The 72089-nt window shown below is 43.0% G+C and overlaps 1 protein-coding gene across 1 annotated transcript; it reads left to right on the top strand.

The window, feature by feature from the left end:
• Positions 1-32733: 32733 nt before the first annotated feature.
• Positions 32734-70227, top strand: CCDC172 (coiled-coil domain containing 172). Its single transcript, XM_048506733.1, has 8 exons — positions 32734-32812; positions 38356-38441; positions 42302-42418; positions 45113-45278; positions 46899-47000; positions 48123-48225; positions 67012-67099; positions 70192-70227. Exons 1-8 carry the CDS (start codon positions 32734-32736, stop codon positions 70225-70227), a joined length of 777 nt encoding a protein of 258 aa, XP_048362690.1.
• Positions 70228-72089: the final 1862 nt, after the last annotated feature.

The raw sequence follows: 72089 nt of genomic DNA, 5'->3' as shown, positions 1-72089 counted from the left end.
GACATGTCTTCAATAAAAGCCTTGAACCAATCAAGCGAATTATTGTCTGAACGGGGAATCTGACATTATCACTTAAATTGACTGAAATAACTGGCTGAGGAGATTCTCCATTTGTTGTATCAGACAAACATTTCAGACAGCAGGGCAATGGTGGTTTGACATGATGCTAGTCTTTGATGTTTTTAACCCAAATATGCAGTATAGCAAAATGTAAAGATGAGTAAGGTGTTATCCTCAAGACTCTATGAGTCAAACCACATATCATTTATTTACAATATTTGTACTCTGTTTTGCGAACATAATTCTTCTCAGTGCAGTTCATAATGACAAAATCTTCTCATGGCACTGGAATTGGAATATTGTGAGTATTGCATAGATGAGATGAAAAGAGGGTTAGTCATTGTGTTATTGGTGCTTGTGCACTCCTGAAGTGTGGTACAGAGGCACTAGAGATTTATTTTGGCATTCTTTTTTTCTATATTTGCAGTGCAAACCAATACTTCTCCTTCCTACTTTCTATTGCCCCCACTGTACTCCTTGCCTTTTAAGGAATATTTACTCAAATATATTCCTTATTTATTCACACTGTACTAGAGATAATTCTCATCTAACCCCAGCTGTTTCCACATGGGGATTTTTGTCAGGTGACACATAACATGTCCCCACTTCATTTAGGAGCTTCGAACACATTGGTTGTTGTACTCTTTTCCAGAACAGCCCCTGGGGCTCTCAGGGTTTTTCCTTTTAAGCTGGAGAAGAGAAAAATCTCGTTTGGTCCAACTAAAGGGGAAAAAAGCATGCCTGCTCCCGGCAGAATCTCCATGTCAAAGCTTTGCTTGCAATCATTATGGGGTGGGGGTGGGGGCAAAGTTACTTTCAAAAGGGGACACTCAACTCCAGAATCTTCCCCTTATAGATCTGGTTCTGGTGGGTTTTCCAGGCTGTGTGGCTGTGGTCTGATGGATCTTGTTCCTGTAACATACTTCCCTCTGTGATACACCTCTGAAGATGCTAGCCACAGATGCAGGCAAAACGTTAGGGACAAGATCCACCAGACCATGGCCACACAGCCTGGAAAACCCACCAGAACCAGTTGAATCTGGCTGTGAAAGCTTTTGACAATACTTCCCCTTATAGTCCTTTAACAAATTTCTTTCCCCCTTTAACAATTGAGCTGCAACTTAACTTTGGTTAAGGTTGCTCAGCTGCGAGGAGGATTCTCCTCCAGTCAGCCATTCTGCATTAGGGCTGCCACTGGAGTAGGAGCCCTGCCATCTGGTAGTTCCAGTCTCCCCCGACTCGATAGGGCAGTGCAGGAAAAATGGGAGGAGGGGATCCCCCTCATCTTGATGGCAGAATATGACTCTGAGCATGAACCGAGAAGTAACGTCAATATACTGGGGTGATGCCCTAGCATTCCACTGAAATCCTAAAATTTTGGAATCCTAGGGTATCATTTTGACTCAATGATGTCAATTCTGGATTTGTACTAGAAGTGCTATCATGCCATCAAAGAAACAATTATTTACATGTCCCCACTCTTCACTGTCTCCCCACAGTTGGCAATGGGTAAGACTATCACACACATTGTATTAATGACAATAGCCATTGGTTTTAAGGCCTTAAAGAAAACCTCCATAAAGATTTAAGGCCCTAAGTCTAGGCTTCTATCACTTCACTTCTGTCAATATAATCTTGCACTTGCAAAAAGTGCTCCTGATCCAGAACTATTGTCAGAGATGACAGAACCAATACTCCTGTTTGTCTGGGTACTGGGTCAAAGACCCACACACAGATCCTCAGACATGTAGCTCTGTGATACATATGACAATTTGCAAACTCTAAGTTTGCCTCGAAGGAATTCAGAGGGAGCTAACACAATAACAGTGAATCTGATTTGCAGTATGTTTTCCTCAACCTCCACAATGTATCTTATAGTCCTGATTTTAAAATGTTTTATTATTTCATGTTCAACTTTCAGATGTGGGGGAAAAAAGTAAGCTCTACATATTACCTTTCCACTTAAAAATATTATTTAAATGAGCAACAGTCACTGTGCTTTCTATTGTGATTATTCATCATAGTTGCATGCAGATACCAGAATAATGTCACCTTTTGTGGTATTTTGAATCAATTTACAATATGTGCAAAAGTTTAATCAATAAGTACAATTAATATTGCAAATAAATGTCAAAATGATATACTTACTGCTGGATAAATGAGCATCATTTCATGAGTAAATGTTCTTTGTGGCATCAGTTCAACCCCCGCTTTCATCTACAGTAAGCAGATTAAATGAAATAAAAAACGACGTGCCAGTTCTTAAGGATACAAATGGCACAAATTTCAAATTATTGATTGCTGACTATGCTTACAGACATCAAACAGAGCTTTTTCAAGAAGCTGTAATAGCTCACTTCACTATGGACATAATCTGTTAAAGAAAAGCTGAAAATGTGGCAACTGTCCGACAAGTCAATGGTCTTTTAAAATCCCTGTTTTGAAATGTTTATGATACCAGCCCTACCTTGTGTTTCATAATGGAAGAGAGGCAGGATGAAAAAGAATGCAGACCTCTGATATAAGTTTAAGTTGTTTGTATGCACATGTATTCAAAAGTAAGTTCGATTTCATTCAATGGGAATTAACTTTCAGTAAAGTCTTAAAACTGTAGCCTAATAGTGTAATCTTAAACACAGTTACACCAGTCTAAGTCCATTGGAAGTCAACTGGTTTAGAAAGGTATGTGAAGGACTGCAATCTTAGTCCCATCATTTTGTATGTGTAAATTTTTTTTAAACTGTGTAAAAAACCCCCTGAAAATATTACCCATTTTCTGCAGTATACGGCACTTTGAAAAATCTATCTAGATTTTACTTGATTTCAATGTCACATTGAATCATAATTTGTTTGAAAATTTCAACTAGATCGGGTTCATTTTGTGGCGTGTTATGTGTTTTTATGTCAAAGCAAGTAATTAGAAGTGAAGAGTTCAAATCAATCATGTGAAGAGAGGCTAGTGCAGGAATGTCACTGTGTATGGAATAATCAGCTATGTATCACTGTTGTCCTGTACTAGGTGGCTTAACTTAGTTGATACCTCTTCCCTAGGGGAGTCTCAGCTTGGTGGGCGGTCCTTTTCTGAATGCCACCTCTCACGAGCAAAATGAGAACAAAGAACAGGGGGTTTCTTGCTGCATCTAGATGCCCCCTACTTTTTCCCTCTATTAGTGTGTTGTATAATTTCTAAAGCTACCTGTGAAATTAGATCTGTGGATGTGGTTAATGATAACCAACGATAAGGGCTAAAATTGAAGGGAATATGGGGTAGATCTTGTGAATTTCATTAAGGGCCCCTTTTCTATACATAATTCAAACACTACTCTAAATTACCTCTACTATCCCCCCTCTCTTCACTGGGATCCAAGCATATTATGCTCTTGAAGCTAATCAAGGTAAGGAAAAATGAACAAATGGAAAAGAGTTAAGCATTCAGCTACATTTTTTTTAAAAAAAAGAAGGGTCACTGGAATGACACTCGAGGCATCTTATGTAGTGCTCAAACTGGCTTTTAGTGTTTGAGGGTGGGAAGCTTTTCAAACCACAAGACTGCATGTATTTGGACGGGGAGGTGGCACTATGGTGGCAAGTTGTGTGCCCAATAAAACATGTTGACTTCAAGGTATGCCACATCTTACATCTGTAAAAAATGTAACTCTATATACCTGGAAGTTCTGAAAGAACAGGGTTCCTGATTACACAGAGAGAGCTCTATTTGTATACTCTATTTGCATGAATATATCGTCTTTACACACGGTCAAGGGAAAATGCACAAATCAGGCAGGGTTAGCTTCTGCGGGGCCCCATTTCCCCATGGACATTCTGGCTTCCCTGACATGTTGCATGAAAAGGACTCTTGTCTGGTCTTTTCTCTATAGCTACTGAAGCAACATTACTGCTCTACTGAAAAGCTCTTTCATAAGATACTTTTTGTAAGAAGTATAGTGCTATTATTTAAGTGGGCAATTCACTAACAATGAATAATCACACTAGGCCTACCTTCTGTAGCCACACAGGACGACTGCTGATATCCATCCCACCCCCCTTGTCAGTTGCTCAGTTTTGCAACTGGGGACGCAGTTGTTCTCTGTTCAGTTTTCCTTCTGTCATGCTCTCTGGTCCTTTGATTTTATATTTCTCTTTGGAGAATAAGAGGCCTTTCTCTGTTCAAATCAATAATAAAAGTGAAATTAAAGAGAGTCTGTATTTGTCAGTTGTTCAAACAGTAAGTGTTCTATTGTAAAGGAAATAGAAACATTTTATATTGGATTTGAAACTTACCATCTGCTTTTTCCCTTTTAAACTTTGTTGTAGAATTTTGCTTTGCCAACATTCAGAATGTTATGTCTTCAATACTTTAATCATGAGCTGCAAAACAGAGATCTGGAGCCATTATCTGCTCTGCTACTTTAGTCTTTCAAAATCAAACATTTAATTTTCTGCCAGTTAGATCACCAAACTCTGCATTCCAATTGCTAGCAGGTTATTGTCGTTTTGATAATACAAAGCATGTATACACTACAAACTGAATTTTTATTAGTAAAATATTTTGACAGATATTTCCAAAACTCAGACAGTTTTCAGCAGCAGAAATTTGTTCTGTAATTTTTAATCAAATTATTATTAGCCATTTTCTTATTTAATACTTCAATATGTATTTATGATGATAGTCACAAATTCACAGTATTTGAGCAGGAGAATGCTCATATTATCACAAACCTCTGACTTAAAACTCACTATTCTCAAGGGCCTCATCTTGTTCTACATTGGCACCAATCTTTTGGCTACTCCCTAATTCCATAAGAGACGTTTGAAGAATTTGTTTATTACTTTCATAACCAACTGGCCATTTTCAGTCCAGAAGGTAGCCCACTGTTGTGGAGGGGCGGGGGGAGATCTGCCTCACCATCTCTTTCAGTTCTGGAACCACAAGAAAATTTCAAGAACTCTATTTATTATCCTGGAAACTTGAGCTGTTGTTTGTGGCGAAAAGGTTTAAATACAGATTTTATTTATGTTCTTATGGCATATTTCAGCAACTGGCTACTTTGATTTGGGAAAAGATTGTGTTAATATCATACTCGGTGCATTTCACTTGCACATCTGAAGGCCAAGGTAACTTGAAGTGCAATGAATACCAGTCTCAGAAGGTATCCATGCAATAGCCCCTCTGATCACATAGTTTGGAAGTTAGAGTGTAGACAAATGGCCACTTTGAACTCCATGTGGAGTTTAGGGGTGGGGCCAGTTGCAGGGGGACGAAGGCCATGTGCACCCAGGGCTCTAGCTCCCTCATGCCCCCCTCATTTCACCACTGCTTGAAAGCCTTTCTCTGGGGTTGCTACAAATTGGCTGCAACTTGATGGCACTTTACAAACACACTTACAACACCTTTTCACACAATTCAGAAACCCCATACAGTGAGCATTTAAAAAATGCAACCATTAAAAGATTCAGATGTTTTAGACATTAAAACGTATTTAACATACAAACACACATATATTAAATATTTAAAACAATTACATAAAACATAATGTAAACACATAAGATATAAATCATGGAGCTGCTCCTAGAAAACAGGATATCCTTTTCTTAATCCATTTAAGGACAACATCACTGCTGACCCCTCTAATATGGAAGTTATAATCTAGCGGCCCTTCAATCATACACATTTAGATGAAGTACCTTAATCATGGAGGTGCCCCTAGGAAACGAGATACTTGGGGGGGGGGGGTATCAGAGTTCTTTATTCAAATAGCAGATGAAGGAGAAGCAGTCAGACCCAACAGTTTGTTTTTCTAGTGCTCAGATTCTTTCATTTTGAAGAAATGCAGTATATACAAAGCTAGGCTAGCCATACTTTAATTAAAAATATATATTCAAACTAATGAGTTTTTGGTCTGGAATTGATTTCTTGCAAGGAATTAACACACAAATTAATTTGAAAAGGGAAAGTATGCCAAAACCTTGGAAGACAAATCGCTCAGTTGAATGCTAAACAGATAGTCTGTGCCGTGTGTGTATATATAAATATATATAATTAACATTTATATATTCTTTGACATGGATGGACAAATTAATTACTGGTGTAACTCCAGTAGATGGTGCTTCACCAGCAGTGAATGCATGGTCAAGCTACGAAAATCTAGCATACCTCAGATGAAAAAAGCTTTATTATTATTAAATGAAGATTTGTATGACAGCTAAAAGGGAGTACTTCACTCAAAGGCTCACTGGCATCTGGAAACCATTGCTGTGGGATATGATAATGGTGACTGGTTTAGTTAGGTTTAAAATTCATGAAGGAGAGATCCACCAATAGCTTTTAGCCACAATGACTAAATGGAACTTCTATGGCAAGAAGCAGTAACCCTCTGAATATCAGTGCTGCAAGGAAACAATTGGAGGTTTTTAAAAAATATATATGCATTCAAATATTAATCAAGTAGAAAATAAAACTATCTACTGAGCACCACCAGCAAGGTTTCTGGGAGGACCCCCCTCATAAACATTCCCACTGTTTTCTTCTCTGCATGATATTAGATGCAGCTTGAAATCCATCCGTTAACTTGTCACAATTTAGACTTTTTGTCACCTGATACCATACAAAAACATACCAGATTGTATAAGGTTGGTACCCTCACCACCATACTTACTGCAGGGGTAGGGAGCCTTTATGAGGAGCAGCCTGATCCAACAAGCTCAGTGTAAAGGATTCAATGGTGTTGATGGTGAAGTAACCTTGAGTGCATTCCACAGCCCGGGCGATGGGCCAGCTTCTTCGGCGGAGACCTTATCTCTGCGCGGGAGATGAGGACTCCGTTCCCATGGGAAGCAGGAAGGGGGGATGGGGTGAATGGTGTTATAACCTGTGCTTCTGGCGGGAAGTGTCATTCCTGCCACTGCGTGTACTTGAGCTTTCTAAGATGTCTTAATAAATGGACTTTTACTCCCAAAAAGCCTTTTATTTCTGCTTCTATGGAATTCCTTACATTGTGGCAGGAAACCTAATACATCTATATTCCTAGTGCAGTGGACCTCTGGTGTCTTGACATGGAGAGGTTGAATGTTTCTGGGCGGATGCGCGTAGCCCCAAAGAGGGCTCCGACCTTTCCCTTTCTGGATCTGGAGGCACCCGGCAGGAGAGCGTGGCCTCGCTGGTGGCTCTTTCGTCCTCGTGATCAGCAATTTCGAGTCTTCCTTTACTCCACGTTGGAGCGCAGGGACGGACGCATCACCATGGGGACTTCCATGAGCCGCTAGGGCTGTCTATGGATCGAGCCTGTGGATGGGATCTCTACCGCCTCGTGTGGATTACAAACCCTCAGATGCAACCTGTCATGGAAGAGACGGGCCTGACCACCTTTCATGCGGCAACCCAGGAATCCATTGAACGGTTCCTGGACTTCGTATTTGGTGATGCTCCCAAGGAACCACCGTGGCACAGCACTGGGGCCCATCCAAAAGGACACGGGACTCAAACCTGGAATTGGGAGGGGTATCCGTGCAGCTGTCCCAACGGGATCCCCTGATCCCGGGCCAGCGACCGCACCTGAGGTGCCTCGGGAGCCACCGGTGGCTAATGGGCGACTACGGTGTCTCCGATGTCTCGCCCAGATGAAGAAGAGTCCGAAGAAAGTCTGCACTCCCAGCCGGATTCGTTCCCTCTCCTCGAAGGAGACCTGGGATGAGGAAGTAGAGGCTTACCGCGCAGGATGCCCAAGAAGCTACGGACCGTGAGCGTCAGCTGCGGGAGGAGGAGCGGGCACAGTTGCAGCAGGCGCTGAAAACCTGCAGAGGGACCGAACGCAACGCAAAGAAGTCCAACTCTGAGTTGGACCGTGACAAAGATGCGCTCCAACGACAATATGCCCAGAATCTGGTCAGTCCATGATAAAGTCCTGGAACACTCCAGACTGGATTTACAACGCAACGCTGAAGCGTTTCAGGCCCTGCGCACGCAGTGAGCTCACTGAAGCCCTTAAACGGGACGGTAACTGGCTAAATTGAACGAGAAGCTGCTTTGCATGCTAATTCAGGATGCATTGACCCGCATGAGAGGGAGCTGGCTGGCGCGCTGGGAGAGGAGCTAAGGAGGCAGCAGACCAGGAACCCCAAGTTGGAGTCTATGCTGTTACTGATCATGCCGGTGCCAGGGGCCGCCAATTATCTGGGTCCTGCCACCCAAACGCCAGCCGCACCGCCAGCACCCGATTCGCCCCCCCCGTACAACAGCTGCCTGCCCAACCTGCCCAACCAGCGCAACCCCCACCCCAGCAGGCACCAAGAGCGTTGAACGTGGGCTACTATATCGCCCCGATACCAGCCCGTTTTGATGGGACCGCTTCCAAACTTCCCTACTTCATTTTGCAACTCAATGCCCACTTGGAAGACTATGATGATTTATACGGTCTGGTAGCGAAAAATACGGACATCGCTCATTCTGGATGGGGCAGGTTTACTGGTTCGGTGACTCTTCTAGATTTGCAGGATGAAGACTCTCGCAGACGGGTGCCGCATTCTCCAAGCCTTAAGAGCCGCTTCCAAGATCCAGGCTCGGTGAATGAAGCTATCCGCGACCATCAAAACTATCCAGCAAGGCAACCACCGTTTGCAGAATTTGCCGTGAATTTCGCGCGTATGCTGCTCGACTTCCCGAGTGGCCTGAACGATGAAAATGCCAATACTTCTCGGATGCTGTGGGCCGGCAAGCTGCGAAGCGGTGTTTTAATTCGGGTCCCTCAGACTACATTGCAGATTGGATCCAGTTGGGATCCCAGGTGGCATCTCGTCTGGAATACGCTTCGTGCGGGTGGTCACGACGCCCAAAACCCACTACTGTGTCCACCAAGCCAAGCTTCAAATCCAGCTGCCCCTCACCGAAACCACTCTCGAGACGCGCCGTGCGCCGACTGGGATTGTGTCTTTACTGCGGCGGGAGGGCCAGGTCATCTAGCCGCCAACTGTCCTAAGAAACAAAACCAACCGCCTCCAAGCTCACAAGACCCCATCTGCCAAGCCACCACGCGGAGTCAGGGCCGCCCGACCGGCGGTTCGCTCCTAAAGCGGTCATCGGTACACTCCAGAGGCAGGGGAAGCAGCTGTTTGCCTTTCTTCCTCGGCCTCAGCGGGACATGGGTCCAATTCTGACGCTGTGAAAGTGAGGTAGAGGCCGTAGCTTCTCCCATTACTGTCCAAGCCGTTTCCTGGCCAACCCTCGCGAAACACACTCGTGATCATAGCCTTCGCCCTTGTGGATTCTGGCTGCTCCCACTGCTTACCGCGGCCCCAGGTGGCAGAGGAGGAGCTGCAGGTCTGGACCAAATTCCCCTGGCCAAAGCCCATACCATTCACCCAAATGGACGTTCCTGTAGGAACGAAGGGACCGCCCAGTACAAAGAAACTTACGAGCCGGTTCTCCTCCGTTGCGGCAGACCATTGGGAGAAAATAATGAGATTTTATCTTGGCACCAGTGGCCCAAACACTCCATATAGTTTTGGGCATGCAGCTTGTTACTGTTACATGAACCAAAGTTCATTTGGAAAGAAACCGGATCTTAGAATTTACTGACCCTCCCTGCGGTGAACACATGAACTGGGAGAAACCAACTTCTCCTGACACGCCCTCCTCCTGGCTTCTTCAGCGGTGCTCCCGATCTTATTGGCATCCCACCTACATATCATGATCTAGCCAGAGTTTTTCAGAACTGCAAGAATGTACCAGTTGCCACCCTACAGAGAGCACTGACTGCAAAATTGTTATACAACCAGGAAAGGCTAGAATCTCACTCCAAAGGTAGAATTCCATCGTGATGAGTCCCAATGAGGAGAAGAGAACTCCCGTGCCTTCTTGGATAACAGAACCTTGCTTTTCAAGGGTTCATATGACGCGGCTGAACCTGAAACACACACACGCGCTGCTCCCGTTTTGTTTTGTAAAAGAAAGATGGGTCCTTTACGGCTTTGCACAGATTATCGAGGTCTCAACGCCAATCTCCCCTGTCCAATAAATATCCTTTGCCTTTTGATCAAGGGACCTTTTAAGATGCACTTCCGGCAAAGGGCGATTTTTTACTAAATTGGACTTGAGGAGAAGCTGCACTACAGAGTCAAGAATTGCTGAAGGCTATGAAATACTTGACTGGGCGCTTAACACAAGAAGTTTGGACAGTTTGAATACTGTAATAATGCCATTGAGGGTTAGAGGTGGGGCCCCCGGGCTTTATGGCCCTTATCAGCGAAGTTCTTCATGATTTTATTTGTACAAGGGAGTTGTGGTATACTTAGATGACGCGTTTTAATTTACTCACAAACCATGGAAGAGCATGAGACATTGGTTCGGGAGGGTATTGGAAACGCTTGCTTCATTTCAACTCTCTCTTTGCCAAACTCTCCAAAATGCAGTTTTCATCAGACCTCCATTGACTATTTGGGTTGGCGGATCTCGCCAAGCCGAGGGCTTGAAAATGGATCCTGCTAAAGATTATTGACGCAGTCCTCCAATGGCCTGCCCCCACCAACCGCAGAAAGAACTCCAATCTTTTCTTGGTTTTGCCTAATTTCTATCGTGGACTTTATACCCCAATTCGCTGAACCCCGACTCTCCCTCTCACAGACCTCTTACGCACTAAGCGGGTAAAGATCCACTGTCCGCTAAGCCGGGGACCCCCCTTTCCTGGTCTGAGGAGGTGTCAAACAGCCTTTCTCAGCTCTTAAAGTCTGCTTTTACCACCCGAACCTATCCTAAAAAAGCACCCTGACCCAGATCTCCTCCCGTTTGTGGTTCACGTGGATGCCTTACCAGGACAAAGCACTTGGAGGCAGCCCCTGTTTGCAGAAAAATAAAGATGGTAAGAGAGCTGGTTCCGTGGTGCTTATTTGTCTAAGAAATTCTCTGGTGCTTCAGGGAACTCCAACTGGACTGTATAGGAGATAAAGAGACTGGCCCGGCCATCAAAGTGGCACTCTCCCACTTGGCGCCACTGGCTGGAGGGAGCCAAACTCCCCTTTCAGGTTTGGTCGGATCATAAAACTTTGGCAGCTCTTTCCACCCCCTCTCTAGAGATGTCTGCAAAACAACTTACGTTGGAGCAATGATTTCTTTTCTCGTTTCTCTTTTACAGTCCATTTTTTTCCCTGGAAAAAACCAATATAAGCTGGCTGGACGCAGCTCTCGGCGCCTTCACCCGAGGGAGGGGGGTGGAGCTGCCTTCACGAGAGACATTCACAGCGCACTGTTCTTTCCCCCTCCCAGTTGGGGTTGGCTGTCACCCCGATCTCAAGCGTTCGGGCTCCTCCTCCACCCCCCATTCCTAGCCTCGTCTCTCGCTTTCCTGCGTGGAACTTCCGAAGAAGCGGGGCTGCACGCAGCCTTCAGCGGAAGAAAGTGACTCCCAATTGCGCTTTGGAGAATGGGAGTTTGGCGGAGGGGGGGGACCTGTTGGCACGTGCCTCCCCTCCGCCAAGCAGGTTCTTGAGAAGCTTGCCACGATGACCCGTTCGGCTGGACATCTTTGGCTTTTAAAAAGCTCTGCAATTTAGCACGCCCGGCAGTTCTGGTGGCGCAATGCGCAAAGCACATTGAAGGCATAACATTAAGGGCTGCTCAGTTTGTGCTGAAGCCAAAACCATCCCGGAGAAAGCCCCATGGGCTGTTGCAACGCCTCTCCGGTGGCCTCCCGCCCTTGGGAAGTCTATCCTCCATGGATTTTATTACAGATTTGCCCGAAAGTCATGGCAACACGGTTTTATGGGTGGTGGTAGACTTATTTTCTAAACAAGCCCATTTTATTCCATGTGCGTCCATCCCCTCCGCTCCTAAGTTGTACGGCTGTTCATTCAACATATTTACCGTCCTCCATTCCCGCCCCCATTAAGGTGGTCTCCGACGCAGCCCCCAATTCATCTCAAAGTTCTGGAAAGCGTTTTTTTGGGGTTGTTAATGGCCGCCTTCGCCGCCCCCTACCACGTTCAAAGTGACGGCGAGACGGAGAGAACGAACAGAACCCTGGAGCAGTATTTACGTTGTTACACCAACTACCACCAACACAATTGGTGCGAGCTTATTCCGTTTGCAGAGTACGCATACAACAATGCAGTTCATAGTAGTACAAAGCTAACCCCCTTTGAAATTGTGTCTGGAGTCGCTCCTTTCCACCGTTGCCACAACTACCCGCAGCAGCTTTGGACCCCCCAGAGTTTCAACAGTGGATTTCATCCTCCCTAGTCGAGGGATGGAAAACGGTCCAGACCGCTTTACAACAAGCAAAGGACTCCTAAAACTGCAAGCGGATAAACACCGCTTCGGATTTTCCTCTGCGTGTGGGCTCCTGGGTGTATTTATCTACAAAAAAAATCTCAGAGACGTGCATAAAGACTCCAAAGTTGGCAAAAGATTTGTGGGAACTTTTGGGAGTACTAAAGTGATTAATGATGTCACTGCTCGCGTAGAGTTGCCTAACTCTCTTAGTGACATTCGTCCTGTCGTCCATTCCAGCTGGCGGAAGGGGGCTCCCGCTTCGATGCCTGGCACGACTACCGGAGAGGCCCCCACCGACTATTATTGATGGTCACAAGCAATACGAAATTGACGCTATTCTGGACTCTCGCTTTAATCGCAAACGTTTGCAATATTTAGTCTCTTGGGTGGGATATTCCTCTGGGTATAATCAATGGGTTTATTCCGAAAATATTGAAGCCCCCACCCTTATTTCTGCTTTCCACCGCGCCTTTCCGCATAAACCTGGGGGGGAGGGGTCTTCTTTAAGGGAGGCAGAGTGTAAAGGATTCAATGGTGTTGATGGTGAAGTAACCTTGAGTGCATTCCACAGCCCGGGCGATGGGCCAGCTTCTTCGGCGGAGACCTTATCTCTGCGCGGGAGATGAGGACTCCGTTCCCATGGGAAGCAGGAAGGGGGGATGGGGTGAATGGTGTTATAACCTGTGCTTCTGGCGGGAAGTGTCATTCCTGCCACTGCGTGTACTTGAGCTTTCTAAGATGTCTTAATAAATGGACTTTTACTCCCAAAAAGCCTTTTATTTCTGCTTCTATGGAATTCCTTACACTCAGTTCCATAGAGGCAACTGGCCTAATAACTTCTGGCTGAACCATCAGTTATCCTATTCTGAAGATGGCCAGCCAGAAGGAGCCCAGCCAGCCAACAGCAACATGCCAACCATCAGAACCTGCAGCTCTGAATACAACATGGCATTGGTCAAGGTCTTTGCAGATGACTTGTTGGGAAGGGAGAACCTGGCTACAAATTGACCCAGGCACTTCCATGAGAAGTAAGGGGCAGGGAAGACAAGCCTGCCAGAGTCCCAACCTGATATGATCCAGGTCTTGAGGCCCAAGGAGGCCTGCACGAGCAACCCTGATTCCCTTAGGCCTGCCCAGGCTGGGCCAACACACTTTGAGGACCAGGAAGGAGGAACCATAGGCCAGACTGCCATAGGCCATAGGACTGATTGGGGGTGGGGGGAGGAGTCACAGGGACCAGAGGTGTCCCTCCCCTGGGGGAGCATTTAAAAGGTGTTCCATAAAGTAACCAGGGAGGAAAGGTCAAACCTGCTCTCAGGCAGTGTTGGGTTTTCACTGGCCCAAGATCCTATCACTCTTCAGGACTGATTGGGGGTGGGGGGGGGGGAGTCACAGGGACCAGAGGTGTCCCTCCCCTGGGGGAGCATTTAAAAGGTGTTCCATAAAGTAACCAGGGAGGAAAAGTCAAACCTGCTCTCAGGCAGTTGGGAATAGGTAACAGACTGGGATGAGTGAGGGAACCAAGTGCAGTGAACTCCCCTTGCCCTATTTTGAGCCTATCTCTGAGGAGGATGCCCAACTAAAAGAAACCCTGTAGTGAACAATTGCCCAGGACCAGTGGAGCCTGACACAGATGTATCCTAACATCCTTCAGCTAGTTCACTACTGGAGATAATGAAGTACAGTTAACTCAACTGGCATTTTATACACAATGCTACTGCTTGTCCAGTGAATCTACTGAGGGGCAAGTTCTATTCCCTTGGCTGGTGTTAATCTTTTATTGTTCTATTGTGATTTTAGATTGTGGTTCTTTTTTCCTTTTGTAAGCCATTTTGAGGGCTGCTTTGCAGGAGACAAGCCTGAGAAAAATACTTACATGTATAAATTTAAAGAAATATAAGTACAATGCTTATATTTAATGAGGTGTCAGGTCTTTTCAGGATGAAGCACTGCTGTACCTGCCATGTAAAATGTGAAGTCTACTAGCAAGTTATTCCCTTTGATGATCCACAAATTTATCTGCTATCTATAAGAGATAGGTATTATATAGTCTCATTCTTATGCACTAACCGAATGTCAGCAATTGCTTAAAATTATTGCATAGTGCTAGTGAAGCTATAAAGACACAATACTGCGAACATTCTTATTGTTAATCCCACTCTCCCATTCCATATTTCTATTTCAGGACTCCAGGTCTGGAGACAGAAGACATCTATTGTATGAGTGATAGTGTTGTGTTCTTCCCTTCATGCCAGTGACATTTATCTTGATGTAGCAAGACAGTGCTAAAGAAATCAGTTACAGACTGGATTAGACATGATTTCTGAATGCAACTTCAAAAAACTACAGACTGGGTGTATTCTGCAGGAGAATTCAGTATCAGGCCATGTAAAGCATTTTGCCCCTCCTACTGGTGATTTTACACAGCAGGAAGCAAGGGGACAAACTCCAAGGTAGCTCATGGTAATCTGCACCTTAGGAAGGAAGACAAGACCTCAGCTTCCTGAACTACTAGAGATAAAGCATGTTACTGATTAGATGTATTCAGGACTGTTACTGCATTCCAGCCGCTGGGGACAGGGGGGAGAATATCTGGTCATGAGAGTGTTTGTTGGAATATTTAAACAATGCAAATATGCTAAAGGTAAGAAAAGCTGTTGCAGTAATAGCTCTTGCCAGCTTGTTCTCTGTGTGAATTTTCCTAGGGCATAAAGCTTATGAGATGCAGACAACACATGAAGGCAAGAACTAGATGCTAACAGTTCCCACCGCCATTATCTAACTACATGCTTCATGCTAATGCATGTGCCCAATGTCTTTTTTAAAGAAATAAGTCCACATTAGTTAGAATGATTACAGTGGAGGAGGCACTTAACTCTTTCCTCATCTGCTGTTTTTGGACTCCAGACTGACCTCAAAGTGGTTTTTCTCCCTCTATTTTCCCCCTTACAAACGTGTTTAAAAATGGGAGGGAGGAGGGATGCCACTTGGGGTGTGTTGTCGGTATGGTACTGGTATGAGGCAATTGTGGGCAGGGAAAGGAGAAGCACTCTTTTTCTTCTCCACTGCTGCTCCAAACTAAATGCCACATTCCCAAAGCAGCATGACTTAAAAAACATTACACATATTTGCTTATGGTGACTTAACCAACCCCCATTATGGATGGAATTATGGGATTCTTAGATTAAACTAGCGGACCCGGCCACGCTTCACTGTGGCTTACCGTGTGTTGAGCCGAGAGAGGGAGGGAGAGAGCGCTGACTGTGGCTGGGTCTTCTGCTGGGCCTGGGCTCGGCTCCATTCCCTCTCCTCCTGCTCCCCTCCACTGAAGGGAAGCCATCGCTTCTCTCTGGTTCCGCTGTTGTCAATGGAGAATGCGAGGGAGGAAGGCGTGCCGCTCTGTGGTTGGTGTTGGTGCTGAAGGAGTTGGCGCCGCCACTGAGTGCATGCTGTGCCGATCGCAGGCAAACCACACCCGCTCCCCCGGCTCAGCAGCCCCTCATTGATCTGCCAGGGTTTTGGGGAAACGTGTTTCACTGGGCACCGGTGTGACCGGCGAGCCTGGTGAAGGGCGCAAAACCTGCTTGCAACGGGAAGGGGTGTCATGTGAAAATTTGGGGGTGATCCGTCCAGCAGTTTCTGCGTTAGGGCATGAGGAACAAACGCACGGTTAGCTTTTTATATATATAGATGGAATGTGAGGAAGGTTATGCCTGGAACACTAAAACCTATTTCTAACACACTCAGAATGATATCAGCCAATCAGCCAATGCATCTCTCTCAATTCACATAGGTAGTAAAGTGGAATAGTAGAGCTCAACGTAAAACCTGACTAAAGGAGATGAACTAGTAAGAAGCCAAAGCATTCCTATATCATTTAACAAAGTGGGGCTCTCCACTATTCCCCTCAAAAGTTAACATTTAAAATTGAGCAGGTTAAGGTTTATGTAGGTTTCATTCAACGGCCTTGAATAACCCAAGGTAATCTTCAGTAAAATAATCTATAAGAGAAAATATAAGATTTGATATATAAAGACATAAGATATAGTAAATATCTTTTGGAAGCTGGGGTTTTATCGCCATCTTTTATAGCTGAAATTCTCTAGAAATTCTTGTTTATGTTTTAAATGGTTTTAATCTGTAATAGTTTTAATGCTTTTATAATATATGTTGTACACCACCCTGAGCCCTTTTAGGAAGGGCAATTAAAAAAAAATGGGAAAATAAATAAATAGGTTAAACTTTAGCTTATCTAGAAGTCAAAAATACATGTCAAACAATATTAAAATAAATGCAAAAAAGTTACTAATCTGTTTTCTGCCAAGGGAATCCCAATCAGCAAAAGTTCTAGTTTGCACTTACATGGTTAAGGAAACTCTAATACATCGTGGGAGAAGAAATCTATACCTAAACACAGTGTGAAAAATCCAGTTTCCCTGCCTTTCAAATCACTGAAATAAATGAGAGCTGTGCAAGAACAGACACTGGTGAAGGATACTTATTAAATGCCATGATATGAGAAGATGGATGTACAGGCTTGCATGCTGTGCAGCCTCCTGAAAAACTGTTTGTTCTCTGACCATTCATAACATTCCAAAACTCCATCTCAGAGAATCATTCAAGAGCTGCTACTCAGTAACAACACAATCCAAAACCGATTTACATCCAACTAAATCCATAATGGCTTAGAAGGGTGTTAATGCCATTTAGTGTTGCATAGTAGATTCACAATCATATGCACACTTGCCTGTGAGTAAGTACTATCAAATTTATTTACATCTAAATGTACATTGTAGAGCACTTCCACAACCTGTCAAAAAGAACAATCACTGGAGGTCAAGGTTGTGGATGCTCTTTGGAAGCGCCTTTCAGAAAGGAACAGGATTCCTTTGATGATTTGTATCATGCTGGAGAACTTGACAATATCAATGAAAAATAACACTAACGTCAGTTTTAAATATCCAGTTTATTGACAAATCTAAGGAACTGGCTTTTTACTTCAAGGAGAGAAGAATAAAACAGAAATTTAATTAGACGACTAATATAGATATCACCTGGCAAATTGTATGAATTATTTGAAACTTAAAAAAAAATCAGTACTTAAATGTTAAGGTTTTGTATACAATAACAAAAGTTCATTTATCTTATCACCATAAAAATAGTCCTTTGCAAGTAATGTTCATATACTGGAGTTTGAATAAAACAATTATGAGCAACCATTAAAGTTCATTATAATTTCATTTCTTTTTGCTCTTCCTTTCAAAAATGCTTTAAAGAGATTAAACATGATTTATTTCTTTACATTTCAGAAAAATACAAAGGAAAAAAATGTTTTAAATCTCCTAAAAGCAACACTTGGACACGATGGGGGTGATTATTTTGATTGCACAGAATTGCTAAAATATCTGCTCACTACATCAGAGATACTTTTCTCAGAACTAATGCTTTAGCCATGCATTGAGCAAAATATGCACCCAGCCACTTGTAGTCATAAGAAACCATTAGTCTAAATTGTATTCAGGCTAAAATGTTCAGGAATTACAGCATTCTATCAGTTTCTACCAGCATGGCCAATTGGCCATGCTGACAGAGGCTGATGGGACTTGCAGTTCCTGAACATCTGGAGAGCCGCAGGTTCCCTACCCCTGAACTAAACCAAGAAACTCTAATAATATACAAGAGTGAAAAAAATGAACATTTTAAAACGCAAAGTTCAATAGCCCACTGAGCCTTCTCTACGTACAGCTATTGAGTTTGCTCATATGTATACAAACACAGGTTTCCATTTCATACTGTTGAATGTTTGCATGTACAAACATTTATAAGAAAACATTTTTGCCACATGAAGTGTAAATTGGTCCTCATGTAGAACAAATATGAATAGCTTGCTAAGTCCGTTCTTCATCTGGAAAACTGACAGAACTTTAGCCTAGATCTAGCATTCTCTTGACACATTTCTATAATTGACTGGAATGTCATACAGAATTAAATCAAAATGGGCCAGCATAGAGATTCGTTTGAGTGTGTAATCCGCAAACCAGAGAGTTCAACTACAGTACTAACTCAAATTTGTGCTGAGGTTCTGTACCCTTTTCCTTTTGGCTGTCCCACTTGCAGCAGCAAAATTTAAACAATGTATGACTTAGATTACAGATGACTTTCAAATGATGGATGGGAAAGTTGAAAAGGGAAAAAAGAGTTTGGCACTTTATCAACCAACAGAGCTGAAGGTTGTTGGAATTTGGTGAGAGAAGAGTTAGGAGTTCTGATGGTTAGACAGAGAGTTCCACAAGGGGCAGTCCTCCCCACAATGTTATTTAACACCTATGCACGCCCGCTTGTTAAGTTGGTCCAGAGTTTCAGGATGGCATGTCAGCAGTACACTGATGACACCCAGCTCTATTTGTTGATGGGTGGCTGGCCAGATATCACCCTGGATAATTTGGCCAGGTGCTTGAAGGCTATGGTTGAATGGCTGCAACAGAGCTTGCTGAAGTTGAATCCATGAGGACAGAGCTCCTGTGGTTGCGTCAGGTGGCCCAGATGGACAGATGGCTAGCTTCTGACTCTGACTCTTGATGATGTGCAGCTAACACCAGCTCCCACCATCAGGAGTCTTGGAGTGATTCTGTATGCCTCCCGGTCTGGAGGCCCAGATCATTAATGTAGCCAGCCTGGAATTTTATCACCTGTGCCAGGCGAGGCTGCTGCCTCCCTATCTGTCCCAGCTGAACGTAGCCACGGTGACCCATGCAACAGTCACCTCTAGGCTAGAGTATTGCAACTGGCTCTATGCAGGACTACCTTTGAGGCTGCTTCAGAAGCTCCAGCTAGTGCAGAATGTGGCAGTATGAGTGCTGAGTGAGATTCCATGATGCATTGGCTCCAGGAGGAGTACTAAATTCAATTCAAGGTTTGGATGCTCTGTTGAATGAGTCCAGAGTTCTGTGGTTCTTGTCAGTTCCTCAGGGCCTGTAAGATGGAACTATTCCACCAGGCCTATGGTTGTAACAGTATTACATCTATTTGGCTTCCCCTTTCCCCTTCCCCTCTCTCCCCCTTCTCTCCTATCTTATTTCCTTTCCTTTTTCTTCAGCCAGTATGAATGCAGTTGTGGGTATGATTTTTATCATCCCTCCCCTTAGGATGCTGTACTGTAAAAATGAATTTTATTATTTTAATGTGTTTATTATGCTTTTATGTTGTACAATGAAGAGGAGGAGGAGAGGAGATTTCATGCATTTTTAACATAGGTAAGGTTTAGGTCCTGTTCTTGTCAAAAATAGATAAAAGTTAAACATCATGTTATATTCTGAATCAGTCAAAAAAATTTAACCTGCTGTGAAACTGTTGTGCTTTCTCAGGCCTCAGGTCTCCAATAGGTTTGTAACTGTAATACTGAGAGGGATGGAGTAAAGGAGAATAAAGAAACAACCAAGCCGTGAATATCACTGAAAGAAATCTGTTTTTTTAATTGTTTTCATGAAGCCTACTGTGTGGTTCTTTAAGCCCATAATCCTCTCATAATAGGCCAAGCAAATGCTGGGTGGCACCCTAAATCCAAGCATTGCCCTCATTGAAAGCTAGAAGACTAAAAGGTCCCCAAAAGCCTCAATTATAATAATAAAAGTGTAAGAAAAAACAAAGCGAGAGAAGTTTGTAGGGTGCAAAATTTAAGTCCCTAGTTTCCACGTGTGAAAATGGGGTATTATTACAGTACTTATACTCTCAAAATAAAATATTGCTGCTTTCATTGAATGTTTTAATCATATGCAACCCATGTCGTTATCCTGTTTTCACTTTTAAATTATAAATAACCCATGCTGTTATTCCTGTTTTATTAGCGGCAGCATAAAGACAGAATGAATGTGAATATTTACCAGCAGGAATGTGAGTATTTACTAGCAATAACCCTCTTCCCTAGACCAGAGCATGTTCAGTGTATGTATCATTCCCTAAGTCGGCTGACTGTACCCAACATTCTAATGATTGCTTGGATAAGGGAGCGATAGCACCAGAAGGTTGGGAAAGGCATAGATTTTGTTTCCAAGACCAACTTTGAATAATTGCAAGATTTAATGACTCCAGAAAGAAGAGTTTGTAGCTTTCCAAGTATAATCAGGATATCTCATCTACTATTCCAGTGTTTGGGAACCATTTTTGGATCAACCTGTATTTAAAGAGTTTAGGTATTAGAAATTTAGGTACAATATATATTTTTCTGTTTTGTGATGCTTGTGAGTGCTGAACAGACTTGTCATTTACATGATGATGTACTGAGAAGGGTTTTGTGATAGCTAGCAGAATGTAAATGTTGTTACTGAGGGTCATTATTATTAAAAATGTTTTTGTTTGTATATTTATTTAATTGGATTTAATATGCCATCCTCCCTTTTTCAGGCTTGGGGTTGGTGGGTGGGTTTACAACATTCATGACACAATTAAAATATGAAAACAAAATTACATCCACGTTCTACATTCATGACTTTCTCCAAGATGGCAAAAGCTGCTAACAGATTCATTGAAGGATTAATGGTGGACTTGATAGAAGAGGGGGAGGCCAGATGGTTGTAGCTGCCTCAGCCATATGCTTGATGGAACAATTCTGTCTTACAGACCCTGTGGAATTGCAAAAGATCCCACTGGGCTGTGGTTTCATTGGACAGAGTTCCACCAGGTTGAGGCTAGTCAGACTTAGTTGAGGCTAGTCAGACTTCCTTTTCTGTTTGATGAAGTGTTTTTTGAGGAATGTACCAAGAGAGATGGTCCCATGAGTACATGAGTCCCAGATCATTTAGGGCTTTGTACAATAGTACAAGAATCTTGAACTTGATCCAGTACTCCACCTAGAGCTGTTGCAGCTGGTAGAGCACTGGTTGAATGTGTGCCCACCATGAGAAATGAGTGCAAGGCTGTTCCTGAATCCCCATGCCAGTGAGGGGATTGGCCAAAGTGTCATAACTGACCAAATTGAATGCTGCTGACAGGTCTAGTAATATCAGCAGTGCCAACCCACCTCAGTCCATGTGTCTTAGCAGGTCATCTGTGAGGGCAGTCAGAGCTGTTTGCAACCCATGGCCAGTGTGGAAGCTGGATTGAAAAGGATCCAGGACTGATGTCTCATCCAGGAACTTCTAAAGCTGCTCCACAACCACTATCTCAATCACTTTGCCCAGGAACAAAAGATTTGGCACTGGGCAGTAACTGGAAGGATCTCAAGGATCTAGCAGTGGCTTTCTGAAGAGCGGTCCCTTCCAGCCTCTTCCAATCCCTCAGCAAAGATCCCTGAAGAGTCCACACCAGATCCCCACACTGGCTTTCACCAGTCAGGATGGGCACGGCTCCAAGAGACATTGGGTGAGCTTCCCAGTCCCAAGAATTCTGTCCACATTGTCCGGGATGAGCCAACTTAAGTGGTCTAATGTAGGACCAAAAGACAGGCAAGAAACCTCCAGAATGCTATCTGCATCAAATATGGCAGGGAGGTCCTGGTGGAGTAATAAGATTTTATCTGCAAAATAGCTTGTAAAATCATCACAGCTAAGGGCCAAATCTCTATTATTTTGGAGCTTATCTGATAAGGATGTAAGTTACTGGTCACCCTAAACAACTGTGCCAAATGCGAGCTTGCCGACATGATGTTTGCTGCAAAGTATTCCTTCTTTGCAATTTTCACTGCCATCTCGTAAGCTTTCATAAGCGTCCTGTAAGACGCTTTTACTACTTCATCAGAATACTTCTGCCACATTCACTCTAGCTGTCATTGTTCTTGTTTATTCCTCCCCAGCTCCAGGGAATACCATTAAACTAATTTGGAATGAGAATGCAGAGGATGTTGGGGCACAATCTCATTGATAGCTTCAGAGAACTGGTCATGCCAATCCTCCATTAGCTCACCTAATGAGTCACTGGGAGATTGGGTCCCTCAGAGCATTCTGTAATTGTTTTGGATCCATAAGTCTTCTTGGGCAACCATAAATCAGCTCGCCGTCTACACAAGAAGGGTGTGGAATAACTATTCAAGTCTTCATTGTATGGTGGTCCAATCATGACACTTGGATATTAATAATCAGATCGATTTCTACCCTTGCTCTGAAAATTAAACCCATGGTGTGGTCTGCTCTGTCATGGGACCTGAAACAATTTGGGAGAGTCCTAGTGCTGCCATGGATGACTTGCGGTCTGAAGCTTGTCTGAAGGCAGCATCGTCTGCATGAATGTTGAAGTCCCCCAAGACCAGTAGCCTGGGAAATGCCAAGGTCCAGCTCAGTGCAGGCTCCAGCAGTCTCAACAGGGAAATGAGATGGGGTATGAAGAAATTATGTCACTGATAAATACCTTAATCATAACTTGTATTATCAGGATGGGTTATGAAGCAAAAACATCCCTGGAAAAAAAACTTTAGTGGCCCTCTTACATGCATCTGGTCAAGTTTAAGGACAGAACCTAGTAGGTTAAAGAGCACAGAACTAAAAAGGATCAGCCACAGAGACAGTGGGAAATGGGGGCGGGGAGAGAGAGAGAGAGAGAGAGAGAGAGAGAGAGAGAGAGAGAGAGAGAGAGAGAGAGAGAGAGAGAATTGTATTTTCCCATGTGCAGAATCCTGAGCTAAGATATTGTATCATTCTGTCTCCAAGGAGTTCAGATCAGCATACATAGGCTCATTATACATGGAATACTGATCTCGGCCTCTTAGCTGCGCAGTGGGACAATAGTGAGGTCTCCTTGCCTCTGATTCTCCTGGTTCTCTTAAGTCTGCCCATCAATGGCCTTAGAAGCATGGATCTCACCACACCCAGCAGTCTCAACACTAGAGCTGATATTCTCTCTCTCTCTCTCTCTCTCTCTCTCTCTCTCTCTCTCTCTCTCTCTCTCTCTGTCATGCTGCTGCAAGAGAACAGAAGAGAGGGGCTAATTTTAAAATAGAATCTTGTCTGAAATGAAGTTTTAAAAGCCCTTCGGATCACTGGGGAGGGTGGAAGCAGCGCAGGGGAGGTGGGCTGGAGCCAAAAAGACACCCTGCTTGTACTGTTTGTTGAGTGAATGAATAAGCCTTTATTGGCATACCATTGATTCTGGGTCGGGGTTTCGTACGTAGCAGAGCAGCTCCCTCTCTGCAATCTACTAAAGTCAGCCCTAGACACACACTTTTGTACTGTTTGTTGCAAAAGGCCTCTCTGTTGTTATATCAAGATATTGATCTCTCAGCATGTGCACTTAGAGAAGCAGGAAGGAGTTGGCAGAATGGGGAGGCGTACGAAGAGGCCCAACAGAGTGGGAAGGATGGTTGTGGGCAGATGACTGGGTCAAAGCTGTGCTCACTGGCAAATATGCCCACTCTGACGGTGAAGCAAATTAAAATTGTGCTAAAAGTGGTGTTACTTTCAATGGAAAGAATGGAAAGTGAAAGCAGGTCTCCAGGAAACAGGTTCATACAAGAAATATTGCTGCAGTGGACATCCACCCCCCTTGCACAGCAAGCACATTGTACATAATTGGCCATTTTCACTTCCCTCGTTGTTCTCTCAACTCCCCTACTGTACTCTCACAGCAACCTTGTGAGCTAATTTAAGATGACAGGGCACAGATCCACTGGCAACTAGCTGGTTAATCTGAGTTCCTTGGAGACAGGGTGTGGAGAAATTGGTCGTATTACTTTAATTTCTCCAACTTGTAGCTCTGTCAGCTAAAAAGTTATGCCCAGCTGAAAACGATGTTCTTTTGAATAGGACCCTAATCATATTAGTAACTAATTACATCTGTTAGCAATTATGACTGTTGACCAAGCTGACTCAGCAAATTACCATGAGAATGTTATTGGTCTGTTCATACCACCTGACAGGAAGTTTGTGTATAACTACCTTTCAATGCTCTCATTAGAATCTATCTATCTTTTTCCCTTCCTTTTTTTTCAGTGCTGTTACTCTGTTTTGATATACTGCCGGTTATCTGAAGTATTTTCAACTTATTATTGCCCGTTAGTCTTTTCAGTAATATTTATTGTTATTCTCTGCTTGCATTGACTGTAAGGAAAGCTATGCTACTGAATGTTTTAAACTGTTATAGTTATATCTTGCATATACAGTTTCAGTTGAGTTGTTTATTGAGCAGGATCAGCTCTCAATGAACCTTAAAATATAATTTTCTAAAAAGTTTTGTGTTTCTGCATTTATGCGTGCACTTTTACAAAATCCTAACCCACATTTCTTTGTTAAGAGTAGGCAGTAAGCTTATCTCTTTCTTTACACAGGGTGTCACAAAAATCCCAGCCCTGGATTCTGCACATTCGGAAAATGCAATCCCCGCCCCCCCAGACACACACCCCCATTTCTCGCCATCTCTGGGACTGGCATCTTTAGTTCTGTGCTCTTTAATCTACCGTGTTTTGATATCCACTGACTTGTGGACTCTATTTGAGTAGAAAGGTAGCATTGAAATGTCTCAAAATATAAACTAGCAAGCAAATAACAAAGAATAAGTATTTTGTAATAAGTTCTACCAATGATAGTTCTTTGTTCTGGATCACATAATGCTAGTCTTTCACTGGAGTTTGTCTGATTCTCCCATAGCTACTGCAAAGTTTGTTCTGTTGACAGTGAAAAAGTCCATCAGAATTTGTTGCTGTCCATAAACTACTTGGTTGCTGTCCATAAACTACTTTGGATTATATGGAGGATTCAACTCTAAATTCCTTTTTTCCCATTTGAACTTCTAATGTGTTAAATGTCCAGAGTGAGTTTTTGAACTTGGGTCTTCCAGATGCTAGTATGACATTTGAACCATTAAAACCACCTTGATGTATGGTTCTTTTTTTAAGAACTCAGGAACACAAGTTTTGTCCATGAAAGTGTATTCTACCAGAAAGATAATTTCTGTTTGCCTCTCCCGCATCAAACCAGCCTCATATCAGCAGAGGGCAACAAAAAGGAGGAAATGCTACAATTTTGTAAGTGAGCAAGCTCCATATCATTTCACAGGCCTCTGTACTCACAGGCATGAGTTTCTGCATGTACAGAAATGACTCCTCCCCTTCCCCCTTTCATTTATAAACGCTTCAGACATCGGCACAGCATTATTATTTGAAATAAACAAGGGGCAGAGAAAAGTGAAGAGGTCATTATCCAATAAGGTTCACTTAATTTAAACAGCAGGATACCTGTATAAAATGTGGTACAATATATTTCTTTTTCTCTTGTACATACTCTCCAGTTATTTTGCACATAAAAATTACTCACTGAAAGCACTCATATCTTTCTCATATATGCACACTAGAGATGTCACATTTTTAAATACAAAACAACTAAAACAGGTGTTTGAACTATTATGAACAAAACACAATTGAGAACTCATTTTAAAAATGTATTCTTCATTTTTATAACCTACTGAGAAGAGATCCAAATAATGTTTTCCAGATGGAATTATATAAAAAATTGGATGCAAGTCAGAAATTGAGGTATCACAATACAAAATGCTGCTTTCTTTTATATAGAACATCTGTTGATAAATTGTTTACTTCCTAGCAAAATCCTAAGAGCCCTAACTCAAGCAAAACTAAAATGGATGATGTACTTCCTGGTACTTTTCAACAATATTAGTCAAGTTCTTCGAGTATTACATGCTTTCAAAGCAATATAGATTTTTAAACGCTAAAAATAGCAGTTTGCTACTTAATGATTTCATTCAATTTCCCTTAAGCTTGAAACACTGAACAGGGCTTTAATATTGTGAAAAAGCACAATGGGACAAGTTCTTCACTGACACTTTGAATCAATCACCAGAATTGCACTGGACATAAATCTTCACATAATCTGACACAATTACTGAAAAGTCATATCACATATCCTGGCAGTACAAATACAATTTCCCCTTTTAGCTGTTTTGTGAAAATATTCCCTTATACTAATACATTGTTTTGTTTCTTGTTTGGCTATGCCATTTACCTAGAAGAAGGTCCCATTAATTTCAGTGATAATTACTTTCAAAAAAGCAGTGATTCTAAGAAACCTAAGAATGCCATGACAAGTAACAGAAGTAAAAGTCTGGAACTCCTGCTGAGGGGGAAAAATATTGTAAGGGGATTAGAGGGGTCAAATGGCATGTGAGGGAAGGAGAAAACATTTCCCTTACACATTGCTATTTTATACATTGCTCTCCTTTGCAAAGAACATAAGGACAGCCATGCTGGATCATGAAAAATGGCCAGTCTAATTCAAGGTTATATTTCACACAATGATCCAACCAAATGCTTCCAGAAGGTCCAGAAGCAAGGAAGCCTCTAATTGCCCCAGTCATTGCTCCCCTCCACCACTTTGATTCAAAGGTTTACAGCTTCTGAGGATGGAAGTTCTGTTTGGCTAACAGTTATTGATAGAGCTGTCCTCCAAGAATCTACCTAATTTCTTTTTAACGTCAGTTCAATTGGTAGTTATCTCTACCTCCCATGAAAGTGAGTTCCACAAGCCAATCATTCCTTGATTTAAGAAATAATTTCTTTTATCTGTCATGAATCTACTGTTCTTCAATTTAATTAGGTGCCTGTAACTTCTACTATTATGAGAGAACTTTAAGAGTGAAAAAAGCATTAATTTCTGGACCTGTTTAAAACCAGCGGAAGTGTCATCACCACAAAGATCATGGCAATTCTGAAATGATTTGTAGGAAGCAGCTTAAGACTTAAAGGACTTCCTAGCATTTAATAAACTGGATATGTTTCAGCCTTGAAATCCTAATTTACCCTGGGTCAGTCCTTTCACTGATTCCAGGAAAAAAAGGAGTTCGTAGTACATAGAATTAGTCCAATTCAGGAATTACACATTACAAAACTAGATATATCCAGATGCACAGTAATATTACTACCTCTACCCAGGCCAGGGCCTTTAGTGCCCTGGCCCCAACCTGGTGGAGCACTTTCCCATAGCCATCCGGGCCCTGTGGGACCTAGAGCAGTTCTGCAGGGCCTGCAAGACGGAGTTGTTCCGCCGGGCCTTTGGGAGGTCAGCCATTGAAAGTGCCATCCCCTGTGCCCCATATTCCATCATGGGGGCTTGTCCATATTATGCTGACTGCCCGATGAGTTTGTCATTGTTTATGCTATCATCTGATTTTAAGATGGAGGTTGATGGTTTTATTGGTTGCACACCGCCCAGAGCCCTTTGGGGATGGGGCAGTATATTAAATCTGATATATAAATAATAAATAAATATAAATAATATCTAATCAAATCCAGAAATCAGTCATGATGGCTTCCCATGCTTCTGCACTTGCCCAGATTTTGCTCCCTTCCACATATGCCTAACAGATATTCAAGTACATGCAATTATAGGATTTATGATTGTAACATGTATCATTTCAACATAACAGCTAGGACACACGGGCAATCTGTTTCAGAAATATGACATGAAGCAAAGATTGTCCTCATGCTGCTCCCGTGGTCAGACAATTAACTCTTTAGGAGTCCTGAAGTGTCTAATGAACTAAATTCCTGCTTTAAACAGGTGAAAGACAATGGCAGCTCCATTAACATTCTGACACAGTGTGATACAATTTCTATGCACTGTCAGAGATAATTCATATAGAGGTTTAGTACTGAAACAATATGCACAACGTACCTTTGTGCAATTCATCATGAGTTGTTTGTTCAAAAGCCTACTTCCAAACATACATGAGGTCACAAGATTGCCTTTGACAGGTTAACCCTGTCAAAGGACTCCATGTTTTTCCAGTGAATAAAGGAAAAAGTAACATTATGAAATATTCTTTGAGGTACAGTGGTGACCAAGAAACTGAGCCGAGATCTGGGACATCCTCTGTTCAAAAGCTCACCTTAGTCAGAAACTTGGGGGCTTTAGATACACCACTATCTCTCAAGCTCCGGCCCATCTGAATCTGAGGATTATAATATCTGTATACTTTACAATGTTGTTAGAAGGATTTCTGCAAGTGCTATATAACCAGTGCTATATATCTAATGGAGCACTCCTAAACTGGTCTCCTCAGAAGTAAGTCTCATGTTATTCAGTGGGACTTATCCCCAGGAGAGTGGCATTAAGATTGCATTCCAAGTTAATCATAACTACAAAAGTTTTTTTAAACCATCAACTTCTTTTCTTGGAGTATTTTTTCATAAAGACCACAATATCCAGTTGACTAATAGCCATGTCTAATACTCATAATGTTTTCAGCTTAGTATTATACAATAAAAATAAGTAAATATATGAGGTGAAATAGGAAAGGATGCATTCATTTCTGAGGAGGTAGGCATAATCTATCATTAGAGTTTCAAAACATCTAGATAACATTAAGCAATAAGGGCTTGTTTGGATTTGTATTGTGGGTATCAGAACCTGCTCTTGAAATAATCTATGGCTATCATTGCTATAATCTGTACACTGATAACTGTTTTAAGGTTTATCTGTAATTAGATGAAACCAAGCCTTAAACCTAAAGCAGCTGACTACAAAAGTCAATTGCTGATTCGGAAATACTCTAGCAAAACATGACCTGATTACAAGGCTTTTATTAAGATGCAGATGTAGATTGAGATATGTAGATGCTTCTGTGACCTACAAAGGAAAACCAGATGATCCTTCAGGCAAGCTGAAGTTTTATAAAAAGCCTTACTGCCAATGACTTTAATTGCATAAGAATATTATTAATAACCCAAGGTTTGCTGTGCTCTTGTCCAGACTATTTAGTCACAAATTTGCAAACAATTATTTACATATTTTAGATTAGATGCAATACAGTAAATCTGCTGAAGTTGAGCAAACCTGCAGGGAATGTGAAGTACTGTATACATATGACTGATTTTGTGTCAAGATTTTGCCTGAAGCAATGGACAAACAGTGCAAAAGTTTTAGAACAAAGGTGATATGATCTCCCTATTCAGTTCCCAATGACAGTCTAGCCACTGTATTTTGAACCAACTGAAGTTTTTTCATCATATTAAAAGGCAGCCTCGTGTCAATGTTCTACAGCAGGGGTCCCCAAACTTTTTAAACAGGGGGCCAGTTCACTGTCCCTCAGACTGTTGGAGGGCCGGACTAAAAAAAACTATGAACAAATTCCTATGCACAAATGATTGTAAAATGTTTGATTTCACCTTTCAGCCTTTCTGTCATGGTCTATTTTTAGAACAGTGACCAAAGTATGTCAAGTACAGGGTGGGCTCCAAATATTGTTGGGGAGGCTGTGGAATACCTTCCCCTGTAAAAAAAAAAAAAGCAGAACTTTCGCAATGAAGCATTCCATCTAACCCAGGATTAGGTATCTTCCTGGGTTCTTCCTCCCTAGCAGCCAGCGAGCGATTCACCAGCCTGGCTGATGCCAGTGGGAGTGAGGCGGAACAGAAAGCCTGAGAGCAACACATGGGGCAGCCGAGAGGGAAGGCGGAGCAGGAGTTGCCACGTGTAAGGTTTCCAACTCTGGGTCAGAAAATTCATGGAGATTTGGGGGTGCCATCTCATGTAATTGCAAATCAACAGCCGCTAGTCCGGTTCCTCCTCTCCCTCGAGCCCCCACTGCACATGAATGGAGCCATCGCCGCCGTGCCTGGCGGGCCGGATAAATGCCTTCAGGGGGCCACATTTGGCCCCCGGGCCGTAGTTTAGGGACCCCTGTTCTACAGCATAGGTGTCAAACAAAGCATCATGCTGGCAGGGGATGATGGGAACTGTAGTCCATAACATCTGGAGGGCCGCGAGTTTGACACCTGTGTTCTACAGTAATATTACCTAATATGATTAGATTATGGGTCACCATATCTAGATCACACTTCTCAGGGAATGAAAAGAAGTATCAGCTGAAGCAGTACTACATTCTACAGAGATAGGTGACAATAGACCCTGGCGGATTCTGCACAAGTCGAAAACAGCGGTGTGAGGATGGTAAAAACACCGTTGTGGGCAAGGACTTTGCACAGCTACTGCTGCTGAAGCGAACCTGCAACATTCTATTTTCACCAAACTGGTGTATATGTGACTTGCTAAATGAGCGAGTCTTTTTTAAAATGCCGTTCTGCAACCGGCGCTGAGCAAACGGCCGGGCAGCAGGAGTTTCTGCTTCAGCTGCGCTTGCGTCTTTTTAACATTTCCGGCTCACTTCCGCATAACCCCGCAGGCACACAGGGACGTATAGAGGTCTTGTGGGATGTCAGCATGGCTGTGGGGGTTCATGTGTGCATTCCTGCATAGTCCTGCATAGTTATGCAGGAATGGAAAGCCAACAAAAGAAACCCTGCCGCACTTTTGTGTGAAGGCCTGCGGCCCGGTCAATTTGCATGCTGTCCAAGGGATGCTTGGCCATGCGAACACCCCGGGGCAGCTGCGTTTCCGTTTATGCCGAGTGCACTCTGCTGTTTTTGGAATCCGCCCCTGAGACACTCCACAGCATAAACACCATGGGGCCAAACAACTCTCCCCCAGAACTACTTTCTGGAACTAGCTATCCAGATAATAGTAGATTCACTAAAGCACTATATACATATCACTAGGTCCAGGTAGCCTCTCCAGAAGATACAAGGGGTAAAGGTATCATCAGCTGCCAGGAAGTCCAGGAGAATCAGCAAGCCTCCCTGTACCCCACACGACTCACTCTCCTGGCAAAGGTGTTTCCATCCCAAAGCAAAGTCTGAATCATAAGGGAAACGGATCTAGATAATCAGTCTTCTTTAGGACCTCCTGAAGCTGTGTAGCCACCGACACTTGAGCATCTTGCACAAGAATGGAATTTTAGTCACTGGGTGGTAATTATTCAAGTCATTTGGCTCAATGGACAGATGGACTTTTTCAACCGAGTCTGACAACCTCTTAAATTATGCTTATTGGACATTGATGCTTCCAGCGCTAACCTGCAGTGGCGTACTGGGAGGACAGAAGGGCCAATGCCCCAGGTGCCACTTGCGAGGGTCATGTAGGGGGTGCATTCAGCCACCCTTGTCCCCTGCACCCCACCCACCAGCCTCCTTTCACTGCTCACCCAGCCTGCCTGCTACTTGCCTGTCCTGCTCACCTGGCCTGCTCACCTGGCACACCTGCCATTCACCCAGCCAGCTCCTTGCCGACTCACCACCTTTCGGAGAGGTAGGCAAGAAGAGGCGCAACATTGGAAGGAGGGCACAATTTGTGGGGGAGGAAGCGATTTGGGGGGCACGCTTTCAGTACTTGCCCTGGGCACCAATTACTGAAGGTATACCACTGCTAACTTGTGATTTGATAGGCGCTGCAAAAGGGAACTTTATGGATGATGTTTTTCTATACAGGAAGCTGTTTTAGTTAAATAGTTCCCCATGTGATTTAAGCTATTTCTAATATGCTTGAAACCCAAACACACCCTCACTCACATATATAGACAGAGAGAGAAAGAGTGAGAAAGCTGAAACAAGCACATGAACGTGGTTTGAAAACATTATGTGGAGAGAGCTGCACAGCTTTCAACAGAAAAAAGCACCAAGTGGTTTCCTTCCCACAGCAAGTGGTTTCCTTCCCACAGCTAATGTCTAAAGTGTCTTCTTATAAGGATAAGTTCTTCCTCTATCTACTGTTCCCAGCAGGTACAACTTTTCACAGCTTGATCAGAACTCCAGTTGCTCCCTCAGTAGAATCATCTTGAAAACATTGGAATTTTCAGGTTTATATGACCATACTGTGATATTCTTCCTAATTTCACACAATTCTTTTTCAAGTATACCAAGGCTCACTGAAGTTCACTTTTTAAACTTATATTCTTTATTTTCCCTTTAACCTTTAGGGGAGAGGAAAACTTCACAGTTAAACTAGTCCGCCTAAGTTCACCTTCTAGGCCTTTTCCTTTTCTTTGCCTGTTCTACTTTTGGTTTTAAAATCTCACTTTCAAATAAGATAAGTAGACAATGCTTTTGACAAAAAAAAGTGAGGAGAGTAGCAGGATGTTAATGCTTATTTCTTTCTTTTTCACAGTAAACTGGAAAGCTGTGGAATAAGATGGCAAACTGAGGTGACAGAATTCTGAATAGTAACACTTCAGAGGACAAGTGGAAGGTCATAGGTCTCAATGCTTCCCCCTCACAAAAAAGCTCCCTGCATGTACTAAACTAACACATCAAGAAGACAGTGCTAAACTGGGCTAATTTACTCGATGTAGGGATAGCTTTTTGCCTTTTAAAACATGAGATTAAAAAGATAATTCTGTTCCTATTTGAAATGTAAAGTGGACTGCCTAGTTTTCTGCCTTCTCCTGCATAACCTATAGAGTCAGCAGAGCAATAAGAAGCTGAGGCACTGAGGCTGAGAGAGATTGGTTGCTTAGATACATGAGGGCTACCATTTTCCTTCCCCCAAGCAGGCCCCTCATTCCTTTCTGATGCTCTCTAGGTGAAAAAAGTAACAATGATCTATTTCCCATTTTTCTTTAGTGACTCCTGAAGAGGCACAGCAGAAATGAGCCTAGACTCCCTATTTCAGCACATTCTTTTGGCAGAGCAAAAGTCTGAGGAGAAGAGGCGCGTCATGCACCTAGGTTGGTAACTATTGTGTTATTTGAGGCAATAAGTGTGACTCTGAACCTCTTAGGCTTATCACCAGCCTAGATTAAAATTAACCTGAACTTTCACAAACAGCTGATGTGGCTGGGTTTATTTTATTTATTTATTAATGAAATTTCTATGCTGCCTGCCTTCTGCTTGATATTGCTTACAATTAGAAGCAACACAATATTTTTTTTTAAATCAATTAAAAACAAGCCATTAGATGTAAGCAGCATAAAACTATCTATTAAATGGAAGCCGACCATAAGAACCTGATAAAGCCTTTAAATAAAAGCTTGGGTAAAAAGACAAATTTTGACCTGGCACCTAAAAGAAAGTAAAGTTGGTGCCTGGTGAGCCTCAAGAGGGAAGGCATTCCAAAGGCAAGGTACCACCACAAAAATGTCATATGTACCCATCTGCTAGGGCTGCCAGCTACTTACTCCAGGAAATGCAGGGCTGGAATATGGAGGCACCATCAGCAAATGTGACATTACTTCCAGGAAAACCTGAAAGTGATGTCACACTGCTCTAAAATTCACAGGAAACTCTATGGGAAAACCATAGAGTTGCCAGCTATTCCTGGAGTGCTGTGACATTGCTTCTGATTTTCTGTGAAAATGTCATAATGACATCATGCTGGTAACATTTTTTTTTTTAAATTCTCCCACCATCTAAAAGAGTTGTGGTGAGAAGTGCAGGTTGCCAGCAGGAGGTCTCATACCATAGTGAGAGACTGGCAATCCTACCACTTGCATCACATCAGAAGTTGATTTTAAATTTCTTCCTCAACACTGAATCACTTGTAGGTAATTTAGAATATGAAATTAAATTCTATCAACATTAATTTAAGGTTAAGCATCATTACACCCAGTAGGACTTACTAGGAGTAAGTACTACATAATTTCAGATTGTTCATATGCAGTTTCAGATTTTAGGGGAATAAGAGACTTATGAATTATGATACTCATGAAAATGACTTTAGAAGAAGAAGAAGAGTTTGGATTTATATCCCCCCCCTTCTCTCCTGCAGGAGACTCAAAGGGGCTTACAATCTCCTTGCCCTTCCCCCCTCACAACAAACACCCTGTGAGGTAGGTGGGGCTGAGAGAGCTCCAAGAAGCTGTGACTAGCCCAAGGTCACCCAGCTGGCATGTGTGGGAGTGTACAGGCTAATCTGAATTCCCCCGATAAGCCTCCACAGCTCAAGCGGCAGAGCTGGGAATCAAACCCGGTTCCTCCAGATTAGATACACGAGCTCTTAACCTCCTACGCCCATGGACGTAGGTTGGGGGGGGGGGTTCTCGGGTTTGAACCCCCCCATTCATGTCCGAAGCTCCGCCCCTCCGTTTGTGGGTTTTTTAAACATTTTAGTGCTTTTTCGGTTTTTGGCCTGCAGGGGGCGCATTGTTTGGACTAGCAGCACCAAACTTTCAGGGATTGTTTGGGGGACTCTCCTGATGATGCTACCCAGGTTTGGTGAGGTTTGGTCCTGGGGGTCCAAAGCTATGGACTTCCAAAGGGGTGCCCCCATCCCCCATTGTTTCCAATGGGAGCTAATAGGAGATGGGGGCTACACCTTTGAGGGTCCATAATTTTGGACCCCCTGAACCAAACTTTACCAAACCTGGGTGGTATCATTAGGAGAATCTCCTAAAGATACCCTGAAAGTTTGGTGTTTCTAGCTTAACCATTGCACCCCTGACAGCAGGCACCCCCCAAATTCCCCCAGATTCTCCTTTTAAATCCACCCCCTTAGGCATGGATTTAAAGGGAGAATCTGAGGTCCTCAGTTTAGAAGAAGAAGGGTTTGGATTTATATCCCCCTTTCTCTCCTGTAGGAGACTCAAAGGGGCTTACAATCTCCTTGCCCTTCCCCCCTCACAACAAACACCTTGTGAGGTGGGTGGGGCTGAGAGAGCTCCGAAAAGCTGTGACTAGCCCAAGGTCACCCAGCTGGTGTGTGTGGGAGTACACAGGCTAATCTGAATTCCCCAGATAAGCCTCCACAGCTCAAGTGGCAGAGCAGGGAATCAAACCCGGTTCCTCCAGATTAGAATGCACCTGCTCTTAACCACTACGCCACATTGAAAGTGATGCTGTTCCAGGGTGGGGGATAATCCACCCCAAAACAGCATCACTTTCAATGCTGTTTAACTAGGGTCCCCAAATTCTCCCTTTAAGGTGGATTTAAAAGGAGAATTTGGTCTCTCTAGTTTAAACACCATTGAAAGTGATGCTGTTTGGGGGTGGATTCCAGCATCACAGCGGCTGCCGGGGCCCCCCCGCAAAACTCAGATTTTGCACCAGGCTCCATTTTCCCTCTATGCCTCTGCCCAGAGGGGAGGGCAGGGCAGAACAGGGGAGTCTGCCATCCCCGGCCTCGGAGAGCTGCTTTTATAAGCTCTAGGCCAGGGGTGGGGCTTTGGGAGGCGTGGCCATGCCCTAGGGGCGGGTGGGGGTGTGGCCCCATCCCCGAACCCACCCCCATAAAAATCTATACCTACGTCCCTATGCCACTGCTGCTCCCAGCACAACGCTGCATGACCTTTTTATTATGAAACTATTCTCCAGAACTGATTGCAGAAGGAAAAGCTTGAAAATGTGACTGAACTCTTCAAGGCAGGAAAATCAAGTTAAGGGTGCTCCAGTTTATTAAGCTGAAACCATCCTATGGATGAAGATAATCTCATGATTCTTTGAGTTCAAGATCTTTAGATACTTGGGATTTGGAGTAAAGAACAATGATCCATATTATCCTAGAATCATCAAATAGCACTTGCACTTAAGATTTCTACCTGCACTGAATGGAGCTGAAATTATTGTCAATTGTAATTCATATCTTTAGCCACTCCAAAGAAAGTTTTCTTTTGCACAAATGCCTTCTGAATGTAAGTGTAACCACTTGACTGGAATCATCCCAGCTGTCAGTGTTCTACCTGCTACTTCACTGTTAGAAATATCTTAGGGCTGACAATTTGGATAACTTTAGCTGTACCCTGGGAACCTATACAAATTGGGTAAAAACTCTCAGAGATTATACTCAATATCTGAGGGATTCTGTCTGCAAAATTTCATATAGCAGAAATCAACTATCCCTTTGCTTAGAAACAATTACAATTATCATTTGCAGAATGGACAGAGGAGGTACTTACAACACCCCAAAGACAGATACTCATGGAGAACCCATAGGAGGGAGGAATCCCATCCTCCCCCCCCCCCCCTCACTGCCCTGTTGGCTTGTTGCTTACACATTTGTCAGGTACTTGCCGGCCCAACTGTGGAGGCAGAAATGGCAGGGGTTAGTCCTGATCCACTTTCCCCACACTTGCCAACCAACTGTGCCACTTTCTCAGGAGCCAAGGCAAGGGTTGGGAGAAGCAGCAGTTTCCTCTCCTCCTTTCCTCTGCTGCCTACACTGCAGAGTGGCAGTGGTTCCTTCTGTGCTCAATCCTCCTCCCAACTGACTGCCTGTGCCACTGTAACCCCTATGTTCAGAATGGGATGACACCACAGAACCCACAAGCAGAGGTTACACCACCACTGTGGCCACAGTGGAAGGTAGTGGCTTCCTCTCCCCCTTCCTTGTCCTCCTTGCTTGCCATCCAATTGTACTACTGCTCCAAAGGCTAGGGTAGGGCTGGGGGATGCCAGTAGCACCTCTCCTCAAGTCAAACACAGAGGAAGGGGAAATCTTGTTTGCTTGTCCCTTAGTTTGCCTGACTGCCTTTCCCTCCCACACCTATCTGTCCTCAGTGGTGGGATTCTAATTACTCAGCTACTGGTTTGCACCCCCCCTAGCTGCGTCCCCCTCGCCGCCCACTAACCTTGCTGCTGCACCCCCCTTTTTATGTTGGGCCAGGGGGAGGTGAGGGAAGGTGGCAGTTGCGGCTTGGCCAACGTGATGCTAGGCCAGCTGGCTGGCCACGAAAGGGGCTGGGCTTCTTTTGCCGGCCGCCAGAAAGCCATGTGCCTGGGGGCTGGCTGTGCAGCTTGGGGAGGGCCCTTTCTTGGCCAGGGTGGGTGGCCTGGGAAGGCCACTGCCTTGGAGGCCACCACTGCATGGCCTGCTGGGGTGGCCTTCCTGGGCTAGGGCAGCGGCCGGGAGGCCTGGGTGACATCCAGCAGGGCTGTGGCTGCTAGAGGTCTTGCTGGAGGTTGCCCAGGCCTCCTGGCCGCTGCCCTAGTCCGGGAAGGCCACTGCCACGTGCCCTGCTGGGAGTAAGCCTTCCTGGGCTAGGGCAGCGGCCAGGAGGCCTGGGTGATGTCCAGCAGGGCTGCGGCTGCTAGAGGCCTTGCTGGAGGTTGCCCAGGCCTCCTGGCCGCTGCCCTAGTCGGGGAAGGCCACCGCAACGCACCCTTACTGGGGTAGCCTTCCTGGGCTAGGGCAGCGGTCGGGAGGCCTGGGTGACCTCCAGCAGGGCTATGGCTGCCAGAGGTCCCCGCAGATGGATGGTCAGCCCCCCAGTGCTTTCTGGCCACCTCCACCCCCTTCCACACTTCCCAGCTCGGGAAGTCTCCTTCCCACTCCAGGAGCCCAGGCGGGAAGGAGACCTGAGCCAGAGCTCTCCTCCCCACACTGAGCTCCAAGGCGCTAAAAGCCCCGCCACTCCCTCTCCTAGGGTAGGGGGAGTGAGGGAACTTTTAACATCCAGTTCGGCTGAACTGGGCCAAACCGGCTGAATTCCACTTCTGTTTGTCCTCCTCTCCACTGTTTTGCAGGAAGTACTAGGGTGGTGGTGATGGCAGCAGTAACTCCTGCCCTCCCATTCCTATGTAGCTCAAATGCTGATGGCTCCCCATTTTCTGAAGTTCAGTGGGGGGGAGGAGGCTGACAGGCAACAGAGGTGCATTGTTTGTGCTTGCACAGACAACATTGCTTTGAAGGATTTTCGCTCCCCTCCTTTTATAATTTTTCAGATTTTTCTGCAAACCTGAGGGATTCTTCTAGTTTGTTGAAAGTTCTCCATCCTGAATATAGGACCCTGATCCACAGATGGGCTATGTTGACTATTAGATACACTGATAAATAAGGAACTTTTACATATCTGAGTCATTAAATATGTTCACACCCACTTTAAAGTAGGGGATGGGGGTTGTTTTAAACAAAATCATGTCTTTTTATGAGAACAGTTGCCCTAAAATATGCTGTGGTTAACTGACCACCCCTTTCAGGATTCAGACCCTAGCAGAGCAAGCATCAAGAATGGGGAAGCGTCCCTTTTTTCCTAATCATAAAACCTTATTTATAACTCAGAAAAAACTACTTACGGCACTCTTCCAGTGGGGACCTCACTAAACCCAATTCAACCTAACAGGCACTGATAGCTTCAGGGCACACTACTTTGCAATGAGCACTGGCAGATTCACAGTAATCCTGAAGCTCATTAATTTCCCAATCTAAACATTTGGCGATCAAATGTTTATGTAGTCATAGTTGATGTTATTGTATTTTCTCACAAAATGCAAATTTGAAGAAGACACTTGCTCAAAATTTCCTCCATATGTCTAAACGTGAACTAGTTTTGTGTTGCAGTTAAACAGGAAATAACCTTAAGTCACGGAAAAGTGAAACAAGCAACAGAACAACTGGATGAAGCAAAAAGAAAATTAGAAGCTGAGGTAGTGTAGTAATTATTACATTGTGTCAATTGATTAAGGTAATTAAGCTGTATGTTTCATAGTTTAGCACATATATTAGTGCGCGGCAGAGCTTCTGCTGTTCGTGGAAGCTGTCACAGTGCTTTATCAGCATGACTGTCTCTCATGCTTCTTGTCATCATAGACTAGAGCCTCTCACAGTCACTTCATTTCAGTGAACAGCACTTTGAGGGCTGCTCCTGTCCTTGTAAAGCCTCTGGCTGCCATTTGGTTTTCAAGGCTGTCAAGGGATCTCATTTTGTGACCACTGCAATTTCTAAAAAACACTGTGCAGCAGGCTCCTCATCGTCTCATCGTGGGACTTCCTGTCTGAAAACTTTCCTTTCATTGAACACCACAAACTCATAGAAAGGCTCTCATATGGAAACACAGAACCTGCAGAACTGTTTGAAAAGTATGTTTTTGACCAATTTTCACACAGTGGATTTTTCATGACCTCAATTTCGGAATAAACCCAGGTCACAGAACAGGATCTCCATTGTCCTTTAGCTGCCTGATGATACAATGACATTCATTGTGTTGCTGCTTGTAAAACTAATTTATGGCAATTACAATTATATTTGTATCCCACTAATTTGCCATTGACACATTTTGATTTACAGTTATGGTGTCTATGGTAGATACAGAGGAGACTTTAAAATAGAGCAACAATTACTATGCATTACTAATGAGTAAAGCTAGAAAGCATTCCTAAACCAATTAAATCCACGGAATCAATTACATGAAGGTCGGTGCCTATTAACCTGAACATTTTGTTAGTTATCAAGTTATTTTCTGAGAAAGCCTAAACCTCATAAGCACAACAGAAGCCAGCATGTATTGCCACAACTAGATAAAAAATGGAACACTATTGAAATTATCATATCCATTTTTGATGGGCATAGAAACATAAGCCTATGCTGTCCCCTCCTTAACATCTCTGGTGTAATAACATACATTAATCTGCTATCAATGTCACTGTAAGTTCATTCTTGAGATTTCTCTATAGGTTTTAGTTGACATTTCTACATTATTTACTCCCTATTTCCATAAACTTGTACAGTCTTGAATTTCTAAATAGAGGGGCGCGCACACAGAGAGAGAGAGAGAGAGAGAGAGAGAGAGAGAGAGAGAGAGAGAGATGGTAAAAACGGGTAAAAGTTTGATTAGCTGAACGTTAGAGTCCTAAGAAGTTTTGACATCCATTTCATGGAAACTGCTTATGGTCAAGAAAAAGCATCCAGGAAATATAAAATTTTGGTATGTTCTGAAAAACTAGGTAGCATGTAATTAAAACTTGAATTACAGCATTTTGCCTTTCAGGGTTCAATGCACCCTTTTCAAAAGTACTGTCTTAAAGAATACATTATGTAAGTACTTTAGCGTGCCTGCTGATAGCAGTTAGGCATTTCAGTACCTCCTCAGTGGGAAAGACCTCTGCTATGCCAAGCTTGATAGTCCAATGAGCTTTTTTAAAAAAATAGAAATTCATTCTTACTCATCACTCTTTTGGAAGAATGAAAATACAAATCATTAATCCTGTGTGATGAACCAGCCATAAGATAGCAGCAATGACGTCAGACCACCAAAGCAAGTATCCATCATGCTCCATAGAGCTGCAAACACAACCTTTAAAGAGCCACATACAAGCCAGCTGACCCATGACAGCTGGCCCCTTAACAACCTGCCACTGGACAACCAGCTATCTAGCAGATTCATCCTAGGGGTGGAAATGAGAAGCAGCAGGGGAGAAATTGCTCCAAGAGTGACACTGATCCCTCACAGACTTAGTCACAAATCCATACGACTTCTGAATACAGGAAAGTCACTTAGCATGATGCCCCAAGCATGGCTAAGATCCTTACATGGCCTCAAAGAGAAGGGAGAAGACCATGAACCATTTCTGGCTCTTTGCTCAGAAGGATGTAGAGTTAGGGGATGGGATACAGAACTGGGTGGCTCAATCCCTGCCATTTTTCACCTGGTACTAAGAGAAGGTACTTCATACAGATCAGGACATATGATGTCCTGCACTCATGTTGGCCACCCTGGCATTACTGGATTCAGTTTTTAAAAAGGCAACACTCTGGGGAAAAAAGCAATGCTTGTTTGTTCTGTTTTTTATGCTGATTCCTTTGGCTGTTGCTTGGCAAAATGTATGCATCCATTACTAATCCCTGCTAAGTGTCATGAATTGCCCTAAGGGATTACCCTGTCTACCTGGGAGAAATCAAATAGAAAATTTTATCCTTCTTAGTCTAGCTAATGAGTAAACATTTAGATTCAGATTTCCATTCATTGCCAAGAGGAAGGGAAGTTTCTTATTATCATGTGCTTGCTTCTCCTTCTAGCTTTTCATAAGCCCTGACTCTTGCCCTCATGTGAAATATTGATCATATTATGGGGGGCAGAATGGGTACCATTCTGATGGCAAGGTGTGTTTTTTTTAAGACAAAGAATCAAGAAATTTATTTGATTCAGTAAGCCACAAGCTTCCTCCTGAAGATACCAATCCAAAGAATTAAAGATTGTTCAGTGAAACATTATTTTGGGCAGAATGGCAATAATTCATAGTGTGTGAGTGCATGTCTCAACCAAGAGTGTCAGCAGGAAAACATGCTGAGAATAAGCTTTTTTCTTCTTCTGCTATACTGCTATTACTTGCCCCCTTTAGGAACAAAGTTCCTGCATTCCAGCAGCAGCATGTTATAGCGGTAGAGGGCTTCATTCCTTCTTCTCAGATTGCCAACATGGACTATGAGCAGTACTGCAATGGAAATGTACTGAAATGGGCAAAGGACAGCAGATGGGAGGGGAAAACAAAGGAAGGGGAATACTTAAAAATGACAGATTGTGTGATTTAAAGCACAAACCCCATTCTTGGACTGGTCCCCCCCCACCCCATCTTTTGCCATCATGTCACAACTCTTATAGCAACCCTGTATGGTTTTCAAGACAAGAGACAATCAGAGATGGTTCATCATTGCCTACCTCTGCACAACAACTCTGGTATTTTGCTAGTCCCCCATCCAAATACTGATGAGAACCAACTCTGCTTAGCTTCCAAGATCTGATGAGATCAAGCTAGCCTGCGCTAGCCCTATACTCTTACTTAAGATTTAAGACCAGACTGTATGTAGAGTTAATTAAATACAATATACATTTTTATTTTAGCACTCTAAGTCTCATTTGGATGACAATAAGAATTCATTGATAGAAGAAGTAAGCGAGACTTGTTGAGTCCACATAAAGCATGACACAGGACTTACCCCATGCCTCTGGAGTGGGGAGACTGAGGGTCACCAGCCACGCCGACCGCATGTCACCCAGTGGGCAAGATCAGATGAGGCCGGCTGATTCAGGCCAACGAGGGGAACTGGGAGCAGAGCCAGAGTGCACAGTGCCATATATAGCTGGGGAAGGCAGCACCTCATGGCAGAAGGGAAGATCCACTTAGTGGCCACCACCCAATTGGTTCCCACTGACTTGTTGCTCCTGGTTCCCCCATCACTGGGAGAAAGTGTTCACTGGGTTCAGCAAGCTTGCTGCCAGTGATCAGGATCCGTCTCCTATGCTGCACCTTTGCCTCTATTGCCAGCATTCAATAAAACAAGCTGTGGCCAGTTTTATTACCACAAAAGGTTTATGTAGTGGCCACCCAGTCCTCCTTGGGTGGCAAAGCCTGAGTTATAGTGCAGTATATTACAAAAGAAGATATCAAACTCAGAGTTCTCAAAAACTAGACAACTTTTTGCATGCAATCCTTCAACTTACAGCAACCCACACTTAAATACCACCAGTGCTCACATTTTATAACCAATATTTTTAATAATTGTTTTTAGGTTCAGGTGCTATGTGAAAAGACTGTTAACTTGGAACTCCTGAAAAAACAGGAAGAGAGTTTGGAACACCAGAAAACGGAACTTCTAAATCAAAACTGCATTCTCTGTAAAACTCTGGTATGTTTCCAGTGAGAGTACTATAGATCATGTACTCATATAGAGCAGTATAAGAATTGTGGGGCGGGGGTGGGAGATAGTCCTCATTTCCCAGAAAGGGTGTAGCTATGGAAAAAGGAGCCCGGGGCAAACTTCAAGTTTTCTGCCCCACCCTATGGGCCCCTGCACTGCCCCCGTGCACCTTAGCCATCAGTGGGGCCTGACAGGGAGGTGCCAGGCAGGGGTGCACGCAGCAGCCTCCATTGGCCCTGGCTGGGTGGGGTCAAGCAGGGATGCATGCAGTGGCCTCTGCTGGTGCTGGGGGGCTGGGGCTGGGCAGGGGCACCGGCAGCAGCCTCCACTGGGTCTGGCCAAGCGAGGCTGGCTCGGCTGCAGCCTCTACCGGGTCTGGAAGGGCGGGATGAGGGGGGAAGGAGAAGGAGCATGGGGCATGTCCCGCCCACCCTCACATGACCCCAATGGCATCTCCCCAAGGCGCCTGTCCCCGTCCCATCCCATCCCATGGTAGCTACACCACTGCTTGCAGATCCAGTTCTGGGGAGTACCTACATCCACTCAGTAATTCCAGGGGTTTAAACAGCAAGTCACATTTATTGATTTACTGAGCACTTCAACATACTAGCACCCAGTCAGAAGCAAGCCATATATAAAAAACCTCACTAAGTCTGATTAGAATATAACTAACTATAAATTTACAAGCAAGTTTGCTACAAGCAAGTTTACTACCTTCATGAATTCTGACAGTTCTCTTAGTAGTTCCATCAGCCACAAAAGGTCCATTTCTGTGCAGCAAAGCAGGATGTTTTCTGCGAGTTTTCTGAGGTTCCTGCCTTTTGCCACTAAAAAACTAATCTTTTCTAACCCAAACATCCCATTCAGTAAACCAATTACCCTGCAAGGCTTAGCCAATGGATATCATCAGCTATAGGAATTAGCAATTTACCAAATGCTTCTAGACAGGGTAGGATCTCAGCAACAATTAGAACCTAAGCCTAAGCCCGTGGTGGCAAACCTTTGGCACTCCAGATGTTATGGACTACAATTCCCATCAGCCCCTTCCAACATGGCCAATCTGGAGTGCCAAAGGTTTGCCACCACTGGGGTCCCCATTTTTGTGGGTCTGTGGGATCCTTTAGAATTGTGAAACAGTGTGGTAGGTACAGCCATAAAATGGCTTCCGCAGGGGTCTAAATCAGCCACAAAAAGGCTGTTGTGGCTTGCCTTGTACAGTGAAGATTCTTGTGATGTGGCTTGCCTTGTACAGTGAATATTCTTGTGATGTGGTGGTAACTGCTACCAAAACCAGAGGTGTAGCTGGGCCAAACTGTGCCTGGTGTGCATTCCACATTTTCCGCCTCCCCCCACAGCGCCCCCCCTTCGCGGCATCTCCCGTTCCCTTTCCCCCTTCCCATACTTACCTTACTTACTTTTTCAGAACTTTTTCAGGCTTCAGAAGGCCTTGTTCTCAGTAAAAAAAAAAGGCCTGATGGGAACTATACTTCCCAGGAGACCTTGTGAGCCTCAAGGTCTCCTGGGAACTATAGTTCCTCAGGCCGTTTTTACTGAAAACAAGGCCTTTTGAAGCCTGAAAAAGTTCTGAAAAAGGAAGTAAGGTAAGTATGGGAAGGGGGTGGGAAGCGCCGTGGGGGGGGGGCGTGGGGTGCTGTGGGGGAAGGGGGAGGGGCCTGGGGCAATTTTTGTGCCCCCAGGTGTGTGCCCCCTTGTGGCTTTGCCACTGACCAAAACAACTTTTGTAAAATATCTGTACAGCCAATTAAATCTCCAGTGGCCAATCAAAAGCCCCATTTGGCTCCACACACTTTCTAAAAGCCACTGGAGGGCAGCAGGAAAGGTGTTGGTGGGCATGATATTTTACTACTAGGAAAAGACACAGGAATGAGCATAGTGCTGACATGTCCAAAAGAGAAAGGGGACTGATGGCGACAATGAAATGCTGGAGACTAATAAAGTTCTTGTTGAAGTCACTGGAACCTGTGGTGAAAACTGTTAAATTCAGTCCTGAAATTGAGGAAATGTGTTATGTTCTTCTTCAGGTTTTAGAGGTTTAACAAAAAGTTCTTAACTCATTTTAAAAAAGGTTTTAAAGGTAGCCATAACAAGCCGCTGTTTCTTAGGAAGGAACCTAATTGATTCCATCACCAACTTCTATTTACAATTAATGGCATGTTTTATGATGCTATTTATTTTCATATCACTTTCAGTGCAATCTTTATTGCATCTATACTCACAAAATTGTTCTGAAGGTGGCCGTTATTATTCCTGCAATTGTTAAGTAAGCATATTTATCTGAAGGAGCTTTTCTTGAAATAGGTGCTATTGAAATCAGCAGATTTACTAATTAGGGAACATTGTTAGGTTCATGCAGTGAGAGACAATTGTTTGCTACATATTCTTAACTGAATAGGAATTTGAACTTAGTTCTGAACGTACAGAATTTTACCACAGATCAAAATTAATCAACTATCATCATTCAAATCTCATTATTATTTTAAAATGTAGATTACAGCTGCTTTAATATGGCATTGCTGGTATATAGCAGAATGTAAATAGCCTTCACAGGTCTTAAAACACAAATGCATTTTGTATGGTTAATTTTTTTTAAAACTCCATTTCATTTTAATGAAAATTTATTATTTCCCATACACAATCATTTTAATGTTATCACTTCATTAGATGGCCTCAAAGGAAAAAATGGCTCTTGAGGAGGAGAAATTTTTGAAGGAAATTACTGACTTCAACAATGAATATGGCCTAACATCCACTCGGGAGCTTTTAATTAAAAAGCGAGTTGAAGCTGAAATATGTGACTTAGAAGAAAGAGAAAATGTTTTGAGAAATGGTATGTCTTGAATTTAATTATTTTATCTTGGATTATCTGAGAATATAAATGACTATGCTGTTGCTTTGTGGCACTACAATTTTACCATTTTCTTCCAAGCTGGAAATTGTAAATTAATGATTTGCCCTGAATGGAGAACAGCATGCTATTGTCAAGCATCAAGCAGTCATTGCAGACAATGTTGAAGGCAAGCTGCAGCGCCCCATCATCAGTACTATCTGTGCATGGCATGATAGGGGCTGAGATATAGTGCTCTTATCAAGCTTTCCCCCATTTACTATCCTGTCTATCTGCCTGTGCTAGGGACTGGAGAGACTATGGTACAAATCTGTTTTCCTACACCTTTAAACATGGGGCATGGTCCACAGCTAGGGTTGCCATCTTCAAGGTGCAGCCTGGATATTTTCCACAATTATAACTGATCCAGCAGCTTTATAACTGATCCAGTAGCAGTTTTCCACAATTTTAACCGATCCATAATGGCAGACTCTATTATGCAGCATACAGTAGGGGAAATGAAAGCCTTGCAATGGCATTCCATCTCTCCTTCCAAAGTGCTGCCCCCAAAGCTCCAGGAATTTCTCAAGTCAGAGCTGGCAAATCTATTAATAGCCAATGAAAGCCCATTTTTTAATCCTAATAGCAAAGAAGGCACATAAGCAAAACAGAAGGCCCTTTGTATTTTTATATCATTGAATTGTCATCATTGATATTTTACATTAGCCAGGCTACAGGCTAATTCCCAGCGCCCGTTTCCCTGAAGCACACACACAAATTATGTGGACTATTGTCCTTATTAGATCTTATTAGATCACAGTGGTGAGAATACACGACAGGTTCATCGCTGCTCAGCACACACACATACACACACTTTGTGTCAATCAAATATTTTGCTCTTATTGTCTGGGCATATTCCAGATCAACTGTGCAAAAATATACTAAAGTGTGAGTTGTTGACCTTTGTTTTTCTATAAGAAAAGCATTCTTCTTTTGTTATTTTCTGGAGTTCTTCTTGCTAGATTGTGCCAATGTAGAACAATGTGGTTGCAATTTGCCAGCTGAAGAGACAGACTTCTTTGCAGGTACCAACAGCTTCCTTGAACTGTACTAAGCCGTTTGTCCTGATTTTATCTTGCCTTTGCGGTACAAAGGTATTCAATAGTTCAAGGAGCTTTAAGATGAACAGTGAAAAGCAGTAGCATTCAACAACAGTGTTTAATCCAGTACAGCACAAAGTTAATTAACTCTACAATATTTTCTTCCAGATAAACTTCAGTGATGTCTGTAATTCACACTTGCCGACTTTGCTTGCACATCACTGTTTTTGTAGAATGTACTTAAAAAAAGAACATTAACTTATACAAGATGGTTCTTTTTAAAGATCCCATAGTCTATTAAATACTTTTAATTATCAGGACCATATTTCTGGACAATATTCTAAACATGCACATGTAAATTACTGAGAAGTACTTCCATATGATTATTGGATACGTACTGTATGTACAGTGTATAGTTCTTGCTTGCAAAGTATCTGGAGAGAATTTACGGTAGCAAAGTTTATTAGGGTATTCTTATAAATATTTAATGAACTCTGACTTTAAACTAAAATTACCTTCCTAGAAATTGAGTCAATGGAACATGAAAATATTCAATTAAAAATATTTCAGCTGCGGAAAAATGAATTAAAGCAGGATTTATCTCTTCTCCAGAAGAAACTCAAAGGTATTTTATTTACCTGATTTCACACTTTTATGTGTAGTTGGAAAATTACATTTGATCAGTCACTTTGAGAAAACATTTTAGGGCAGATTAGAATATATTGAACATTTAGGAATTTTTTTTAATGACTTCACAATCAGGATGTGAACTAAATAATTAAAAACATGTTGGTTTCACACATTTTCTTGGTGATGGAAAATACTGGCCCTTTCCGCACGGGCGGTATATGGCGCCCTGGGGACAGCAAAAAACGCCGTCCCCAGGGAGCCATTCGCACAGGGGGTGCAGCTGCTTTGCAGCTGCGCCGCCCTCGCACCGCCCGACCGGCGCGAAGCCGCCGTTTTCCGACCTCGCTCGGGAAGCGAGGTTTTTGGGAAACGGTGGCTTGGAGGGCGTGGCCCGGGGGCGTGTCTCCAGGCCTCGGCAACATGCTGGACGGCCCGAGACATGCCAGGTCGGCCAGGCAACAGCGCTCCGCGGCGCCGTCTTCCCGGCTGTTTCTGGGACCGTTCATGCAAACGGTCCCAGGGGGGTTGGGTCAACCCAACCCCCATTGACGCCGTGCGGAAACGGCCTACTGTTAAATGTCAAGATGACCAAATAGAATTCTCATGGCAAGAGATGTTTAGAGGTAGTTTGCTTAGTGTCACAACCCTGGACTCCTTCAGTGGTCTCACATTCAAATACTAAGCAAGGCTGGCTGTGCTTAGCTTATGAAGTCTGACAAGATGGAGCTAGCTTGGACTATCCAGGTTAGGACTCTACCTTTCTTGGCAGCTAGAACTTGCCACTGCCAAAGTAACATGTCCCTTTTAAATCAGCTTGTATCTTCTGCAATGGGAACTACAACACCAAAAATGAGGTTTTGGCTTTGCGCCCAGTTTTTGCCAGCATTCACATTTTTCTTTGGATTCTAGGCTACAGTATTAACACAGTATTAACATACTTGATCTATGAGCATTCAGCAGTCAAGTAAGGCATAGATGAAATACAATTGAAAACTATTTAATGTCTCAAATTATAATCCAACATTTCTCCTAATAAAGCTAATTATATTAATAGTGTTCACTAATAAGATAAGAAATGATAAAAACATAACTGAAGGAGCGTTATTTCTCTATTCAGATTTTGAAGAAGAAATGAGAAAAGCTGAAACCATCACAAAATGTTTAAAAGAGGAAAAAATCAAAATCAGTGAAAAGCCTCAAACTGATCCTGAATATGTAAGGTAAATTGATTAGTTTCAATACACGGATCCTAAAAATCATTTTTGCTTTAACTTTGGATAAGCCCATTAATCCCATTAAGCTGGTCAGATGTAGCACGCCCTTTCATTTGCATGGCTTCCATACATGCAGAGCAAAGGAGTCCCAAATCACATATGAAGCCAGGCTAAACTGAAAGAGGACTGCCAAGTCACATGGAGCTGAAATATAAACAAAATTCTCTAAATGAAATGTACTTTGCTGCAGAATTTGTGTACAGAAGCAAAAAAAAAGTATGGATGACACATTCATTCAAGAGGAACTGTAAATGATAATGCCAGTTGTAGGTCTGTAAACTGATGTGCTGCAGCAAACTACTACTTGCTTTTGCATTATTTATTCTATTGTAGTACATTAGCTTTTCTAATGTATGAGGTTGTCATCTTCCTTCTAAATAATACACTTCTGAAGTATCTTGCTACTGCACTGTTATTTAACATTCAATACAGTATAATTAGGAAAGTGGTGTTTAAGTATAGAAGTGCTGAGGATCATGGTTACTTACTATCCATGGGCTTGCAACTGACACAGTGATTAGAATCAGCAGACATACAAAATTAAGAGTCGTTTGAACAGAAACAAAATGCAATAAACGTTGTTTGAAAAAATGAACTGAGATGTTCATATAAAAATTGTAAAAGGATAAGAACCAGTGCAATATAAGGCTGGACTTGAACTTGGGTGGAGATGGTGCTGGGGGCGGGGGGGGGATAGGAACTGAGTAAAAGTCCCCATTTTGGTCATGAAACTCCCTGGATTAATATGAACAATTTACTTTATTTTAGACTAATGTACACCACAGGATAATTGTGAGGGTAAAAATGGGATTACTCCATCCTTGTATATCATCCTGAGCTATTAGGAGGTTGAGAGGGTGTGACGGATTGCTAAGGAAAGATGTTTTTTAAATGCAATTCTGACAAAGCAAATGTTCTGTTTACCTTCAGAATGGAGCAGTGAAGGCTTGGGAACAGTGGAGCCACCCGATTGGCTGTGGTCTCCTGCACTCTGGTTGGGAAGGTAGTAGTATGATGCAGAGAAAGGGGGAGGAGCTTAGCTATCTGTTAAAAGAGCAGTGGAGGTTTTTAGACAGAGAAAGATCTTGGGAGCATGAAAAGAGGGTGTTCTCTGTGAATGGCTTTTTGATACTGCTAAGAGCTGTCTGTTGTTTCTGAGAAAAAAAAACTAAATTCTGAGGGGTATACATCAGCCAAGCCAGTGACTGATTCTATTGGTTATCAGCCTGAGTACTGAGTTTAAGCAATCATACACAGACACTGTATAGCGTCTATTGAAGGGCCAGGTGAAGACTTAATAAACCAGGATAAGGACTTCTCCCAGAGAGAGGAGGGTTCTACTCTATCAGTTTGTTGGGGTATAGAGATTTGCTTTGTTTTGTTTTGAGGGTTTTACCTAACTTAGAGGGCTGTGTGTGGTACTGAGTGAATGTAAGTGGCCTACGTTAGCACTCTGTAAGCAATAGTCGTAAGCCAGAACATCTAAGCAATGGAACTGTATAAACTTATAAAACAACTCTTAAACTACCATCTAAGTCAGGGGTAGGGAACCTGCGGCTCTCCAGATGTTCAGGAACTACAATTCCCATCAGCCTCTGTCAGCATGGCCAATTGGCCATGCTGGTAGGGGCTGATGGGAATTGTAGTTCCTGAACATCTGGAGAGCCGCAGGTTCCCTACCCCTGATCTAAGTAATCTTAAGTGCTGTGCTAAAGAAAACCAAAATTACAAAATTCCCTACCCAGAGACTGCACCAAAAAAATTCCAGGAATTTCCCAAAGTAGAGCTGGTAACCCTAGTCAGGCCTGGCTCCAATGAGTCCTCCCTCAAAGGCCAAAAATAGGCCTGGAAAGGGCACTGCCTCCTTCCCCTGCCTTTCACTAAGACTCATTCTGCACATGCAGAATAATGCACTTTCAAACTGCTTTCAGTGCTCTTTGAAGCTGTGCGGAATGGCAAAATCCACTTGCAAACAGTTGTGAAAGTGGTTTGAAAACGCATTATTTTGCGTGTGCGGAAGGGGCCCAACTGTAACTGAAGCCTGAAATGCTATGGTTGCCCAGCAAAAGCCACTGAGGGAATCTGTTGCTTAAAGCTATGGGCGCTGCTTTTATCATTTTTTTTGTTTTTTAAAACCCTCTGATGTATTTTCTTTTTAGAGTTTACATTTCTCTGCAAAACCTGTGACCAATTTCCAGTTTGTACAAAGATCTGTGCAACATGCCCCCCTCCCTCCCCAATATCATCTATACTTCTTCAGACTGGGAAACTACTCTTACAGCTTTTTCCCAGCTTTTTTCTTTCAGGGACTGAGGTGCTTCAGAATGATGGTAACATAAGGTAGAAAGCACTTTCCTTCAGCCCTGTTGTACCCCAGAAGGCAAAGGATGCCTGCTGACACTTATTTTCCTTTCCAGGCACTCCTCACACTAAGGCACACTAAAATGAATCTACTGAGGCAGAAGTAAACTTAAACAAAAACCCAGATTTAATTAACCGACAGAGGACATGGGAAATAGAGGAATAATAACTTGGAGATGGATGTATAAGGCAGATAAGGCAGTAGGCAAAAGAAATATATCCACTAATTGCACAAGAGCTTGGCACAGTGGTTTAAAGTTTTTGATTTCTTTACAATACTTACGATCATTCAGTTATAGTTCAGCTTAGATGCTGGTTTCATAGATACTACTTATCTTGTACAGTTCCTTTATTTTAGAAGGTACTCACTTATGGTTTCTTCACACAGGATCCTAACATAGGCTAGGTACTTATCCATAGTATCCTCACTTAGTCCTCTTATGAGAAATGCCTTAAAAAAAACACAGACTCTCTACTGAGGTAAACTTAAAGCAAATCACTATACCCTAGGCCCACTGGTACACTGGAACTCTTCCCTGCCTAGAAGATATTCCTATCCTGGTTTATATGACCATTCTACGGGGCCCTCCAATAAACTTTTTCCCCACTATACTTGATCTGCGTATAATTGCTTTCTCCCAGCTTTCAGGCTGGTAGCAATAGTTCCTGTCACACACTGACAGAACTATTCCCTCAGAGATGTTTAGCTTTTCCTCAGTTAAGGCAAACATCTGGAAACAGCAGGAAATGTCAAGACCAAAAGCCTTTTAGATTGTACTGACAAGGGAGTTAATTTCCACCCTGTCTGCATCACACTGTAACTTGCCCAATCAGAGCACAGGAGACCACAGCCAATCAGGTGGCTCCCCTGTTATTAGGCTACCTGTGCCACACTCTGAAGGTACCATAATCAATTATTTTCTTAGACAGAACTGCACTTTAAATTATCTTTTTCCTTGCAGTCCATTACAACCTGTCTTGCCCTTTCACAGCTTCAGTCATTAGATTTAAGTGTCCAAAGATTTGGCTGACTTCGATATTAGAATATAAGATGTTATGTTTTCCTAATCTAATGCCAAAGTATCAGTATGCATGTCTTAGCCCCAGACCTTCAAAGGACTATGTAGGTGTTCAATTTAAGCCTTATTGATTTCCACTAAAAATGATGTGGGTTTGTTCCACTGCACAGAAGCAAAGTTTAGAAAGTAGGCAGTTGTTTGCATTATTGGTTCATTCACTTAGCAAAGTTCATCAGGTCTGCTATTCTTTGAACAGACTGCTGTGGGGACAGGAAAAAAAAGATGACAGCAGTAACTAAAATTGAAAGTTGCATGTCACTGCATCTCATTTTAGCATTTCAGGCAATGATTAATTGCTATCTCCCCCCACCCTTAGCATTCTTAACACAGTTTTAAATCCTTTTTAGGGTTTAAGCCTTGTTCTTCTCCTCAATAAGATCTAAAGTCGCTTACAACAATCTACCCTTTTCCATTTTAGTCTCACAACAGCCCTGTGAGGTAGAGGCTACTTGGCCAAGGTCCCCCAGCAAGCCTCCATGGCAGAGTAGTGATTTGAACCTGGATATTGCAGATCCTAGTCTGAATCTCTTAACCACTACATTGCACTGGCTCTGCCCCTACAGTTTTATGCCTTGCAATTTCATTTGGAAGAAGAATATATATTTTATGCCTTGCAATTTCATTTGGAAGAAGACATAACCAGCCCCCACACCATGACCTTGACACATGACATCATAAGACACCACCCAGTGAGGATTTAGAAAGATGAGCACATGACAATTCTAGCTCCTCCCTTCAGTACATTCATGGCCCCTCACCATAGCATTTCTGGCTTTGGGGCGGTTTTAGAGGTTGCATACAGATGTACCTTTTTTCTACTTTCCTCCTACCATCACTCTACAAATTATATTTATAAATCCTCCACATGGAAGAAATATCACTTTCTTTTCTTCAAGAAGCTGTCTGTTAGCAGATTCATATCTAAAAAGAACATCTGGATACATCCAAAGTTTCTACCCCAACTTTCATGTGTAGCATAATCTGCATCACAGAATCCAGATGCATTCCTTACTAATAATAATATTTCCTGTATACTAATGGGGAGGAGACACTTCATGGGTCCCTTCTGCTCTGAGGCACACAGAGTGAGGGATTTATCCAACATAGTCGCTCAATTGTTCATGTAAGTCTTTCCTAAAAAAAACAAGTATGCCCTAGTATATAGTGTGGGAACCAGAGCACTATAGAGAAGTTAAAGATTGAAATTAATCTTGAGTGCAATGCCTCCTAGCATGTGCCAAATGTCAGTAATGCTTAACTTTGTTTTGATTAGTTATTTTCTGCTGTATAGCTTTAGGTTCCACAAGGGATAGTATTTTAGTTGATCTTCCAAAGCAATTAGTTGTTTTGCATTATATACGTCCTCACGCTGAAAGGAGGAGGAATAATGTCAAAAAGTCTGGCAAGAAGACAACTTATCAGGAAAAGGACATGTTTCTATATGAGTTGATTGACTGACTTTTTATTATTTATTGTAGAGGGGGCAAATTGGCAATACATGACTGACTCTTGTAAATCTGTCTTGAATCTCAGTGAAGAAAACAGACTATATTTAAAGTAAATAAATATTTTGTTTCTGAAACAGTAAGAAAGAACTAACCAAATATGGAACAACTTGGCTTAGCAGATGAAATGGCCAGTCCTGTGCAATACTTCTGCACACGTGTTGAATGTTGTATAGCGGAGATCAAGTTGCATCCTGAAAGGCTTTGCAATTCAAGATGCAGGGACAATGTGTGCCACTTCCAGCTCTGCCAGTTTAACTCGATTCCCAGTCTTCCCTGATGTCTTCCGTTAGACTTCAGTCTTATGAAGACTTAAGCCTGAGTTCAGAGCTGAACAATGAATTAATGATGATGGGCAAAGTGTTTAAAGTGTTTCACATAATTATGTCATCTCATAATTATTTCTACAAAGCAGCTTAGTAGCACAATGAATAGCTTGAGATTACCAGAGCTTGGAAGCTAAGCATGGCTGTACATGGTTGAATACTTGCATGGGAAATCATCAATGAAGACCAAGATTGCTAGGTGGAGGAAGCCAATAGCTGATCAGTTCTGCTCATTTCTTGCCCTAGAAACCTCTTGAGGGGTTGCCATAAGTTGGTTGTGACTTGATGGCACATTATTATTATTCAATTTTGTTTCATATCACAGTTGCGTTGTGTCATGGTAAGTCTGAATGACCACGTACTCAGCATTCTACTGGCCAGCACATACTCTGTAGGCCCATTGCAATAATAAAGAGGAGATTGGGGGAAGAAGTCAGAAACTTATAATACCACTATCCAGCTAATTAATAAAAGCATTCAGGAAATGGATGTCAGATCATAGTAGTCTAGGACAGGGATAATACCAAGCATTGAACTGGACCATCATAAATAAAAGTTATGTGAACTAGAGGCCCTCCTTGACTTGTTCTGTAGCAAAATGAAAAGAAAGTACAAATGCCACATCATCTCAGAGGAGAAAATATTTACTGAAGACCTTGGCAATTTAAAGATCCTTTGAATTCACAGTGACTCAGCTCACTTTGCTGTCATCTTCAGGAGTCAATTCAAGATCTCAATGTTCAGACAGTTTCAAACTCCAGCCACTTTCTCTATGGGTTGTCTTTATTTCAAACATGCTATTCATTTTCATGAAAATGTTTCAGTAACAGAATTATGCAACAGCCCCATTAACATGTTACTTATTGATAACATTTACTAGCTGCCTTTCTCCCTTGTGAAACTCCCTTGTTTACAATATAAATAAAAGGATGATAAAATCAGATTAAAAACGATATAAATAAAACAATCATAAAAACAAATAAAGGGCCCCAATTTTAAAAAATCCGATGAGGACTGCCGACAAATAAAAACTTCATTGATCAAAAGCAGTCCTAAATAAGTCCTTCAACTGCCTTTTGAAGATCAGCAGTGAAGGGGCCGGCACACTTGCCTGGAAAGGTTGTTCCACAATCCACCTTCCTACCCCCTCCCCACTGCAGCATGTTATGCTCCTGACAATACCGGTCATCAGTGGACGCTCTGGAGTAACATTGTGGCCTGTCACGGGCTGCGGTGTGAGTGGGGAATAAGTGGAATTATTTTGCATCCAACAGTGCAATTTGCATAAGTAGAATGAAAGATTGGTCCAATCCAGCATGACATAACAGTGAGTAACTGGAGGCAAGATAGCCCTCATTTGAATTTTCATAAAACAAATGTCCTAAGGTTAAATTTGTGTTTATTCTGTCTTTTACGTATTGATATTAAAAGGCACAGAAAAATGTTTGTTAAGGATACTTTAAAAGGATACTTTAAAAACATTGCTGAGAAGACTTCAATAGGATGAAAGGACTAGAGGAGTAGCAGAAATTTTACAAAAATACTGTAAGTTTCACATCAGTTTGGCAGGTTAGGAGTCTTACAAAGGATTCAGAGGCTTTGAAGTATCCTACCATTCTGAAAGCAACATTAGCTACAAAATGCAGTCCACTGACAGCAAAGATCCACAGAGCCTTAAAACCGGAATGTTGCATTCTTTGAAGAGACACCATTATCCTACTGGATTATATGATTATGTGCCAGGGCAAAATATTGCCTTATTTCCTGGCCAGAAAAATCAATTTTAGAATCTCACTGTAGTCCCAGTATGCCAGTCACCAGCTTCAAAGCAGCTTTAACAACACGCACATCTTCAAGGAGTTAAATAAAAGTCAAAGAAAAATATTCCATAAAGCATAGGGCTTTTTTTTCCTAAGGAAAGTTTATTTGTTGGATCTTAAAAGCTTTAGCATAAAGAGAACAACTTTGATCAGCCATTCTAGTTACCAGCTACTTGTTTTTTTAGGACTATTGAGATACTAAAAAACTTAATGAAGAGAGTAAACTTTATCCCAGTATGCACTGATCAATTCTAGATGTTTGATATAGTGGAAGAGTAATACTTGACCTCATGTATGTCGATAATTCTACAAAGTTCCAGCTAAATCCAATGTTTCACAATCAAAATAAGTATTTAATAAGTGTATATCACAAAAGGTTGTTTTTTGTCATGTGGCCATTGTGTAATCTGAACTTTTTGTTAAGGGAAGGAAAACTTTTTAGAATTCAAACAAGACCATAACTTTTTCTATTTGTTCATTTTGCAGCTGTAATTCTAGAGGGGTCATCCATGTTATTCAATTCCCTTCTGGATTAATGTATGTGGGGATGACCATTAGATTAGTTAGGGTGAGAATTTGTGAGCATATTGTTGTCTCCAAATTCAGCAGGCCATTGCCTGGTGTGCTTTTTAGGCCAATAATCATACATAAGAAATGGAAATATTTCAAACCTTTTATTTCTGTGCCGAAATAAAATATGGATGCTTGGAGAATAGTTTCTCTAATCAAACACCAAGTCTTAAAGTTAATAAGTTTATATGCTTTTTATGCATACATTACAGCATAAGCCCATTAATTCAAAATGACATCAGTTTCAAGACAAGATTTTGGGAGGCCAGGAGGAGTACCTGCACCTCTTTCTCCCTCCCTGCCAAACAGGGTCATACCAGGCCCCTTGTCTCTGATTGCTTAGCAACCCAGACTAGGCCTCTCTATAAAAGCAGATTACCTCACCAAAGATAGAACAGTGTCTTCAATATAGAGACAAACCTACTTACTTTAAAGCAAAAATTACTACTTAATTTAAAAAAACTTCTACTACTTCAAATATAATGAATGCAATGAATATAGTGGGTACAACAAATAATATTTGGCTGGCCATTTGGCCATATCACTCCATCACTTTCTTATTATAATGCTCTATTCTACTTTCTTTTTTGGCAAAGCTTGCTAACTAAAACTCTGTATGATATGACCATCCCGAACAATATGAACTGTATAATATCAGAGAAAATGAATGCTCCTCTTGTAAATCGTTTTCTGAGTTCTGGCCAAATTGATAGACTATTGTAATTTTGGGTTGTGGAAACTGCCCACACTATATCTTCTAGCATGACTAAACACTTGCAGAAGAGAGAGGTGTTTTGGATACATCATCTCCAGATGTTAACACCTGTAGGACTGAATCAAGAGATAAAGTGGATCTGTGATTTCTGAAGAACATCTGCATCTAAAAAGTTTTTCTCTTCTCCTCTTCTCTCCTCTTTTCTTCCCCTCCCCCCAATCAACTACTTTCTTACTTTTTTCTCATTCCTTCTTTGGGAAAAGCATTATGGAATAGCAAGGATGTAATTGCATCGTCCTTTGGGTTCACTATATAGCTGATTCACACATGAATGATGTGCCACTTCAATGCAAGTTGGTATTACACATATACCAGTAAATTTTAGATTCTGGAGGAGACAAGCACACACCCTTCCTCCCTCTTAGGGCACCAATATCCATCTGCATTGTTCCACTATGCAGCTATGAAGTGACATATGATCTGGGGGTAACACCCAATTTTTCAGAAACCAGGCCAACACTCAGTCTTTCAGAAACCTCATTAAACCCTTAAAGACCTAAAGGTCTCAACAATGCTTAGTTACCATGTCCTGACAAGTATAAAAGGTAGGAATCAGGGAAGGTTTTATTTTAACTTTGTTTTATTAGATCCTCTGTATTGGGAAGGTATGTAAAAGATCAAATAAATTGTTCTCCCTCGAACATTGTACTTTTCCCCCCCTGATTCTGATTGTGGGACGTGTAACTTTTAGACGTTATTGTCTGTAGCAGCTATACCAGCTGTTACAGCTTTTTCTCTGCATATATTAAGTTGTATTCAATGGTGCTTACTAAGGAAGTGTTTTTAGGATTAGTAATTTGGCCTGTTTGGAAGATAAATATTTGAAAATATTTATTATTAGGTCAAACAGAACAGGGAAATCAGAAAATCAGGGTGTGTGAAAGTAATTTGAGTACAATCCTTTTTTTTTTTTTGCAAAAGATGGAAAACAGCAGAAAGTGGAACTGCTTATTTTATTTTCATTTGTTGATAGGATAGCACTGTGTTGTGGCTTACCTTGGCAGATCCACCCGGCACCAGAGAAGGATAGGGGTGGAGGTAGATTGCCAGCTCCAGATTGGGAAAACCCTGGAGATTTGGGAATGAAGCCTGGGGAGAACAGGAACCTCAGTAGGGTACGATTCCATAGACTCCACCCCCAAAAGCATCAATTTTTCTGCCCCCACCGGCATGTACCCAGTGCACAGCACACACCCCGTCTCTTTATAGCTACGCCTCTGTTGTTAATTTCTTCACTGTGGCTTCAGAAGCTTAGAAATAGCACTGAAGGAATATAAAGCTGGTTACTGTTATTTAATATTTGTGGGTTTTGTTTATTTGACTAATCTGCAAGGACTAGAATAGGTTCTTATATTTTATTATAGCAAAATAAAACTCATTATTGAAACTATGAAAGAACAAATAACAATTCATTAACACAACTCTTCCAGAAAATATGTCCTGTAGAGCTGAACAAATCCTTTATATTAACAATGGATTGCCTAAAGTCATGATTCTATTAGTTCTGAACAAATATTTTAAATTTAATTTTATGTTAAATATTATAAGTAAGGAGAGGGTATCTATGTCTAGAGTAATCTGTGTGATGCAGAATGAGTTTTTGGAATGATAATCTGCAAACTGATTTCCTAAACTTCTCATATCAAGGCCCACTGAGACTATTAGAGCTGTGTCATGATTTCTATTATGAATCCCAATTTCAACGTTTATAATTCAGCAATAAAAAGTTGCACAAGGTAAAGACTGACATCGGAAATTTCCTTGAGAATAATATTCCTTACACAAATGCAAACACAGGAAACTTGACTTGGAAGAACTACTGGGCTATCCAACATTTCCCTTATGTTTTAGTGGGTATAAGCACAAGTGAGATTGGTCCCTAGATACTAAGCTATTTCAGCTTTGAAGTCTAATGCTTGCATCTTTATCCATTTCCTTCAAGTTCTTTTTATCACAAAAAACATGTCAACTAACACTATTTGAAAGCATCCTACTCACATGGTGAAACTAAATTTTTTTTAGTAGTAAATATCTTTATTTCATTTCAATACACAGAAACAACCATAGTAGAAACACAGTCAACGACAGTAATAGAACAATCAAAAACAGAACAGAAAAGAAGATAAGAAAGCATAATACAACAAGAAAAAAACCTAACAAATTTGTTGACCTCCCTCTTATCTCTTGAGTGTGGGAGTCTAAATTCAGCAGATATGCTCGCAATTATTTCGTTTATAACCGTTAGTTCAGATCCTTTCATACATCAATAAATCTTATTACTCTTATTGCTTGATTATTTTATGTGTATATTTAGACACTCCTGTTCTGAATAATCATATGTCTCTAGTCTGACAGTCAACTGCCAGTGATTTAATGTCAAGTTGTTCCAACATATAATCCATAAACGAAGACCAGGTAGAGTTGAATTTTTCCAGAAAATCTTCTTTTAGTAGACAAGTCAGTTTGTCTAATTTGGCTACATGCCAAAATTTCTCTATCCATTCTTCCACGGATGGTATTGTTTTTAATTTCCAACTCTTTGCCAGTACAAACCTGGCTGCTGTAACCAAATATTCAACTTTTCTTTCCAATGAGGACACAAAGTGGCTTACAATACAAAAATACAATCTGAAAAAAACCAGGGGAAGGGGGGGGGGAGACTTCTGAGTACAGAGCGGCCCTCTCTGTGTCTCTTGGCCAGTTGATCTTCCTCACAGTATATACCTGTAAGCTACCATACTTACTTCTAAGAATTTCTGACAGTTATAACCTTTTGAGATATTCTTTCTGCCACATGTATGCTGAAGTATGAGGTTGCTGGCACTTGATTCTTAGGCAAGCATTCAAACTATTGAAAGGAGCATTTGGGTAGTTAAGTGGGAAGGGGAAAGTTGGCTAGAGGATCATTTTAGCTCCATAACTCCTCCAGATTGGGTTGCCAGAGCATGAATAGCCACTTCAATAACTTTGGAGAAGGAAGTTCAGCTGCCCAGTAAAATATGAATTATCCTCTCTGTCCCTGTCTAAAGGCCTCAGGAGGGCAACACTTAGTTCATTTGAAAAGACAAATGGAACTTGAAGATAAGCTAATGAGTAGGATATGTGACTTCCTTTTCAGTGTTTTGGGCCTAAAATACTTCCTCCTATATGTCCCACTGGTTAGAATTGACTGCAGCCTCACCCTGATAGCTGATTTTGAACAGAGATTGATATAATATGCGTATATTTTATTGGATCAGAGTCCCAGGCTTTGAAAATAAATATCATTCTTTACACAAAGAACATAAAATAGATTTTGTTGAATATCAAAATTGATTTCTGAGTTAACAGGTTGATGCAAAAGGCAAGAAGAGGTGAAAAATGTCAAGTAAAATAAAAATAAATCCTTTCAATATTTAAAATGATTTTTTTCATCTTTCTTGAAGCTTTTAAAGTTATTTTTGCTTGAAGGAATAAAACAAAAAAGCTATTATTGTCTGAATATATTTAAACAGCAGTTCTTCCCATTAATGAAAAATAACAAAAGCAATCTTGCTCAATCAGTCATGTTTTCTTTTCCTTCTGGACAAGTTTCCTATTAGCTCTGGCATTCTCTACCAGCTTCTTGCTTCAGCCAGGGACCTCCTGAACCAAACTTCACCAAACCTGGGTGGTATCATCAGGAGAGTCTCCTAAAGATACCCTGAAAGTTTGGTGCTGCTAGCTTAACAATTGCACCCCTGACAGCAGGCACCCTCCAAATTTCCCCAGATTCTTCTTTTAAATCCACCCCCTTCGGCATGGACTTAAAGGGATAATCTGAGGTCCCCAGTTTAAACATTGAGAGTGATGCTGTTTCAGGGTGGAGGAGAATTCACTCCAAAACAGCATCACTTTCAATGTTGTTTTAACTAGGGACACTAGATTCTCCCTTTAAGGTGGATTTAAAAGAAGAATCTGAGCTTACTAGTTTAAACACCTTTGAAAGTGATGCTATTTGGGGGTGGATTCCACTGAAGGTGTTTTGCGAGAGATGATGCTGACATTTGTTTGGTAAATGTTTTGCTGGGGGTGATTTGTGAGAGATTTACATTGCCCTGGCTTGGAGCTGTTTCTCAGGTTAACAACCTACCTCATAGGGTTGGTGTGAGAACAAAATTAGGAAAGAAAGTTGGTGGGGAGAGAACCATGTATGTTTTTCTGGGGGTGGGAGGTGTTTAGTGAGCTGGTGCAAAAAATCATTGTTTGGTTGTGGTGGGGCAGAGTGGCCGCCCATTCGGGGGGGGGGGGGGCACCACACTCAGGTTTTGTCCCCGGGCTCCAGTTTGCCTAGATGCGCCTCTCACCAGATGGCAAAATTGTACCATTCTTGGATTGACAAAATACTTTGAAATGCCCCTGGATCCAGCAGTGTCATTCTACAGAATGCTCTAAAATATATTATGTCAAGATACTGTTTTTTCTCTTGGATTTGGTGCAAATATTATTTTTAATAATGTCATAGTAATTTTGCTAACTGAAAAACATCTGAAACACATGTGCCAGTAGGCCTGTGTTTCATAACTGCATTTGGAAATGTATCTTCTTGTGTTCGTGCAAGTTACTGATTATAATTTATACACAGAGTAACATGCTGCTAGCTTCTTCAGTGGTGCAGGAGGAAGGGTTCTGCCCTGTTCCCCGGTTCCTGTTATTTTATAGGAGTCAAACGTTTGTGTGGGGAGAGGGGGCGCCTTCCTTTTCTGCCAGCAGAAACCAACTGATAGACTAAGATTTGTGCTCAAAACTCTTAATTCTAAGCAGTTACATCAGATTTCAGTCTAAGCACAATTTAAACATTTTTATCCAAATGATAAACTTTCATAATTTGTTCAATAACTGAGGTATTCTTACAGCACTGATTGTGAAGCCTGAACTTAACAAACATTCTATTTTGTGTGCAAACTCTGCCTGGCACATACAGTAACTATTTAACTTTTAATTTTTTAAAAATGACTATTTCAGGCAGCCAAATGGGATTGTCGTACCATCTTTCACCTGCTCTGATTTTTCTCCTCAAACCAGTGACTTCTTTCATTTCAAAGCTTCATGCAGACATTTTGATTAATACAACTCTTTGTGTAAAAGATAAATAATTTCCCGGTAACATTCAAGCAGTAAAATTTGGTTTTTATACAAAGCAAACATATGGATCCTCTTAACATCATATCAAGTCTCAGACCAGATTTACTGCTGTGGTAGATTTGCTACTGCCTTAATACAACTCTTTTCTTATATGGGCTCACTTAGCAGTCCCAACATATTCATAGTGACTCCAGAAACTGCACTTTGGTTATCATGAATGGATTTAACACAACTTTACACTTATCTTTCATTTTACTATCTCCTGGCAAGTATGACAAGGATTACAGTATAATTTTATCGCTGCATATACCTTGGGCCATTTAAAGATCTGAAATAGCTTTTCCTTGGTCCAGCAGGTAACCAGTTAAGCAAATATAATGGGTGGTCTCCAGTATGAGGACTCCTACTTTTCAAAGATCTTTTATTTCCTAGTGGAATGCATCCCATATAAAGAGACTGTACTCCCATATCAGTCACAATTTTTGCTCCTCTTTGGCTATTTCCTGCCTAGACTTTTTAATGAGCTGTCTGACTATTGTTTGATCCTGAACTCTGAGACAAGTTCAGAGGCTTTATTGAATAGCACAGAAGAAAAGAACACAGTCTCCAAACTTTAGTATACTTCTCCTTGTTATGCTACCATTAAAATACAGCCTATTCATTGGAAAATGCTCTTTCCCCATTGCTGCTGGAAGTAACCACAACTCACTTATTGGTCTGGCTCTCAGAACACTTTATCCAGATATCAAATAATATATCCACAATATGCACATTTTAAATCCCCTTAACATGTTAAATCCATATTTTAAGCTGCAGTATAGGAGAAAGAGCAAATTTGATCAGTAAAATGACAGGAGGAAAAAGTTAAATGCACCATGGCTAAGAGGAAGATAAAACAGGGCTATACCAAGCAATGTGCCAGAAAATCAAAAAGTGGGGGGAGGGGAAAAGATGTCAGGTGACAGCTTTATTGTCATGTAAAACCCCTATGTGTTTGGCTGTACACGTTTCATCAGGACAATCAGTGTTCTTTTGTGCTGTGCAAAGGACCCTATCCCAGTGGTGGGATTCAAAAATTTTAACAACATGTTACGATGGTGGTGGGATTCAAACAGTCGCGTAGTGCCAAACGGAGCAGGGTGGGGCACAACATGGCGAGGGCATGGTCTGGGCGTTCTGGGTGAAGGGATTTCCAGAGCAGGGTGGGCGGTACTGCAGCAGGGGCACTGGGCAAAATCTCCCCACTCCATCCCAATGCCACCTGGGTAGACAGTTTTGCAAAACGGAGCCAAGCACTGAGCAAAAACTCCTCTCCCCATCCCCATGCCACCAGGGTAGAAAGATTTGCCCACAGAAACCAAGCACTGGCCAAATTCTGCACTCTCCATTCCCATGCCACCAGGGTAGAAAGATTTGCCCACAGAAACCAAACACTGGCCAAATTCTGCACTCTCCATTCCCATGCCACCAGGGTAGAAAGATTTGCCCACAGAAACCAAACACTGGCCAAATTCTGCACTCTCCATTCCCATGCCACCAGGGTAGAAAGATTTGCCCACAGAAACCAAACACTGGCCAAATTCTGCACTCTCCATTCCCATGCCACCAGGGTAGAAAGATTTGCCCACAGAAACCAAACACTGGCCAAATTCTGCACTCTCCATCCCCATGCCACCAGGGTAGAAAGATTTGCCCACAGAAACCAGGCCGAGCCGCCGTCCCCATCTTCGCCCGCCCTGCAGGAAGCAGGGCGGGCGCATCTCTTGCCCGCGGCCGGCCAGGCCGTGCCGTGGGCTTTACCTCCTGCCCGCCCCGCTGCTTGTGGGGCGGGCGCTCTCCCGGCGGCCGGTCAGGCCGAGCCGCCGGACCCATCTTCGCCCGCCCTGCAGGAAGCAGGGCGGGCGCATCCCGCGGCCGGCCAGGCCGTGCTGTGGGCTTTACCTCCTGCCTGCCCCGCTGCTTGCGGGGCGGGCGCTCTCCCGGCGGCCGGCCAGGCCAATCCACCGCCGTGCCCATCTTTGCCCGCCCTGCAAGAAGCAGGGCGGGCGCATCTCTTGCCCGCGGCCAGCCAGGCCGTGCCGTGGGCTTTACCTCCTGCCCGCCCCACTGCTTGCGGGGTGGGTGCTGTCCCGGCGGCCGGCCTGGCCGAGCCGCTGTCCCCATCTTCACCTGCCCTGCAGGAAGCAGCGCGGGCGCACCTCTTGCCCAAGGCCGGCCAGGCCGTGCCGTGGGCTTTACCTCCTGCCCGGGCAAGTGGTCTCCCGGCGGCCGGCCAGGCCGAGCCGCCGTCCCCATCTTTGCCCGCCCTGCAGGAAGCAGGGCGGGCGCATCTCTTGCCCGCAGCCGGCCAGGCCGTGCCGTGGGCTTTACCTCCTGCCCGCCCTGGTGCTTGCGGGGCGGGCGCTCTCCCGGCGGCCGGCCAAGCCCAGCCGCCGGGCCCATCTTTGCCCGCCCTGCAGGAAGCAGAGCGGGCGCATCTCTCGCCCAAGGACGGCCAGGCCGTGCCGTGGGCTTTACCTCCTGCCCGCCCCGGGGTGGGCGCTCTCCCGGCGGCCGGCCAGGCCGATCCACTGCCGCGCCCATCTTTGCCCGCCCTGCAGGAAGCAGGGTGGGCGCATCTCTTGCCTGCGGCCGGCCAGGCCGTGGGCTTTACCTCCTGCCCGCTCCACTGCTTGCGTGGTGGGTGCTGTCCCAGCGGCCGGCCTGGCCGAGCCGCCGTCCCCATCTTCGCCCGCCCTGCAGGAAGCAGGGCGGGCACATCCCTCGCCCAAGGCCGGCCAGGCCGTGCCGTGGGCTTTACCTCCTGCCCGGGCAGGTGCTCTCCCGGCGGCCGGCCAGACCGAGCCGCCGTCCCCATCTTCGCCCGCCCTGCAGGAAGCAGGGCGGGCGCATCTCTCGCCCGCAGCCGGCCAGGCCGTGCCGTGGGCTTTACCTCCTGCCCGCCCCGGGGCGGGCGCTTTCCCGGCGGCCGGCCAGGCCGATCCACCGCCGCGCCCATCTTTGCCCGCCCTGCAGGAAGCAGGGTGGGCGCATCTCTTGCCTGCGGCCGGCCAGGCCGTGGGCTTTACCTCCTGCCCGCCCCACTGCTTGCGGGGTGGATGCTGTCCCGGCGGCCGGCCTGGCCGAGCCGCCGTCCCCATCTTCGCCCGCCCTGCAGGAAGCAGGGCGGGCGCATCCCTCGCCCAAGGCCGGCCAGGCCGTGCCGTGGGCTTTACCTCCTGCCCGGGCGGGTGCTCTCCCGGCGGCCGGCCAGGCCGAGCCGCCGTCCCCATCTTCGCCGTCCCCAGCGGGGCGGGCAGGAGGTAAAGCCCGTCTCCATCTTCGCCCGCCCTGCAGGAAGCAGGGCGGGTGCATCTCTCACCCGCGGCCGGCCAGGCCGTGCCGTGGGCTTTACCTCCTGCCCGCCCCGCTGCTTGCGGGGCGGGCGCTCTCCCGGCGGCCGGCCAGGCCAATCCACCACCGCACCCATCTTTGCCCACCCTGCAGGAAGCAGGGCGGGCGCATCTCTTGCCCGCGGCCGGCCAGGCCGTGCCGTGGGCTTGATCTCCTGCCCGCTCTGGTGCTTGTGGGGCGAGCGCTCTCCCGGCGGCCGGCCAGACCGAGCCGAGCCGCCGGGCCCATCTTCGCCTGCCCTGCAGGAAGCAAGATTTGCCCACAGAAACCAAACACTGGCCAAATTCTGCACTCCCCATCCCCATGCCACAAGGGTAGAACGTTTAACAAAGCAGGGTGGGCGCATCTCTCCCATGGAGAGGAGGGGGATTAATCATTAACAGACTTGCTGGGTCAGTTGAAGTTGAAGTTAATCATTAACCGGCAATTTGCAGAACTGAGGAAGATTTATCAAAGGAGTTGAAGTTAATCTTTAACAACCGGTTCAGTTCCAACCGGTTCTATCGAACAAATTTCCCTGTGATAGCTTTTTAAACAAAATCTAAGCTGTCAGGAGATCCAGTCATGGATCTTCCAAGTACCTTTTGCCACATAGTCTTTACACATAGTCTTTGCCACATAGTCATTTTACAGTGATCATGAAGGAGTAAATCTTCGCATGATACGTGCGTTCCTATTCCTGTTCAATAAAATTGCAGAACCTAAAGGGATCCCAATGTGAAAGCAGGGTTGTGGGGGGCGGGGGGGTTGGCATTTTCTTCCAACAATCCAGATACATTTCATGGATTAACCAACAATGGTCAGTTACTCTTCATAGTTTACCTGAATTAAGGCAAGATGCACATCCCTCCCTTTTCTTGAAGTGTGCCAACAATGGGACATAACCTCTGCTTGTACTGCCATGCTAATGCACTTGAGGGATCTTTCAACAGCTGACTTGCATTTTCTCTGTCACGAGACAATCTATAATCTCTGTATCATATCAGCAGGTCATAAAAACAAATACAAAAGCATAGAGCTATCCAGCAGTGTCCAAATACAAATAGAAATACAATGAGTAACACAATGTTGATCAATGGTCACTTATATGATATACCAGACATTTGTGAGTGGATAATGCCTATAGTTTTCTAATAGTTTTGAACAACTGCAGTGAATAAATATGTCCATCACAGATTTCTCTAAAGTGATTGGGGATGTACCTCAGAAAGTTCACCACTTAAAATGTGCACCACAAAATCTTAAAGAAAGTGTTACCTAATATGTTGCCATTTGAAAAAAGAGGATGGTAACCCTTAGAGAAAAGATGCAAACAGCTGCTTGGGAAACACAAAGACCCCCCAAAGGTTTCAACTCTGTTCAGTTGGGGAAAAAAGGCATTTTGAGAATGCCCATAGTATAATTCTTTGAACTATTATTAACAGGTACACAATCCATAGGAAAAAATTATACCTTGTAACTTTTCTGACAGCCCTTTATTGTAAATACATTGGTTCTTTCTTCCTGGAGCTTGCCTGACACCCCCCCTCCCATCCCTAACCTATTGCTTGTGTTATGCAGTGATTTATGCAGTCTCAGGTAATGTAATGTACATATCACATGGCAATCTAGAAACTGTTGGTTCTGATTTGTAAGAGGATCTTGACATGTGTTCCACATTGTTGGCAGTTCAGTGGACTTAAGATATTCTGCAGAGACCACCAAAATTAATAAAAACTGGGGCTGCACTGAATGAAAAGAGAATGCAATTGGCAGCCTCACCACAGCAAGTTTTTGGTTGTTTTTCAAATATTGGCACAGGCTTAAAAAGGAATTGGAGAGTTACCGAGAAGACAAAATGGAAAATGTCTATGAAGCTCTTCAAATGGAAAGTGAATTTCTGGAGATGGTATGCCCTTTTAACTTAACATTTATAATGTTTCATGATTTTATTTGAGAAGATTCCATGATACTGCACATAAAACCCTTCTAGATATACAATACACTAGCGGTTGTACAAATAGAACGATTTAATAATCCAACATGCAACTAGTGTTAAGAATGGTAGTTCCCCTTTAAGTTCCCCTTTAATTACCAAATTATGTAGGGTGGTGAGAACCACAAAGGATTGCGAAGAGCTCCAAGCGGACCTTGATAAATTAGGTGAGTGGGCTCAGAAATGGCAAATGCAGTTCAATGTAGCAAAATGTAAAGTGATGCACACAGGGGCAAAAAATCCAAACTTCACATACACGCTACAGGGGTCAGTGCTATCAGTCACAGACCAGGAAAGGGATTTAGGCGTCTTAGTTGATAGTTCCATGGGAATGTCAACTCAATGCATGGCAGCTGTAAAAAAGGCAAACTCTATGCTGGGGATCATTAGGAAAGGAATTGATAATAAAACTGCAAAGATTGTCATGCCCTTATATAAAGCAGTGGATTAGACCGCTGGAGTACTGTGTCCAGTTCTGGTCGCCGCATCTCAAAAGGATATTGAGGAGATAGAAAAGTGCAGAGAAGGGGCAACAAGGATGATTGAGGGACTGGAGCACACCTTCCTATGAGGAGAGGCTGCAGCGTTTGGGACTCTTTAGTTTGGAAGGCTGAGGGGGGATATGATTGAAGTCTACAAAATTATGCATGGGGTAGAAAATGTTGACAGAGAAATTTTCTCTCTTTCTCCCTGTCACTAGAACCAGGGGCATTCATTGAAAATGCTGGGGGAAGAATTAGACTAATAAGGAAACACTTCTTCACGCAACGTGTGATTGGTGTTTGGAATATGCTGCCACAGGAGGTGGTGATGGCCCGCGACCCTGGATAGCTCTAGAGGAGCTTGGACAGCTTTAGGGAGGAGAAGTCGATTTATGGCTACGAATCTTGATCCTCCTTGATCTGAGATTGCAAATGCCTTAGCAGACCAGGTGATCCGAGGAGCAGCAGCGCAGAAGGCCATTGCGTTCACATCCTACATGTGAGCTCCCAAAGGCACCTGGTGGGCCACTGCGAGTAGCAGAGAGCTGGACTAGATGGACTTTGGTCTGATCCAGCTGGCTTGTTCTTATGTTCTTATGTTCTTAAGTTCTTTACTTCCATACCAATCACATCTTTGGAAGAGCTACTATTGGAGAGGCAACTAGACCGTAGTTAACTTTGAGGTTAAAGACAGAGGAATAGAAAATCCAAAGTTGCAAATCAAACTGTAGCAAAAAAAAAGTTCAAGGGCAGAATGAGAGAGAAACTGAGAAGATCAGATTCATACAAGTAAATCTGAAGTTGAGGCAGTAGCCATTCTGGTGCAAAGCTAAAGAGCAACGTTAAAGTACAACAGAGCTTGGGGTTTAGGTTTGAGGCTCAGAATCTCAGACTGCCTGCAGGAGATCTTGTTGGTTCAGTAAACACTGCAGGCAGTCGGAGACCATGTAGCAACAAGTACAGATCCTGCACTGTTGTTCCACTAGCTTCTTTATCCATATTTCTTTCCCATTTCTATAACTTAAGAGGACCATGTTTAGGAGTACACATTTCATGTATACTGTTGAACAAAAAATCCACCAGTTTCCCTAGCCAGCATCTACCTTCCCAGTTATAATTATCCCTACCCCCAACGCCCTCCTACAAAACATGCCTTCCTACAATCAGTAGTATTCCAACACACAGTAGCACTTGGAAGCTGCTGGAGACATGCAGGAATGAGTAAAGTATTTCACCTTTGTGTAAAAGTGCTTCCTATTCTCTCTTCTGTAACATGTATTTTGAAAGATCACTACCTTGCAGTCTCAGAAGCATTCTGCCCATTGCCCTTGTCACATTGAAACTGCCTAAAACAGCCTCTGCATGCTGACAACTCCACATATGGTTAAAACATATAGAACAGCTTTTACATGCAACCCTTTGATAGTAAGCTGGGCCTCCGTGTGTCAAGGGACCTTAAAGCCCTGTTTAGAGGCAGGTCAAATAACATAGAACCAAATAGGTTGAAGTGAGGATTCTCACACCCTGGGGTGGTACTACCACCTGACCCTTCCTACCTAGCCAGTGGGCCTCTAGTTCTCCTGGGACTAAAATCAAGAAATCGACTGTTGCAAGGTAGGATGCTTACAAGGTGACTTCCTGAAAACAATCTAGAAGCTGTAGCTAATGTAGGCTGAAGTACTAGATTCAGACTGAAGCCTCCTGAATTCAACAGCACCATAAAATATAAGTATTATACAATTGTACAGAAATATTCAATTAAAAAGCAGTGAACAGTAAGGATAACAATAATTAAGCTATAAATCTAAAGTACGTAAGTATATTTACTTAGCATTTGTTCAAGATTCAAATGTTACCAGAAGAACTGTGTCAAATCCAGACACAGGGCAAAATTAGAATGAAAGGTCTTCCCTGTATGCTCAAAAATCCGCATTGGCCTGATTCTAGTTAACTGATCAAATGTATAACAAATTATGTAACTTGACCGATCAAGTGTGTAGCTAAGCAGATGAATCAGTCAATCAGATAAGCTAATTAGACCAAATGTCTGGCAGTTGTATCGGGTCCAATTAAACAAACACCTTCGCCCACCCATGAGCTTGGGCACTAATGAGATGGAATATATCTTCCTAGATTCTTGTAACCTTGAAACTGCCAGACCTAAGGGTATGTTTGGCACAAGGATTACGCCCCAGGTGCACTCCTGGCCAACTACGTCTCTGGCTCAGAGACAGTACAATCTCTAAGTCCAAATCCCTCTAAGCCCAAAGACTATTTTAGAGTTGAAGGGAGGAGCAAAATATTCTATTTTCCCCAAGGAAAGATATCCAATACTGGTGTTGGTGGTGGGGCAGGAGACAAGGGAATAAAAAGGGTCCTCTGTCACACATATACCTCCATGCTTCTAACCACACTGAATTTTTCAGAGTATGTGTTAGCGTATTCCAAAGAAAAGATTTTTAAAAATCTGTATAGTTATTTGTAAAGCCCATAGCAAACACTAACAGCTATTCCCTCATGCAGAAACTGTTAGAAAAAGATCTTCAGTCAAATAAATAACATATGGTGGATTGATCCAAATGTCACAGAAATGATTATTTGCAGTATTTGGGAAAATGCTGCTTTTGTAAGCCTTTGTAGTTAAATTTATCATCTTCTATATTTCCTGCTAGTTAAAACAAGAAATCTGTTTTTCACAACACATATTGTATCTTTTCTTTTGGCTGTTCATTAGCACTGATGTCTAGCGACTGTAAACAAGTGAATTTCCTTTTGTAAAAAGATTTTTTTGGCTGTGTTCCCATTCAAATATTTGATGATGGAATGGCTTCTTCTTCCTTCACCAGTTATGACAGAGGCATACAGTTCTATATAACACCATTCTTGCCATTATTATCAACAATCTTAAGTATGTTTATTTCCCCATACTGAATGTTTCCTTGGGTACTAGTGAAGGTCAATGATAAAATCCCTCCGGGGGCAAATCCCAGTGCAATTCAGAAGGGGATTTCCCACAAATACTTAGACACACATTTGTTTTAGTACTTCACAGTGCTTAATATGGGATTGTAAACTCACTATTGTTAATAAATTCCAGACAAGGTCTGCAAATGTATTTCCTTCACTTGTCATTTTGCTCAGTTCATTGGCTTCCACAAGATCTTCAAAGATCATTTTTCATACAGCATGTTTTACACTGTATGTACTATTAATCTTACTAAGAACATATTATTAAAATGGCTTGTTTTGCCTAAATGTCAATCATTCTGTTATATGGCTATGATTTTAATGCAAATTCTGCACAAAAGCATGGGGCCAGTACCTCAGCAACTTTCAATTTTCATGTTCTAAATGTGCTTTCTTGAGGAGAAGTACAATTATAATGTTGAAAGTGTGGATAGGGTAGAATTTGCTGCAGGTTAACCGTATACTAGATAATGGAGTGCCCAAATGATCTTGGGTTTAACTCTGAACATTTTAAGTTACAGTTGCAATTGACTAAGTTCAGTTTGGTTTTTGAGGTGTACCATTTTTCTTCACTATCCAGTATTGGAGAGGTAAAAGATGAAACTAAGCAGTACCAGGAAAAGAACTACAGAACAATCTTCCATGTTTTGTTTGTAGAGCAATGATATGTCTGAGGAAACACAATCACAGTATACAGATAGAATTGCCAGATACAGACATGTCCAAGAGTCTAATTTCTTTATAGCCCCTCACTTGCACAGACCCCAGGCACAGTTCTAATATCAGTAAGCTTTTTAATATTGTAAACTTTTGAGGGGCATAGGAGTTACTTAGGGATGTTGAGCAGGACACATTTTATTTAGATCTTTGTAACTGTACCCCAAACCCTCTTTGTTAAGTTGGTGGTGCCCCAATTATAGGGAAAAATAGTGCTTAGATGGAGCTGCATAGGTCAGAGGGGAACGTTAGACATTGAAAAATATAGGTTTCTGAAGGGGTGGAGACAAAATAGAATAGTATGTAAATATACAAAATCATGATAGAATCCAAGTATTCAAGATGGATTCCTCTTGTACTAAAATTTACAAAAATTCATTAGTTTATTGCTTCCTGTATATAAAATATATGAAAGCTAGCATGATCTAGTGGCTCAGGTGGTGGATTAGAACATGGGAAATCCAGGTTTGAATCCGCACTCTGCCATGGAAGCATGGTGGGTGACCTTGGGCCAGTCATGCACCTTCAGCCCTGACTCTGGCTAGAGTTTGGTTGGGAGACCTCCAAGGAATACCAGGGGCGTGACATGGAGACAGTCAGTGGCAAATCACCTCTGAATGTCTCTTGCCTTGAAAACACTACATAAATCAGCTGTTACTTGACCTCCCCCTCATATTCTCTCTTTCCCTCTCTTCGCTATATAGATCTACAAGGAATATCAACTGCCACAAATGATT

The sequence above is a fragment of the Sphaerodactylus townsendi genome, linkage group LG08 (genome assembly GCF_021028975.2).
Source record: "Sphaerodactylus townsendi isolate TG3544 linkage group LG08, MPM_Stown_v2.3, whole genome shotgun sequence".
In the NCBI taxonomy this organism is placed as follows: Eukaryota; Metazoa; Chordata; class Lepidosauria; order Squamata; family Sphaerodactylidae; genus Sphaerodactylus; species Sphaerodactylus townsendi.
Note: the sequence above shows the minus strand (reverse complement) of the source record. Positions and strands in the feature narration are given on the sequence as shown.

Coding starts and splice junctions, on each gene's coding strand:
- CCDC172 (XM_048506733.1), top strand. CDS start 32,734: ATGAGCCTAGACTCCCTATTTCAGCACATTCTTTTGGCAGAGCAAAAG. Junction 45,279..46,898: donor AGAAAATGTTTTGAGAAATG/GTATGTCTTGAA, acceptor TTACCTTCCTAG/AAATTGAGTCAATGGAACAT. Junction 47,001..48,122: donor TCTCCAGAAGAAACTCAAAG/GTATTTTATTTA, acceptor TTCTCTATTCAG/ATTTTGAAGAAGAAATGAGA.